The following is a 60,948-nucleotide window of genomic DNA, read 5'->3' as shown; positions in this document are numbered from 1 at the left end:
TGATTTGCTTGGACGTGTTTCGGCTCGTCTTCGATTTTTAACTATTCAAAAAGATGGATCAAAGGCTGTATCATATTTTGTGTGAAAAACGAAATTAAGTGCGCGTTCCGAATGTTGACTGTGTCATACGGAGAAGCTCCGTGGTACAAAATGTTATCAGAAGGCCGAGAAGATGTGAACGACGAAAAGCGTGCCGGACGCTCGAGCACTTCAACAACAGACGAAAAAATTGATGAAGTGAAGAAAATGGTATTGGCCAATCGTCGAATCACCCTTAGAGAAGTTGCTGAGGACCTAGACATATCGATTGATTCGTGCCATTCGATTTTTTCAATGATTTGGGCATGAGACGGGTCGCCGCAAAATTCGTACCAAAACTGCTCAATTTCGACCAAAAGCGGGATCGCAAGAACATTGCTAATGAGATGTTGGATCTGTCCGCGACGACCAAAATTTTCTCCTGAGGGTCATAACTGGAGACGAATCATGGGTTTATGGTTATGACGTGGAAACCAAAGTTCAATCATCTCAATGGAAGCTGCCGCACGAACCAAGACCGAAAAAAGCACGATTCTTCGATTGCAGGGGCGTTGTGCATTATGAGTTTTTGTCACAGGGTAAAACGGTTAATACAGAATATAACCTGAAAGTTATGCGCAATTTGCGTGAAGCAATCCACCAGAAGCGACCGGATTTGTGGAGGAACAAAAATTGGTTTTTGCATCACGATAACGCCCCTGCTCACACATCGTTGCTTGTGCGTGACTTTTTGGCCAAAAACAACACACTCATGATGCTACAGCCACCGTATTCCCCTGTGACTTTTTCTTGTTCCCGAAACTGATGAGACCCATGCAAAGACGACGCTGCGCTACGATTGACGAGATAAAGGCGGCTTGGAAGGAGGAGCTGAACAAGATAAAAAAATGATTTTTTGAACTGCTTCGAAGATTGGAATAAACGTTGGCACAAGTGCATACTGCACAGCTCGTACAAACATATTTGTATTTATAAACAAAGGTTAATAACAATATAGGCCTTGTATTCATTATTTGTTGAATGAAATTTTCCGTCCCCCAGTCAATATTTCAAATATTCTACTTACATACTATACAATATTCAACTTACGCATATTTCTCAAAGTAAGCGTCGTCCATTCATAAACGAGCCCACCACATTTTTCCTCACGTGTCTGATCTGTTCATTAGCCTATTTTTCTTGAAAAAGGCAAAAATATTTGCTGAACCGTCAATTTTTCTCGCAGCAAGTGTCTGCATCTTCGTATTTATATATCCATGCATTTCCATACGTACAGAATGGCGACAGTCGTAGCGAATGGTGATTGTTTTAGCTGTTGTGTGTCAAATGGGCGCATAATCATACACTAATGACGTAAACAGAAGCTGCCATTAGCTTAAAACAATGTTACGTCTTCCACACTTCGTACTATTAAAAATTTCAAATCCACTCCTTTTTGTTCTCTTATAGAAGATAAATACTTAATTAAGAGATTATCCAATTAATAAATAATGCACGAACTAAGTAATATAGCCGTGAAGTTAGAAATTTACTTCAAATCTAAATCAATCTGTTGCACAAATGGAAGGACCTGCAGTTTTAAGCCGTCTCCGAGGGGCAGATATTTTTATGAGGAGCTTTTTCATAGCACTCAGAGGATTGTCATTGCCTGCCTAGGGGCGGCCGCTATTAGAAAAACAATTTTTCTATCATTTTGCTGTTTCATGCACGGAGATTCGAACTTACGTACACCCGACTGGTAGTCACGCACCAACCCATTCGGCTACGGCACTTCTTAATTTATGTAAATAAAAAGACAACGGTCAATGTATTTGGGTGGAAATGGGGTACCAGTACTGATATCTCTTCAATTAAACTGACGAGATATAGTACAAAGCAAAACTACAGTTACTGGACCGTACAGTATACAGTCAGACATTAAACGACATTCATCGAGAAACGCTTACCACCTTCCGAAACTACCTACCACCGAAACTGTTATCGGAGTCCAACTACCACCTAATGCCTCGTATGAGATTGTTCCAATTAAGTTCTGGATATTGTAACAAATTAAACTACTACTTATCTAGAACCGATCCCGACATAACCAATATGAAGGCCCACCGCACGACACTAACCACCTTTTCTCAACTACTCAACTATCTCACCTAATACCCTTCTCCCGCTGGACCAAACAGCCCGTTTCTTGAACCTGCCGTTAGATGAGTTAGACGAAGACGATTGGTGATTACATTGGATTGGCAGGGTTTAGTAAGCTTTTGTTACCCTCTTCTATAATCAATAATGCAATACGTCATCACCTGCAACTTACGCTTTGAGCGTAGGTGTAAAATGTATTAGTGTTTAGAAACACTTCCTTCATTGAACCTCTGGAATTTGCCATTTTCTCATAGAAACCACATTTATTTACATTTTAACATTCTTAGAGGTGTGCATTTATTAGTAAATATAGCTGTTTTTTACAAATGTTGGCGAAAAGATAACCAATCACAGTATTTCTATTTAGCGCATATGCAGTAATGTATTTATTTATTTATTCACAATATATAATAATATCCTATTGATAAAGCGATTTCTTCTGTATTCTCTGCAGGAAATATAGCTTAATTCACATTTGAAATAATGAAACAAAGTTGAGCAATCGTAAATTATTAAGATTCTTTGAAGTCAATCCAAGTCTATGGGATGTGGGTATTTACTCTACCTGCTTTCAAATGTATAACTCTAAGATCGCAAATATTTTTGTATAAATTATGATTCAATGCGAATAATTTATGACAAATTAAAAAAAAAAACATAAGCCAAACCAAAAAGCTTAAAATATGATTGTAAAAATAATAATGATAATGTTACGTAACTCGTTTGAATCATTTAGAAAATGTAAACGGTTTTCTCATAAACAACGTTCATCATCACCATTATCATGATTATTCGTGCGAACATCATTATGATCAACATCATCAATAAAACATTTCTGTAAGAAACGTCTGCACACATTTAATCCTCCAGGGTAACGTTGCGGAAGAGATACGACATAGACTCCTTATTGTGTATGCGACGTATAGCCTCGGCAATAAGAATGGAAATGTCAATAGTTTTGATTTTGTGACATTGCAGCTTTTGGATCTCATGTGGAATGGTATTGGTAACAACAACCTGTGTGGGGGAGTGAGAAAAAATACATGATTTTTATATAGACATACAAATGCAAGAATGATAGAAACAAGATTGCGCCCATCAGAGAGTGCGCGACGTCACATTAGCCGAGTTGTGCAGTGTTACAAACCATTTGCTCTTCGCAATAAATTTAGTGCTTTTTATATATCAAAATGCGAAAATTTTAAAGTTGCTATTTGTTTCTTATTTTCAATTTAGAGCTACCAAAACTATAAGTTAAAAAAAAAGCTTTATTATTAAACAAAAGAAGGTTAAAAAAGGCCACTCCGAGAAGATTTTAGTCCTAATCAAAATTTGTTGGTCCTTATAAAATTTGATAATTTGAAAGTGAAATTAAATTTTTTGTTCCTTTTGGGGTTACGCAAAAATATTAGACCTTTTTTTCGCAACTCTTCTTAACATTGAAAACCTTTTTACGCATTTTAAAAAGCGTTTGAATATACTGAATGCGAATTAAAACCATAGTGGTGTAATCGATTCTTCCTGTCCTCAACCCTTAGTGGGACATAGGGCATCAAGAGGTGTATTCATAGCAAAAATAAGCAACAAAATACTACTGAAGAAACTACAACGGCATTTTTACAAAAAAGAGTACCATATCTTGTTACAGAACCTCAAATATAGAAAAAAGTCGTTCCGTTAACAAAAGAGTTTCTTTAAGTAATTCAATAAAAATTTGGTGTTTTATTTTCTTTAAATGGGCATTTTGGTGCGTTTTTATATCCAAAACTAGGCAACACTGCAGTAGCGAGAGAGAGATTTGGCTGTTGAAAGCAGAAGAACACCAACAACAACTGCAATCGCAGGCAATGCGACCAGATGTTAAAAAAAGTAAAGCTAAATAAAACTGAGTGAATTATTGAACTAATTTTTAAAAAAAGTATATTTTGCAAAATTATAAACATTACTTTTAATTAGAACAGGCTAGAAAAATGCCATGAAGAAAGAACTAAAACTCCGAGACTAAATAACACAAAAAAATGCTTAAATCATGTTATGAAAATGGTAATCTGGCCATACTGGTGCTAATAGACGTAACTCATTGTAAAATTAGCTGAGAGCAAAGTAACGGTACCACGATAGGCGCCATCTCATTATTCTTTCCATCATGATACAAATGCATATTGTTTCGACTCACCTCATCGATAGGGGATTCCTCGATCAGTCTGGGTGCATCTGAGCTGAGCAGGCCATGTGTAGCCAACAAATAAATCTTGCCAGCGCCGTTCTCCTTCAACAACGCTGCTGCAGCAACGAAAGCCTGCACATCGTCGATTAGATCATCCTAAAAGTATGTAAATGAATTGAGTGTAAGAGTATGCAACAATTGTTCAAACAGCAGCTGATGCTTACCACCATAATGGCTATGCGTCCAGTGACATCACCAACAATTGTTAGCGGCGGTTTAACCTTCGGCGGATGCTCCGGAACGCCGACCGAAACACTAATGGTGCGCGTTCGGTTATTGCTGTTGTGGTGAATCGTAAAAAGTTGCCATTTGTGTGAGGAATTGTGTTGCAATAGCGTTGTGGTGAATTGGTTGTGTTGTGCAATGAATTCAGATATTGTATTTTTTGTATGGATTAGTGATGATACAAGTTATTTGTTTTATGAATTTAGTGTTTTGTTTAAATTTTAATATTTTTTAAATTGTTTTTTTATTTTTTTATATATATATTAAGATAAATGTGATGTTTTATTAAATGTGAAGTGTTAAACCAAGGAGAGGCATGAATGAGTACAAAATACATTTCACGGTTATAAATATTTGAAATGAAAATCAATACAAACCTAGGAGAACAGGAGCACATTTCAACTGTATTTCCTATTATATCGCTATACGTACTGATAAACAGATAAAGAAAAGAATTTTGTTCGTTTTCGTTTCGGTTTTCTTTTTTGTAGATAAGAAATTTGGCTTAAATTCTATGCTACTTAAATACGACAAAGTAAGTGTATTAAAGTAAAAAGCAACTCGAATTTTACGAACAATTACTCAAAAATCAACACTTTAAGCAACATCACTTACAGAAGGAAGCAATTCAATTAAAGAAAAAAAAAAAGCCAAAAATAAGGGTATGCTCTGCTTTGACAGATGGATGTGAGGAGCATTCCATAAATAGCATTCTACAAAACAACAGTTATACCAATGGATAAAGAAAATGAGAAAATCGTTAGACAATTCTAAAGTCTAAATTGGATGATATGAGTATCAATAACATCTGATTTAAATAAGCAGCGCTACGTGTGCCGCGCCTCATGAAATTGCACCAGCCATACCACATATTATTTAATACCGAGGGCTATGTTTTGCGCCCTTGCAACACTCCGTGTGTTTTGACATGTAATTCGATATTTTTATCGAAAATTTTGGTATTTTTTAGCATAAACTTCTACTTTACACCAAAAATGGTCCTCGACCAAAAAGCGTTTTCAGACTAATTTGAGGTCGCTGAAACCAAAAATGACTTTTTTTTTTTTTCAAAGAACGGTTTCCGAGATATTACCAAAAAACCTGTTTTTTGTGCAATAGTGCAGTTATGATGAGCGACTACTGCTGGATGCAACTTCGTGAAGATTCCGTGCAACATAAAAGAAGAAGTTTGAGAGTAAAAGCATTTTTTCGATCTCAAACATAGCCATGTCAAAAGCTGGAAAATCACACGTGTTTGCTTTATGGGTCATAACTTCTACACATTTTTCGTCGATTCAGACAAACTTAGGCTTAAAATGTAGGTGGAAAAATTGTCTTTTAGAAAACCTATCTTATGCCGGTATAGAAAAATTAAAAAACGTCAAAAAAGCCCTTTTTCTTAACTTTCAACAGCTGTTTTGCGAAAATTACGACTTCCATTGACACGAATTATATATTGCCATGTAGGTTATATGTGTGCCTTTCGAAATTTATGCACTTCAAAGAAATGGCGCGCACTGTTTTCGAGATTGCAGGTAATAACTGCACTATTGCACAAAAAACAGGTGTTTTAGGAATATATCGGAAACCGTTCTTTGAAAAAAAAAATAAAAGTCATTTTTGGTTTCAGTGACCTCAAATTAGTCTAAAAAACGCTTTTTGGTCGAGGACCATTTTTGAAACTGAAAATTTGTAAACTAGTGCATTTATTACATTTATTGCACCCGAAAAATAGAATTAACTCGTGAAATTTTTGCTTGATGAAATACGACGATTTTTGTTGTGGATTATCATTTATCAAGAAGATTCATTTATCAACTTACTTCAACTTAGTTCGACGTTGAAGCACCACACTTGGGCACTGTAAACCACGTAGATGTCGATCCTTGCAGGATGAATTTCCCGAATGCCGTCCGAAATCAGTTTAGCGATAACGATCTTCATTTGACATATCCCGGGATAAATGTATCTTTTTGCATTAGTGGGACCAGCATGCATTCAATATTGCATGAACATTTGGGCGTCAAGAAGATTTTTTCTCGGTAGATACCGCATATTTTGACAATTGCCCAAACACGTACTCGTTTAGATTGGTGTAAAGAAATGTTGAAGAAATTCAGCCGCGGTGGCGCAAAGCGCGTCTATGATATCACAATAGAAGCACTTCAAAGCAAATGGTCGCGGGTTTTTATCGGAAAATTTAGAAAATCTGGCCTTATCGTAACTGTACCTCTAGAGAAGCATAAAACAGTCAATTCTGAATGGTACACAAACATTTGTTTGACCAGAAGTTTGCGGAGAATTAAGGAAAAACAACCGCCGAAGACGAATCAACCCTCAGCAAGGCAATGTGAGCTCTCAATTATTGGCTTACACAAGAGTTTGTAAGAACTCAAAATATAGAATTAATGGGTGATCTACCTTTCAGCCCTAATTTCCACCAATTATTTCTTTTTGTTCTCGAGCATCAAAGATAAAATGCGAGGTCAAAATTTTTCAACGCCTGAAACAGGTTTTGAAACTTTAAACAACTCGTTTTGGAACGCAAAGTTAGTTATTGGACGCAAAGTTAGTTTGTTTCTTAGCTCGCGCAAGGTCGAGCTTCAATTGTTTATGTGTGAAATTATTCTTCCCGGCAATTTCGTTCGTCATAAATTTACTATTTCTTTGGCTGCGTAATGGGATCGATCTTCGGAGGCAAACTCATTTATAACTGCATTCTGATCTTCTTTGATGCTTCCCCTTTTCCGGCAACGACATTTTCTAACTTTTAACAAGCCAATCGACTAAAATTCTTAGTTTATCTTTTCTATTCCAAACTCTGTTGAATAATTATAACGACCGAAAATATCCACATTTTTGCGAAATATATCTAGTTTCCACAAATCTATTGTTTAGTAAAGAGTTTAAATCATTATGGTAATTCAGCGACATTGAACTCATTTTAGTAAGATCCGTCGTCAAAAAGAGACGACAGTAAACTGTGACAGCAATCAAAATGAAACACTGCAAAAAAAGAAACGCGTCCTTGGAAAGATCCTGTGTATAAAATATACTTGGCTGGTCAACTTTGATATACATACATGGGTAAGTAAAGTCCTCTCATCATTCTGAGCAATGTGGTAGATATCCATAAATATGTGTATATCTATCTCGATCCCTTTATGCTGTCACACACAACCGTTATGTGAACAAAAAAAGGACACATAGTAGAAATAGTTTTGTTTAATTTAATTTTTTTTTCTCATTTCATGTAGAAAATGTGAATTTAAGTTATTATCAGCCCCTTAGAAGTGTCTATATATTTCCCATTACTCTAAATTTTGAAAAATTTAGTATTGAAAGCTCAAAGAAAACCCAAAACAACTGCATAAAAGTGCGAAACAATTTATATATATATAGAAGTGCTCAACAGAAGCCAACAGTCAAAGCAAATCCAAAAATACGATGCTGATTTCATTATTCATTAAATAGATGGTGCAGTCAGTCAGTGAAGCAATGGTAACAAGTATTGAGTTTGCCATATGCGAGAGTGCCTTACAATTTGTGAAGTGGAAAAGCATGTAATAGATGGCACATGAAGATTTTTTGAATGAATGATTTTTTTTCTGTTTGCTGCGTTGGAATGTGCTTTTTTTTAAATGTGGTGTAATTGGAAAAAAGTGTATGAATTTTCTTGACAAGGTTTCAAAGAATATGCAGTTGCATGCTAAATTCAAAATGCATCCCACGAACTGAAATTGAATTTGGAACTCGAAATTAAAGTTCGAAAAATTTTGGAATATATTTTTGGCATGCATTTTCCAGCCAATTAAGGAAAAAGTTTAATTGCATACGGACTCAAACCAACAAAATTATTCGCATAATAGTAGATAAACCCGTCGTTAAGGACATACATACATTATAGAATTTAGAAGTTGAAATGTACTTTGCAGAAGTCATAGAGGTTTTTTTTTTCAAAATAGTTGGTTAAAGAGAAACAGAAAAAGAGAAGTGGTTGTAAGAAAAATATGAGTTTTTACATACATATGTACAGAAAAATGTTTATTTTAAGCCACTTATGCATAATGAGAAGGATGAACTGAAAAATGTGAACTCACAAATACACACACACATAGATAGACAAAGAAGTGATAAAGTGAGGATAAAATTGAAATTTTTTTAACATATGTACATACGACTAGAACTGAACGAATGTTGTTAGGTGAAACTGAAATATATACACATACATACATAAATTTGAAAAAAAAAAATATACTCCAATCAGCTTAAAACACATCTTAATACATGGTTTAAAAATTAGTATAAATTAGCAAACAGAAATACGAAGGAAATGCAAAATAATAATAATAAAAATTCTATGGACTTTAGGCAAAACAACTAAAATTGATTAAGGACTTCTACATGCCAAACACTCATAGTTTTATTTTCTCGGAAAAAATACCACCCAATATACTGCAATACCATATTACGACAATGTAGCCACACGATCAGCGCAGTATACAAGACGTAAGTTTCTGATCTTAAAAAAGGCTACGCAATGTTGCTGTAAAATGACCTCAATTCCACTTTCGGCGTTTCAAAATTTCGTTGTTTCGATACCAAACCGAACTTTTCAAGTGCTAAATAAATCTCACATACACATTTGTCATGCGACTTTCGAATGATTTTTTTCAAAGCAGTGATAATCGAACTTTGTATTTAAATTTGATTTTCTTGAAAAAAAAAAAATTTATAAAAATAACAATAATAATAATAAGAATAGGACTGCAAATTTGTGATGCGTTTGAACAAAGAACTTTTTATTTGTCAGACTTCTAGTAAATATTACTACAAAATATACAAAAATTTACGTGATTTAGGGTTTTTATTGAAAACTCTTAAGGAAGAACAAGGTGAATTTGATTGAATTTCGCGGGGTGTAGCGTATTCTCGAGGCGCATTCCGTATAGGTTTACTTATTTCTTCGGTATCTAAATTCTTTATTTTAATTTTTTCCAAAATTAAATTAAAATTTCATATTTGCTTAGATTGGAACTAGCGATCAGCCGTTTCTTTTTTGCTGGTAAAAATTTTTCCAGCAGACCCTGTATATCAGCTCCCCCTCAAAATTAAATGTCATTTTACTCTCCCAATTTTCGCTACTTTGCTGGGAAAGCTTTTGTCTATCTTTTTCTTTATATTTTCCATTTTGTGCATTTCATTTTTAATTTTCAATGTAAACAAACTATCAACTGTTAACGTGCAAGCTTTCACTGGTTGCGTGTTCGTTTACTATTCTGAATATTTTTCTCTTTGAGTGATCAGATACAAACAAATCTATTATTACGAAAAAAGAAAACGCTACAAATTTTTGGTTTATAATAGAATATTTGATCAAAATAATAATCATTCATAGCTGTAGCGTAAGAGTCCATCTTAAAAAAGTTGTAAATAAATATTAAATTTCTCTATTCAATTTTAAGTTGTTTTGACAAAAGTCTATAGAAATTTAGCCCACTATCTATGTCAATACTTTCGAATTAAAGCAGTTAGTTTGGAAAATGAAAATGTATTTAGGTTACAAACACACGTACATATGAACATACATACATACATACATACTACGTATGTATAATACGTTCGATCGAGCTGTCATAATGCATACGGGTAGTATCCCTTTTTCTATAGAAATGCAAGTTGACTTACCTTACTGGCGGTGGTGAATAACGTCCATCGACCTCATCACTCTCCGCCTCCTTTTGTTCGCCGTGTATAACTGCAATGCCGAGACGCAAGCGTTCGGCGTATGATGTGGCCTTCTTGGCGCTGTTGGGATTACGCGCCACAATCACCGAGTTGCGGTAATCAGGAATCTGTGAATTTCGGGGTAAATTAGCAAATATTTGTGACTTGTAAAAGAAAAAATAAGTAGCTGATTGCCCAATAATTTAGTGAAGTAGCGAGTAATCGTGCTGTGTGATTTTACATTGAGCTTAATTTCCAAAAATAATAAGTTATTATGTTGCAATATATTATATATACATATGCTCCAAATATATAAAACTAATTTAGGGAAAAAATTCAGGAGAAAGAAGAAAATATTAAATGAAAGGAATAAAATTAGAAGCAAGTATTTAACCTCACTTTTCATACATTCTTGTACACGAGGATGTCTTAAATTCCATACTTTTCTAAGTAGCTTTAAAAATGTCACACACTTTTAAACATAGCCATATTTTCCATATAAATGTGTGAAATGGTGAGATTTGACATGAAGTAGTCTAATTAAAATATTCATACTGGTATGGGTTAAAAGCTGCATGGTGGATTGATTCACTTCATGAGTTGAGAGTTACTTATGGATTTGTTGATTATTTTTTCTGAGCTGTCATTTTTGGATTTCTCAAACATTTGGCTTGAACAGCAATCTAAGATATTCGGAGTATCGAAATTGTGCCCTACCTAAAGCAAAAATATCCAGACATCTTACATTGCTGATCGCGCCATATTTGGATGTTTTAAAAATTACTGAGTCATGTATTCCGAAATCATAGATAAAATTGTATGATACGAAATTCATTATTCAAAAATATTTTAAAACGAGGTTTTTTAAAAGATCCTTTCAATAATATATACTGCCTATATACATCAGAAGTATTTGTGCAAAATTGCCTACATTCCCGGCCTACTGAATCAGCGGTTAACGAACATAGAGAAAAAAAAGAAGGAAAATTTTGTAAATTCGATGTCTCTAAATGTTTGCCGTTGAAATTCACTTCTTAAGTGCAACGATAGCCAAGTAATAAAAAGTCAACTCATCGCGCCCTATTACATCGCTGCATTAGCGCTGAAGTTTCGGTGATGACGGAATGCTGAACTGTCTGCATAATTTTCCAACTCTATAAAAAAGTTCAAGTTTTTGAAACGCAATTCGAAATTTTATGAAAAGCAGCAACTAAAATAATTATATTTTAAATTATATAAGAAAAGAATAGAACAAAGAAAGATTTAAGAAATGCAGGTGCTAAACTATTCATCTATTATAACTTAGGCCAATATACTCGTATTCATACAACACGAATAGTACAACACATTAAATCAGAAAATATAATATTTTACTAGCTAATAATAATAAAATATATTTGATTTAATAAATGGCTTAGTGACTATATTATCAACGACCTTATTAGTAAAAAATAAATTGTGATTGGGATAAAAATACGATATACGTTTTTTCTGAAATATTCATCAAGTTTTCTATCAGTTTTATTTTTTACCAAGTGAGGCGGTGAGCTTGCAATAAATACCAGCAGCTGAATTTACTTAATATATCTTATTAGTATATATATATATATATATATATATTTATTTTTCCTTTATAGAGAAGTTGTACGCTTCATTTGTACGTGAAGATTACTAGAACCGTGTTGGACCACTAGACTTCGGTGCAATTGAATTGAATAATGAATTAGAACTTGTTTTTGTGAAACTATTTTTTATGGTAAATATCTATGCCATATATAGATTGGAGTGGCTGGCACGCTTAGGCAAAAAAGGTCCAATGATTTACTTTAAAATTGAAATGAAATATTGTTTGTAAACTTGTTTTGTGCCTTATGCTCAGCACAACTCAAAATTCACAATAGTGAATATACATATTTTATAATATATTACAATAAATTCAGTGCTTTGCCAATATTTGGACATAAACAATGATGCCACTTGAAATTATGCAAGTTACTTAGGGGTAAGTTTGATAATTAAACTTTATAAACATTTTTAAAAATCTTAAAGAGGCCAAGCCAAATATTAAATCCAGTTGATGAGCTTTTTTAAAATAAATTTTTAGATTATGTACGCATATCCATAGATTGGAGTACTAATTTACATTTGCTCGTCAATGTGCATTATACAAGTATTTGCACTATTTATAAACTAAGAAAATATCCCTAGGCCTTACATTATTTACGGGCACAACAATTATAATTAATCTCTTTAAACTACTGGCTCTAATTTAATAGGTTTCTCTGCTTTTAGCGGAATATACTACTATTCATTGTTATATAAATTATCGAAAATTTGCACATACACTCTCCTGTATATATTGCAATAGAAATGGTGAAGCGCGCAAATTATCAACTGGTATATCGAAAAATCCTTGTATCTCTTTTTGATGCAAATCCATTGTGATAATATGCGTTAAGCCCGAAGTACACAGCATCTAAAAATGCAAAGGATTTAATAAAAGGAATAATGGAGGTTTCAATGGATTATGGGGAAAAGTGTTGGAACAATTTGTTAAAAATAAAATATAATAAGAAAAAATTAAAAAAAAAAAAAATTTAACGTAATTAGAATAGCAAATCGACATTTTACAAAACGCGAAATTTTCTTTTGACTTGAATACAATTTTAAATTATCACCAATGAAATGAATTGAAAATCAAGTGATTTTAGAAAGCTTGTAGAAATTGTTAGGAATATTAGAAAACCAATAGTCAATTTACAAAGACAGAACCAGTGCGACTGTACACCGCTTTACGGAGAGCGAAACACTTGATAGGGACGGGAAAAATCCATTTTGAAGTCAATTTACTATCAGAAATTGGTTTGTCGTTTTGCGCGCGTGCAAGTTTCTTTAAATGAAAGTGAGATTTTCATATTTGACATATATATATATATATATATATATTAGGCCGGGTCGATTTGTGGGGAGGCAAAAAAAATCGCTCATTGCTCTGTGAAAGTGATATTCTAGGGATCAAAATAAGAAACTTTGCCAAAGGAACCATACCTCTAAAACGAATTCTGATGTCCCCCAATTTGGGGCGAACTTTTTAGTTTCTTTTCTATAACTCACTTAAATTAATTTTTTCATTTAAATATGTTCTGACTAAATAAATTTCTTAAGAGAAAAAATAGATATTATTATAAATAAATAAAAATTAAGAAAAAACATAGCCATTTAGCTGATTTTTTCATGTAAAGGCCAAAAATGGTGATATTTTTAAATTGGGGGGCATCATAATTCGTTTTAGAGGTATGGTTCCTTCGGCAAAGTTTCCTATTTTGATCCCTAGAATACGATTTTCACAGAGCAATGAGCGATTTTTAAACCGACTCGACAGTTTCAAGCCGACTCCGAACGGCAGATATTTTTATGAGGAGCTTTTTCATGGCAGAAATACACTCGGAGGTTTGCCATTGGCTGCCAAGGGGCGACCGCTATTAGAAAAATGTTTTCTTAATTTTTGTGTTTCACCGAGATTCGAACCAACGACCTCTCTGTGAATTCCGAATGGTGATCAACCACCAACCCATTCGGCTACGGCGGTCGTCTTTGACATACACTGCGTTAAAAAACTATAGCACTAGGAGTCATTGACATGTTTTAACAATTTATCGGGTTTTCACTTAATTTTAGTAATTTTTTTATGAAAATATACGTAGTCCATTTAATGGGTCCCTCCAATAGCCGGACACTTCCGTTGGGCGGACATGCTTTTTTATACTAAATCTTATGTATCGGAAGAAGTTGCCCTGTTTTGAGTGAACAACTCTCTTGGACGGACAAAAGCTGGTTGACGATGAGTTTCCGCCCAAGAGAGACTTCACTATAAATTCAAGTTTCAAACTTCGTACAACTTAAAAAAAATCAACAAATGTTCATCAAAATTTCAAACTTTTTAATCAGAAAGTTTAGAAAAACTCCGAGTATGCCGTTTTACAGCCCATTGAATTTCGATATAATAAGTTAAGGTTTCAAGAGGCTCAAAATCGCACTGATTGTTTTGAATTTTTTTTTACTGACGGTGTTTCGAGCATTTGTTATATGGAGTAAAGACCGCCAGCAAAAAACAAAAAAACAAAAAACAAAAAAATCAACTCATATTTTGAGACACTTGAAACTACTTTATTAAACTAAAATTCAATGGTCAAAAAATTTTTCCGAAAATTCTGATTAGAAAGTGGGAAATTTTGTTGATATTTTTTTTTTAATTTGCACAAGGTTTGAAACATAGGTTTATATGGCAATAATAAATCAATTAATTGTAAAAACTATTGTATTGTATTGTATTGTATTGTAAATAGGTCCTAGTGCTATATTTTTACGTAGTGTATGTATTAGTTACGAGAGAGAACGTCGATTCGAATCTCGGTGAAACAGCAAAATTAAGTAAAACATTTTTCTAATAGCGGTCGCCCCTCGGCAAGCAATGGCAAACCTCCAAGTGTATTTCTGCCATGAAAAAGCTCCTCATAAAAATATCTGCCGTTCGGAGTCGGCTTAAAACTGTAGGTCCCTCCATGTGTGGAACAACATCAAGACGCACACCACAAATAGGAGGAGGAGCTCGGCCAAACACCTAACAGAAGTGTACCCGCCAATTATTTATTTATTTTTTATATGTATTAGTTACGACATTTGTAATTCTTGGTAAATCGTAATCCCGAAATCGCGTAAGCGGTTATCGCGCCAATAAAAAAGTATGTGTTAGTTTCTCACTTTGAAACCGTTTTTCGCATGAAATAAAGTGTGCGATTTAAATTTGTTACGATACTTTCAAGCACTGATTTACTGGAAAACTAAAACAAACAAAAGATCCTTTCAATGCCAATTTTGTCGTTTTGCCCCTAATTCAACAATAACCATGTTTCCAACACTTTTCATAGCATGAACTTTGTATGTATGTATGTAAAAACCTTCGCCAACAATTTCGACACAATACAACCACGTTTACGCATTTTGCATTGTTTCGAATAGGGTAGATATGGTATAACGCCAACAATGGAACGCGCCGAGGATGTTCTACAGGCGTAGGCCATTATAAGCAACTCCATGATGTTGTTATTGGCATCTCTAGAAGTGCAAGAAAAATAATTAGAAATCCTTTAAATTAACTTTCTCAAAATTAACTGTACATACTTGGTGCCCGTTTGTATGATATAGATATCCTTGCCACGTACCGAATCGCCAATCTCCACCATCGTCTCACGATTCGTTTTGTGAAACACCGAGCAACCACCACTCTTTATGCCCATACGCTCGGCCACTTTGTTAGCCAGATCTGGATGTGAGTTGCCATGGATCAGCACAATATCCGAAGCGGATGATGTATCCATTTCACTTCTGCAACGCTTTGGTGGCCGCACGCTGCCCAATCTGCATGAAGTCCAGATAAATATTAATAGTAATTAAAAAAATCAGCATCAAAATATTTACATATACAAATGTACATATGTTTTCACAAACAAGCAGCAGGGTATTAACAGTAAACACAATTACGCGACAAATTGTGAATGAAACGGCATTCTATAATGCTTGTTATTGGTTAGACTACAACAAATGCATTGCCAGCTCATAGCACACGCCATAGCACAAAGCCATCACAAGTCAAAGCCAAAGTCAATACGAAATGCCAAAGGTAGGTCAATATGACATGGAAACGGTTGCAACAAAATGATACACTCGTACATACCTATTCCAAGTAATCATATTATTTGTGTTTTGATGCGGGTGCAGAGAAACCGCAAGGAGCGTTTGTGTTTGTTTATTGAGGCGCACTTTATTATAGCATGAAGGTCACGTGCACGACAAGTGCAGGATAATGGGAACGTTTATTATTTTATGTCAATATGCACCAGCCAAGCATTAGCTTTTCATTAACGAAGCACGAGCGGTAGAAAACTAATATTTTTATTATTAAATTGATTGGAAAAACTTATTTGATTCGTTTCTACAATAGTTAAAATTATTTTACGCCGTGCAGCTTTTTCTTGTTGACAATCGAGTATGTCAAGACGAGTACGGAAAGTAAAAATACCTGAGCCAGTCAACTCGTAGTCATGGTTACAGGGATGTCAAAGTAGACAAGCTGGCGTCATGACGCTGGTCGCGCTTTTTGCTTGTTATTGCAACTGCCTTTTATAACCATACTCCCTACATAGCCACCAACAACATACTCTTCCCACACTTCTAAAGAAATTGTAAAGGGTCTTTCAAAAGACGCGCCTAGATGTTGTTTTAAACAAAACATGTAAACATGTAAAAATTTTGGTTTTTTAGGGTTCACTATTTTTGTCCACCATGCCCATGTCCACCTTGAGCACGTCTACAGGAAAAATCTATCCAACCGTCGATCCTTGAATGCCTAATTGTTGGGAACGTCGTGATATCGGGTTGTTCAGCAACACTTTGCCCTACAGCAGCAATATTCTCAACAGAACATTCAGTTTTTGGTCTGCCAGTTATTTTGCTACCCTCGACAGAACATCTGAATTGTCGACTCATTTTGGACGATTTTTTCCATCGAAAAAATCACGAATTTTGCGATATGTTGTTCTTACAGATCGGCCATTTTCATAATAAGTTGTTCTAACGTGTAAAATTGTTCATTTGTCTACTTAACAAATGTAAAAGATGATATTAAAAAACAGGAACGGTATATGAGTTATTCACTACTGAAATCTAGGCGTCACTTTTGGAACACCCTTTAGTTAGCCAAACCGTGTGTCTTTTGTAGAATATTAGTTGATTTAGGATATTCTTACTCATCTCCAATGCGGTAGTCTGGGATATTACTTCGGACTTTACCGCGCCAATAGGGTACTAACGAGGTCGTTTTTTATATTTCTGGCCTAGCAATGGAAAAATGAATACTGGCGCTTGAAAACGGTATAATTGTCTGGCGTCGAAAATCGTTCATCACTTAGTTTGTTCTTGATGTAAGGGAATAAAAGGAAGTCATTGGGTGCCAAATCAGAACGGTACGGTGGACGGCTCATCAATGCCATGTTTTGGCCGGCCAAAAATCTTTTTGTGAGAGCACGAATTAATGATTCGTCCCTTTTTGTTGTTCTTACGAATTTCACCAAGCACTTGTGGCAGACAAAAGGTGCATACCACTCAGAATTGACCGCTTTATGTTGCTCTAATGCCATTGTAGCCATATGCGCATTAATATCCAACAAACAGGTGACCATTTGATACGACGTACTTCGCGAACGAACCACTTTTGTTAGATTTGGCTCATCTTGGAACACCCCAAAAGTCAATTGTTGTTCAGTTTCGGGCTCAATGCATAAATCTAAGATTTATCACCTGTACACAGCTATTGATGCACTATGACCGATATTATCTGACATAACAACTGAACTTGGATGACTTGAATGATTGGAATACGTTAATGAGCTAACAGCGATCAAAAATTCATTATATCAATTGCTTACAGTACTAAAGGATGCATATCGATTTTGATTCATCGATGCATTCTTGCCCTGTTAATCTTCATTTTTTGCGAAAATTAATGCACTGAAATATTCGCGGATAATTCCATTTGTTTGCCGAATGAATTTTTAAAGCCACTGTAAACAACACTAATATGACTCACACATAAATATGCACATTCTGGTCGCGTTTATGGTAAAATATATCAAATTTTTGCATGGCGTCTGAGAACACCAGAAGGGTCCTAGGCCAGAAATGTAAATAACAACCCGCAATATCAAACTCATGTAAAATTGAAATTCAAGTAAAAAACCCTTAAACAAAAACATTTTAACTCATATCCACATTTCTCGTCTCTTATATAGTACAATCGATCCTACTCTTCTTAGTCTAAACACGGTTTTTTTTACTAACAGAATTTTAGAAAACAAAAGTCAAACCATTAACGATGAAGCACAAACAGCACAGTGGTTACATTGGAGGCTGGACTCTATATTCGCAAAGGTAAAAATGGTAATTTTATCCCACCACCATTTCAAAGTAACAATTTTGACCAAGCGTTTATAATTTCTTTCCCATAACGGTTGTTATATACAACCACACGTACAGCTTAAAATAATGGAGATAGATATATACATACATATGTATACATATAACAAAATACTCAGAATGAAGAGAAAAGTCGATCCGTCTGGCCGTTCATGCGCACGAAAACTCGAGCAAAAAAAAAAAAAAAAAAAAACATTTTACTCTTCGTTCAAGGTAATTTGGTACTGAAAATGGGTGAAATCGGTTAATAACCGCGCCCACCTACCACATGGCGACAATTTTTAAAAAATTAAATAATTAAAATTAAATTGCGAAATTACTAAAATTTTGATGACTAAAAAATACGAGGGAAAAAAATTAAAAAAATGGATAGTGTAATGCCCACTTCTAGTGCCCATCTCCAGTTGCCCAAACTTGGTCCACACTTACCCTCCACCTGCTTTAGATCCAACGGAAATATTATTGACTAAGGTGAATAAAGTTCTTTCCGGACTGAATTTAGCCTTCCTTACTTATCCCATTCAAGGTTTTTTTTTCATTATTTATGAAGTCCCTTATAAATTAATTCTTCTTCTTCTTAATTGGCGCGATAACCGCTTACTCGATTTTGGCCTAGTTTAACAAAGCGCGGCAGTTGGACACACCAAGTGAAGCCAAGTTCTTCTCCACCTAATCTTTCCAACGCAGAGGAAGCCTTCCTCTGCTAGCATCAGCTGATCGAATACTTTCAGAGCCGGAGTGTTTGTATCCATTCGGACGATATGACCCAGCCAGCGTAGCCGCTGGATCTTTATTCGCTGCGCTATGTCATCGTAAAGCTCATACAGCTCATCGTTCCATCGCCTGCAATATTCGCCGTTGCCAATTATAAATTAATTACAACATTTTAAATTGACAAATGCAACTGGAGGATTTAAAGAGAGTAGGGATCAATATCTTGAACAAATCGCATTGGGCGGTGGATACGATATACCATATTTAAGGAACTTGTAGTTGAAAAATATTTTTTTTGTATTTGTTGAACAAAGCTGTCATTAATGGGATCAATGTTCAATTAAATCAAATCGACTTTGATACACTTCTAAACTGTGTGCTGCAAATAAAAAACTGCAAAACAAATCACTGCAGCACAGAACAACGAAAGCAGATTCTGAAATTGAGAACAGATGGACGATCTTACACAGAAATACAAAACATTTTTTCATGTTACTAAACATGATGAATGATTTGAAATTACTGGAAAAGCCGCAAAAACGAGGAGGGAAACATGAACATTTCCTGCAAGACGATCGCAGAATTGTAAGGTGCTCCAAAGAGAATCCCATAAAGTCAGCCATACAAATTAAAAAAATAGATGAACGTAAATGTTTCTGACATGACTTAACGTAGCAGACTACGGGAAGCTGGATAAGTAGCTCGCAGGTACAATGTGGAAATAATGCACAATGGAAATAAGGCGTATTGCAGAGAGGGAATGCCAATAAAATGGGTCTACCACCAGGATATTGATCCCAAACACACTAGTGGGAAGACCTAGGATTGGTTTCGCGCAAATAAAATTAAGGTTATAGAATGGCTACCTCAGTCGCCCGACCTCAATTCTATAGAATATCTGTGAGGGAACTGAAAAACAAGTTTGAGAAATTGTCAAAGATGCGTGGCTGCAGGTTTCGAAGCAGCGACATGAGAAATTGGTGGACTCAATGCTCCGTCGTTGTACTGCCGTAATAAAAATGTGGGAAATTCATTTAGATATTAGTTTCAACTTTGTATCCACAAACTTTGCCAATGCAGCTTTTCTTTAAAAAAATTAACAAAAATGAACGCGAGTTTTGAGCTACCTTTGAGCACAGGAGTACCAGCACAAAATCAAAATTATCAAAAATCAACGCGAATTTTCAGCTATTTTTGATCACAATCTTGTACTGAAATCGAATAGGCTACAAAACTTGAACAAAGTTTGAAGCTTCGAGTAACATAGCTTTTGTTCAGACATAAGCTATATTTTTATAAAGAAAAAAATTAAATGCAATATGTGGTATTAGAAAGTATATATTCACTTTCACGCAGTGTAAATTAAAAATGTTAAGATTTTAAAATCAATTGTTTTTAAACGTTTTCCCAAAAACTGGAAAAGCTCAAAATTAAAATTAGAAAAAAAGCGTATCTGATATTCTTACCTACATGGAAATAATAAAAGGATTTGTGGCTAACCAATACTTTTATTCAGTTAATTTTATTAAGTAATATTTTATTAAATCTTCTGAAAATCCTGAAAATTTTAGTGTAAAATCCCGAAAATAGCGTACGTAAAACTGAGTGTTTTTATGAAATATTTTATACTCGAATTGTGGTAAATCCATTTCCACCGGTGGTTTTTAGAAATTGTTAGTTTCCCGCTGCTATGTGAGCCCGATATGCTAATATAGTTTAAAATAGTATATGCAGAAGATTTATCTCTTTTGTTAAATTTTATACACAGTTTGGATCTTTTTATCGTAGTATAAACTATATTTTTATTAAAAAAATAGAAAATTAATAAAAAATAAATAGCCAAAATTTGCATTATGTAAAGCTGTTATTATATTATTGTAAACTCAGGTGTATATATGGGACGTTTTGAAAAATACGCTATGCGAATATTCAGCTGACAAAAGCAAAACCTTAATTATTCCTTAAAGCCTTTTCCCACCACGCATTATCTGCATAAACAAACTTCTCAAAGTAAAACAGTGAGGTTACTATGTTAGTTAAGTTGGTTATAAGCAATTAAATGGCTTCGTTAAAAGTTTGCCCCAGTAAAGGAACTGCAAAACTTGCGCCTACTTCATTTGCTCTCGCACATCAGCTTGACACACATGCAAACCCACCAAGCACACCCAGTAACATACAAACAATACGAGAATTCCTCAGCAGCAAAAGAAAAAAAAACTTTTATTTATTGTATTTAATGCACCGAACCTCCCGTGAACATGAATATGCCACGAAATCAACTGAATACGCGAAACAAAGCCAACGCACAGAGTAAAGGAGTGCAACAAATTCCGACACATGGCACCCAGTCAGCCATTTAATTCATATATGTACATGCATATGTAGGTAACTAAGTAACATTATGCGACGCATGGAATCCAAATATCGACCAAACAACGCCACTCACAACAAAAAGGTGTTAATACTGGGCCTCTGGCCTTTAGTAGTATGTGTTCTTTCTTTGAAGCTGTCAGAACCGCAACTGAAATTGGCACACCTTCAAGTCAACGGTTGGTTTGGTTTGGTTGAGTTTATCCTGCATCTGCCATCTAATGCTGTCGCTGCAGCCACTAACCAAGATACGAACACTTCACGAAGAATAAAGGACTTGCGATTGCAACTTGTTAACAACTTAGACATGCTTAGCTTAGCCCACTACAGTCTTACATATTAGCTGCATATGCGATTTGAGCAGCACAGTTGTTGCGCGTTAAAATGTTGCCAGTGCTTGGTGTGCGATTGTGACGTGTTGCAGAAACTATTTTTAGCCTGAAATGCTGACAAGACTGCTCGTATGTGGAAAAGTGCAAAAAATGCAAAATTAAAATTTACGATTTGCACGCGAATTCATAAGTCAAGTAGTGCAAAAATAATCTTCTGCTTAAGCTAAGAAGCCTCGAACTTGCGGTTAGAAATAGTGACACTGCATCATACGAGTACCCGCACGTGAATATGTGAGAGTGAGTGACCTGGGTGTAGGACATGTGTGCTTAAAAAAATTTACATACACATAGAAAAATGGTGAACATGTATCTGATGGTGGTTTAGAGGTGATACTTATAAAGGGAAAATGGGTGATTCAGGTGAGTTGCAAATGTTGGCTGCAAAAATTCTACTGATATGGAAAATTCAAAATTAAATTTCGAAAATTGTTTGATATACAGTGAAGCTAATAGAAATAAATATCTTTGGTAATGCATACATAACCAAACGATTTTATACTAGTTCGTTCATGTTGGCAGCCTACGTAACACGTCTGAGATCCTTCTTGAGCGATTGAGAGTTCGTGTTACGCTCAAACTTCTAGATATGTTAAGCTATTACAGTTCTGCAAGATATCGATTAAGTTGTTAGATTCCAGATGAGCCAAATACGCATATCGATTGAGTTTTTAGATTCCAGATCAGCTAAATACCCAGTTTAGTGGTGGTTTCGATTTTTTTCTTTTCCTTGGACCCAGGTTTAATCCGAGTTATTTTAGAATACAGCGCAATTTTATAAACGTGCCAATGTTAGCCAAATGAGTTAGCGCGTTACTACCATTCGGCTTCAAACTCCGAAGACGAAACACTGATTGATAGAAAGTTTTTTCTAACACAGTCGCTCATCGGCAGATACTGATTAACCTCCGAGAGTATTTCTGCCATGAAAAAGCTCTTCATAAAAATCATTTGCCGTTCGGAGGCAGCGTAAAACTGTGGGCCCCTCCAGAAGAAAATTTGGGTAGTTTGTTAAGGAGTAAATAATCCCTCTCTATCCTTTAAATTATAATTCTTGGTCTTACGTGCAATGGGCAATATTGCTTTTTTGCTTGGAAAAAAATAATATTTCCGGCAATCCATAATTCCATGATAATAAGATAGAACGCTGCTTTTATCACCAACTTTAGATATTAGGCCCCGAAGGTAAAGGACCTTAAAATTTTCAAGTTAATTTTATGTCAGCTTGTGTGCTAATCTAAACTTTTCGCCTCTCGATAGGCAATGGTAAGCCTCCGAGTTTATTTCTGATTTGAAAAGTTCTCCTTAAAACTCTACTCCATGTAGACGCGCTCCATTTGCAGAACAGCATCACTGTGAACGCCACAAATTTATAAAGACGATAATAAGCCTTGGGATTAAATGACACTGCACTATTATTATTTACAGTTGGATCTGTTTCCATTCTCTGTTCTACATATTTGGCAAAATGAAAATTCATCTTCTCTTTAGTAGTTTAAAAATCTTGAACAAAATTTGAAACTTCAATTTATACGATATTTGTATATTTTTATTTTTATAAAAAATTAATGAAAAGTAAATAAAAACGAAGACGTAGTTAAAACTGGTCAAAATGTTGTGGTACTATAATTTTTTTTCGGGATATATTTTCGGATTCAACGGAAAAAATAAGTTTTCTCAAACGCACTTTCTTTCCAGCCAATGTATCGTAATCAGCAGGCTCCAGTAAAGCAATTAGAGATCGACTGTTAGGCAATGGCAAACAATTTTATTTTCCGAAAGCGTGAGACTGGCTGTAGTAAAACGTTTGTGTTTGATTTTATTCACAACAATTAATTATAATACATAGTACTATAATATTATAACCAATTAAAAAAAATTATGGGTACTGGCTGCAGAATAATTTTTAGTGCAGATATGTCACAATTTAATGAAGAGATTGGCTATAGCCTACAGCGCAGATACTTAAAGGCATGCATTACTAGCGTGAACTAAAGGGTGATTTTTTAAGAGCTATAGGAAAGTTTTTCAAAAAAAACACACGTAAAATTCAGAAAAAGTCATGAAATTTTTGTTTAAGTCGATAGTACAGTCCATATAATTTAATGTTTGAAGATTATTTCATGCAAATGTTGACCGCGACTGCGCTTCAAATGGTCCATCGGCTTAGTCCAATTTTGGCTTACTCTTTTCAATGTTTCGGCCGGTATCTCACATATAATTGCTTTAATGTTGTCTTCCAATGCGTTAATTGAAGAAGGCTTGTCTGAATAGACATGAGCTTTAACATAGCCCCCAAAAAAATAATCTAAAGGCGTTATATCGCACGATCTGGGTGGCCAATTGACAAGTCCCGAACGTGAAATAAAATGTTCACCGAACTCGCCTCTAACAAGTCCATTGTTACGCGTGCTGTGTGGCATGTGGCACCGTCTTGCTGAAACCACATGTCATGCAAGTCAAGCTCTTGCATTTTGGGCAAAAAAAAGTTGGATATCATTTCACGGTAGCGCTCACCATTCACAGTTACGTTACGTTTCGCAGCATCTTTGAAGAAGTGCGGTCCAATGATACCTCCAGCCCATAAACCGCACCAAACTGTGACCTTTTCTGGATACATTGGTAGATCTTGCAACTCTTCTGGCTGATCTTCACTCCAAAATCGACAATTCTGCTTATTTACGTACCCAATGATCAAAAAATGAGCTTCGTCGCTGAACACAATTTTTCGATAAAAAAGTGGATCTTAAACTTTCTTAACAGAACACTCATTTTTATAATAAAATTCAATGATTTGCAAGCGTTGTTCGTTTGTAAGACGATTCATGGTTAAATTATAGACCAAACTGAAGATGTTTGACAGTGAAAAACACGAAACGTGCGTCAGCTGTTTAAACCAACTGTTTAAAAAGATAGTAGCTTAAAAATCACCCGTTAGTAGCATCTTAAATGGGGCGAGTTCACTGCTAGTCCTGAAACTGTAATGTACCTATAAAGCGCGTTGCATGTGCTGTGCCGCTTTCCGTTATCGTGATCGTTCTGAAATGTTTCTTATTTTATTATAAGCATAACTTTTTCTTTATTACCTAAAAAAATATTTGCATATTTATTATGTTTTCGCACCCTATTCGTCAATAAGAGACTGTGGCAACAAAGTGAAGTACTATTTTTGATTTTTTTTCCAAAGTATTTTCAAAGCTGGGAGGCACTTCTAACCTTTAAACACCTTCAAGTGTCTAAAAGATCATAAAAGCGATTATAGGTAAATTCCAAAAAGCAATCATATGACGTGCGAGTACTAAAACCGCGATAATCGGCACGCACATAAGCACCTAACGGTGAAATAATGTAAGGAAAAGTAGCAAACCCCCAAGGAGGTGTGAGTGCAACATTATAGTGAACACTTATAACCATTTAGCTACTGACACCATTTATATGCATATTAAAGTATCTAACACCTAGAAGACAGAGGCTTCGAAAAAGCGTTGTTACATGTGGCATGGACAGCGGAGGTGGTTGTGGCACAGGCAAAGTTTAAGTGCCGCATTTCCTCTGTCATGCCTGCTTGTTGCACGCGCAGCAGGAGGAGCGCCATAAGAAAACGGTCTTAAATGCGACACACGAACAAATATGTACTTTCGCAAGTGTTAGCGGTTAGAAAATCATAATTGAAAAAAAAAAACAAAAAAAAAATCTTGAGGTTACTTATTGTTTTCCATGGCCGCTTACTGGAGTGGCTGCTAATTCGTCAGAAGTTAAATACAATTTAGCCACGCTTGTTAACGGTCGTTTTCTAGTTACAAAACCGTTATTTTATTCAAGATGTTTGGTATAGCTTGCGATCCTTTGAAACATACTAGCATGTATGAGCGTATGAATGAGGGTAAAACGAGTTTACCTGCAGAAAAGTTTATCATACTAAAAATATTTAAAAACATACATCACTAATTTCCTGTTATTCTCTTTTCACTTTCAGATAGCGAGGACAGCGATGGCGAGGGCGGTCTTGGTAATGTCTCACGCGTTATCATACGCCCACCTGGCCAGAGCGGTAAGGCTAAGCGTGGCCATCTTTGCTTTGATGCCGCTTTCGAGACGGGCAATCTGGGTAAAGCCGATCTAGTCGGCGACTTTGAGTATGATTTATTTTTGCGTCCGGACACTTGCAATCCTCGCTTTCGTTTCTGGTTCAATTTCACTGTGGACAATGTGAAACAAGACCAGCGAGTCCTCTTCAATATTGTTAATATAAGTAAACCGCGTAATTTATTTAATTCATCACTGGTACCGCTAGTGAAGTCATCGAGCCGTCCCAAATGGCAGCGCCTACCGAAGAAGAACGTATTCTATTATCGTTCGTTGTTGCATCAAAATCATTATGTGTTAAGTTTTGCCTTCTCCTTCGATAAGGAAGATGATGTGTATCAATTTGCAGCGGCGCCGCCTTACAGTTATTCACGACTTCAATCGTATTTGAATGTGATCGATGCGCGACAGGCGGAGCAACGGTTTATGCGTAGTGTGCTAACGAAAAGTGTGGTAAGAGTGAATTGTTGAGCATAGTTGTGGTATTTATTATTCCAAAAGAAACTTGTGATACTGTTGTTATACAATGCGCGACTACTCTCTTAAGTATGCGTCGTGCCTATTTGGTTACCTTCCTATTAGATATGAAACCTTTTCTTTTGCACTGAGTTCCTCCATGTTTTCTGGAAGTTTCAATTTATCGCAAATAGAGTTGTATTAGCATAAAAGGTAGCTTCAACATATGCGAAGAAAGAGTAGTCCACAATAACAGCAGTATAACATATGGCAAGCGGCCGCCGTAGCCGAATGGGTTGGTGCGTGACTACCATTCGGAATTCAGAGAGAGAACGTCGGTTCGAATCTCGGTGAAACACCAAAATTAAGAAAAAGATTTTTCTAATAGCGGTCGCCCCTTGGCAGTCAATGGCAAACCTCCGAGTGTATTTCTGCCATGAAAAAGCTCCTCATAAAAATATCTGCCGTTCGGAGTCGGCTTGAAACTGTAGGTTCTTCCATTTGTGGAACAACATCAAGACGCACACCACAAATAGGAGGAGGAGCTCGGCCAAACACCCAAAAAGGTAAAGGTAACATATGGCAAAGTTTTGCCTACTTATTTAATTTTTTTTTCTATTTATTTTTTATAAAAAAGGTGTCATACTTCAACCATTTAACTTAAAGTTTCAAACTTTGTACAAAAATAAAACAAAAAAAGTAACTTATTTTCAAAAATTTTTTTAAATTTTCAGATAAATTCTAAGCATGCAGCTTTTTAGGTCATGAAATTTTGTGTGAATATTGTGCCTGTTTTTAATTGCTCAATTTTTTTTTCATTTTTGATAATGCGTTTTAAGAACGGTGCTATGCATTTGCTTCCATATAACCAACATTTGCCTATTTTTATATGAAGAAAATGCAAAACACCGTTAGCCAAAAAGATGTCAAAATCAATGCGATTTAATAATAAATAGAAATAACAAATAAAATAAAAAAATAAAATAAAATAGAAAATAAATAAATAATCAAAACATTGCTATATTTGTGGTGTGCGTCTAGAAGCTGTCCAAGTAGGGGGATCTTGCTTTATACCGATCCCGTACAGCAACTTCTTTCATGGCAGAAATAAAATCGGCGGTTTGTCACATAGAGAAAAGAGTTCGGAAGGAGTGGCCAAATCAGACTGTTAACCGGTTTTCAGCGAATTTGATAGAATCAGCTGATTGACTGTCGTTACCGGGGTCATGACAGCGGTTTGTTTACGTTGTTTACAAAAAATGGAGAGCTTGTTGGCGATATAAGAAAAAATCAACACAGTGCCCGTGCATGTTGATTCGTTGCCGTCTGGGCGACTGATTGGGCGAAGGTGTGAATATGTGTGAAATGAGTGGGCAGCATTCGGTGGCAGCCGAAAATGCTCGCACAATTTTATCTTTCACCAGAGCAGATTGGCCAAACCTGGCCATCTTGGGTTTGTCATACCAAGAAGTAACAGCACTTAGAAAAAATTGGTTTTAAGGGCAAACACTTCTCATAAGTTTTTGGGCAGTGTTTTGTGCTGTTCCAACAATATCGACTATACAAGAACACGCCGCTACGATCCACACATTCCTAAGCTTTCTTAGTTAGTCGCATTTAATTAAGTACCAAATGAATTTATATTCTTTTAACAAAGCAACTTTAATTTACATACTTTAAACAAAGTATTATAAATAATTCCTTATTTTCTTAACCGCAGCAAAACCGCAATGTCGATCTGCTCACCATCGATCACGTGACAGCCAAAACCAAAGCATCGCGTTTGGATCGCGGCTTCATACGCGTTATTGTAATCTTATGTCGTGTACATCCGAGTGACACGCCAGCTTCCTTTATGTGCCAAGGCTTTATAGAATTCCTTATAGGCAATCATCCGATTGCAACGGCGTTACGTGATAATTTTGTCTTCAAAATCGTGCCAATGGTTAATCCAGATGGTGTTTTTTTGGGTAATAATCGCTGTAATTTAGTTGGACAGGATTTAAATCGTACATGGCACGTAGCCACAGAGTTCTCTCATCCCACATTATATGCGATAAAAAATATGCTAAAGGAGCTGGATAATTCTGATGTATGCGCGCAAATCTTTCAATATTAATTTTAATACATCTGCGTATTTTTCTTTTTTTGCAGATTTATCAAGTTGATTTTGTGATCGACTTGCATGCAAATAACAGTCTTCATGGCTGTTTCATTTACGGCAACACATACGAGGATGTTTATCGACATGAACGCCACCTGGTTTTTCCACGTCTTTTTGCCGCCAATGCCCAGGACTACGTCGCCGAGAATACCATGTTCAATGCAGATGAGAAAAAAGTGGGTAGTGCACGCCGTTATTTCTGTGAGCGCCTGAGCGATACTGTAAACTCCTACACAGTGGAGATCTCGATGGGTGGGCATTACTTAAAGGATGGCAAAACTGTGGCACTTTACACCGAGGATGGCTGTAAGTAAAATAAGACTATTAGTCCATAAAACATTTTAAGCATATCTCCAAACTATAATCCCTATTACCCAGATTATCGCTGTGGTCGTAATTTGGCGCGTACCTTCCTCCACTATTATCGCTTCATCAATGTGCTGCCGACACCACTGGCATCCGAAGCGCGCTTGCGTCGTCGCAACCGTCCGCGTACGCACCACTCTCGCTCGCGCTCACGTACACGCTACGAAGTGAAGCCACGCCCGAAGACAACGCGCTGTTATGCGCCAATCGCGTATACAAATCTCTCCATACATTATGACTCTGGTTCTTCTGACGAGGGCGGCTTCTCGCCCACTCGCCCCATAGCGCCAGGTAGCAGCCTCTTCAGTGGCTATCGCAATTATCGCCGCACCCATGGTAACTCCGCCGTGACGCACGATCAGTATGCACTGCTGGCGCTCAAGTCAACGAAATACGATCATTTGGGGGATTTCGTGGGCGGTGGTAGAGTCCATGCCTATCAGCATGGCCGTGCGACAACAGCGGAAAAATCAAGTAAAGCAGTAACTTTCGAACAACCATTGAATGTGCCACCAAAACCATATCTATCGATCATCGATCTCAATCAGCTGACACGCGGTAGTTTAAATCGCAAAACGCGCAGTTTCGATGCGGATCCTCGCTGACTGAAGATGCAGACACGGAGAGTAGGCAGAGTACGCCCAGTTAGCAAATAGATAGGATAACAAATTTTTCACTCCAACACTTATTAAATTTCTATACATACAGCAAATTTTTCATATTAATCCCTTACGCTTTGTTAGCTTTAATTAGCTAAAAATTTGAACGCTTTTCATTACGTATTGTACTCTTTTTCGCTAATAAATGTTCTTGACGAAGGCAAAACTATTATCAATCAAATGAGTCAACAAAGAATTTTCATTATGCAAAAAGTATGTACTTAAGTACTTATTATACTTATGTATGTATTCAATGTAATTATTTCTTTCAAATGTACGGCAGTGCGAGTATTCACCTATTGCATTTCAGGGTCACTGCCAGCTGCATCTGAGTACAGACTTATAATAACAAACATACGTACACTTCCATATGCACATACATATATACAATATGGGCAACTAATTAACTTAGTCTTTAGGTATTTTAGCTTTTAAAGCTTTTGCCTTCGCATCATCACACAAACCTAAATACTTATGCATGTAGGTACATACAGCTGTGAATATGAAAATAGCAGTACCTTTAAAAAGTTATTTTTCAGTCAAATATCTATGTCAAATACGGTTACGGGATTTCAGATGTGTAGAGTTTATCTGAATAAATCTGGCAATTACATAAATAACGGTTCTTTATTGGCGTCGTTATGTTTTGAAGTGCAACATTGAAATAGCGGTACTTTCAGTTTTTTAACGTTATACAAGGAATATTAATAAAACTTCACAGATTTAGACAAAAGTGTGTTTGTTATTTTTTATTAACAATTTTTTTTTTATTTTGTGTCATGCATATATTATATTACTTATTTTAACCAATAGTGAGTCGAGAGAAACATTGCCCCACCGAACACAACGAAAGCAGTTTCTGCAATTGAGAACAAATGGAAGATCTTACACAGAAATACAAAATATTCTTTCATGTTCAGCAAAATTGTTTTTTAAATGCAATAAAATTTGTGGAAAAGCCGCATAAAAGAGGAAAACGAAAAACTTTCGTCGTGCAGACGATCGCAAAATTGTAAAGTGCTCCAAAGAGAGTCCCATGAAGTAAGCTATGCAAATTAAAAAAAGATGTAAGCTTAAATATTTCTGACATGACGTAGCAGACTACGGGCAGCTGGATAAACAGCTCGCAGCCCACGAAAAAACCCACTCTTGCAACCAAAACTAAGACAAAATGTTTGGGATTTGGAAGAAAATATGCTAGCTGGAAAGCTGTCATATGGCGTAATATTTTATGGACTGTCGAGTCTAAAATAGTTTTGTATGGAGGCATGACATGGACGTATATCACCACCTGGCACCAAAATCAGCCACAATACACTCTAAAACCATTAAACAAGGAGATTACAAAATACTGGCATGAGGATGTTTCTCATATTATAGCACAGGCTGCATACACAAATTTGATGGCATAATGGCCACCAATATCTATGTGGAAATAATGCAGAATGTTATGTTGGCGCAGAGAGAAAATGCCAATAAAATGGTCTACCAGCAGGATAATGATCCCAAACACACGAGCCGGCAAGACACGGATTGGTTTCGTGAAAACAAGATTGAGGTTATGGAATGACCGGCTTAATCCACCAACCTCAATCCTATAGAATCTGTGGGTGGACTTAAAAAGAACTGTTCCCAATGACAAATCGCGTAACAATCAGCAACTTTGGGAAATTGTTAAAGATGCGTGGCTGAAGATTCCGGAGCAGCGATTTGAGACAATTGGCGGGGCTCGATGCGTTGCCGTAATAAAAAATGTGGGTAATTCAACTAAATATTAATATTAGTTTAAACTTGCCCAATGCAGTGTTTGTCTAATTTTTTTATAAACTTGGTCAGAAAGACTGTATGAATATGACCACCGCTTTTTAATGCTTACCCTGAATTTCTAAGTTTTGTTATAAAAATTTTAGTTTTTCGTTATAGAATGGATTTAAGGGGTTAGGGGTAGTCAGAGGCCCGAAAAAATGATGATTTTCACGAAATTTTTTTTTGCTACTTAATTCATTTATTTAACAAAAATAAAAACATAGCATAAAAACATCATGTTTTAACTTGACTTGACCAAAATTTCAAAAAAAAAAAATTAATAATTGCAAAAGTTATCGCTGTTTGTGTGAAGCCCGTTTCTCCAGAAGTCCCTTGCGGTGAACATCACAAGTCCTTGCAGATTCATCTAAAACCAATCGGATGAGAAAAATTACCTTTATTGATAGATGATCTCGAGCCGGATCGAAGCTTTTTTTTTCAAAATGAACAAAATGGCGGCCTCAGAAAATTTTTTCCAGATTTTAGAAAAAAAAACCAACAGTTAATTGTTAAAAAAAAAATCGAAATTTTTGAAAAAAAAAAAAAATCCTTCGATCAGGCACAAGTTTTTTATGTTTTTCAAAAGCTGTATAAATTTTATTGAAATCTACGTAGCGGTTTTTAAGTTACAGTGTTCACCAGTTTGAAAAACATAGTTTTGAGAAAAACGCATATAAAGTTTTGCTATCTGCTCTGGAGCGCCCGAGCGCCCGTTGTAAATTGTTGAATAACTCGAAAAGTATTTGTCGAATTCACTTCATATTTTTACACAATATTTTTAAGATATTATACTTTAAGAAAATGCAAAAAAAAAAAAATCGATTTTTTGAAAATTCTGACTACCCCTAACCCCTTAAATATTTGTTCAGTTGAAGAATAGAATATTTCAATATAATAATAAAAACTTTCTAATCACATCAAATAATTAAATAAATAATTTTTTGTTTGTTTGTAATAGAATATTTTTTGTACTGCTATTTTCGTGTTCGCAACTGTACATATGTCTTGTGTCCGCTGGTCAGTTCCTTGGCGTCTTTCTTATTTTATGCATTTCAAAAGAAAACAAAATAATAGCTTTGCTTGAGTTTTTGATTTACGTTGGCTTATTTATTTTGGCTCAAATACTATTTTCTACGAACTGCGGCGAACGAAGATTGCAGCTGCTCAAAATAAATGAGTGTGAAAAATTATTGCACGCGAAAGGTGTCAACTGTATAGAAAACTATAGTAGTTCTATGATCTAATATTATGCGTTGAGAAGCTTAGAATTTGAAATCCTCCAATTAATAAATCTTCATTTTGTTAAACTTTTTAACAGAAGAATTTTGAAAAATTTAATCTTTGAATAACTTAGTAATTTGTCTAGCTTTAAGATAGCTAGAAACACGAAAAACGTGCGGCGTCTAAACATTTGCGTCATGACGGGCAAGTTCGGAATCGAGTATTTGTAATTTAAGCATTTCTAATCAAAAAATCGGCATTATTCTAATAATATTCATATTCTGGTTATAGGTACTATATGTAGTAGCAGCAGAAGAAGGCTTACACTTCGACCTTAAGAACTTTTGTGCCCTCTACTGATAACAATACCTTCATCCAAATACAATTCACTCAATAAACTAAGGATGGAGGTGGGTTAGGCTGAACGAAAGCATTTGCCTTTCATCTGGCCACGCCAGTTCGAGATATTTTCTCCTTCTTCTCGCTCTGGCTTTGCATTCGAAATGCATGTGTAGTGGTGTCTCTGGAGACAGATCGACACACAAAAACCACAGGAGGGATGTGCGGATTGCCACGCAGTTTGCATTGACCAATGAGAATGCCAGTTCTCAGTTTATCCTTAGAGAGGTTTACGAGATACCTAAATATCTTTTGATTATACTCTCCTAGTAAGAGCTTAGCCCATAGTTTGGTGCCAGTTTACGTCTTGTTGCCTTAGCTCTTCAGCAGACTGTTAAAACATTTATAGGAAATATTTATGCTGGCACAACAACAACATGGAAGCTGACATTTGGCATGTAATTAGCGAAATAAGGCCAATAAAAGGTTTTAGCTATTAAACAGGAAAGATGATTAACGATTTTTTATGGCCCGAATTAAATGGTATTGATCTGGACAACGTTTATTTTTAACAAGACGGCGCTACGTGCCACACAAGCAACGAAACCATTGATCTTTTACGGGAAAAGTTTCCGGACCGTGTTATTTCTCGAAGAGGTGATCACAATTGGCTACCGAGATCTTGTGATTTAACACCTTGTGACTTTTTTCTCTGGGGCCACGTGAAAGAGAAGGTCTACGCCAACAGCCCAGGGTCGATTCAAGGCCTCAAAGATGGAATTCGTGATTTTATCGAGGACATAGTGCAGCCACTTTGCAATTCGGTTATGGAAAATTTCATGAAAAGGATATTGTCCTGTAAGCGTGGTCGTGGTGGTCATTTGCCTGATGTTCTTTTCCACTATTAACGGCATACCTTCGTCTTTATAATAAAATAAACATTCGATCATTTATATTAAAAATAGCTTTTTTCTTTGAATATCAAAATAACACCACTTATTGGAAAACCCTTTAGTTTAAAATTTTACCAAATTTATACGAAACACCAAGGGCCGTTTTCTCGACTTCGCGTTGAATATTATATTTCCTTTAAACTTATTCGTTCTCTAAACTTACTCTCGTTCTCTAAACTGTCTTTATGTGTCGACAAATTAACAGACAGTCAATTCACCGGTTAACATTTTTCGCCCCGACAGTGCGTAAAACAACTAATTGAGGGGTCTAAATTATTTTCGTTGATGATCTGTTGTTTTAATAACCTACTATGGAAAATATTCGTGAAGCTCATATGTGATTGAGGAAATGTTTGAAGACACTTCAAAGCATCATACGCATAGCTAAGAGGGCTTCTCGAAGCGGAGTAGCGTGTTTTGAAGAGTTCGTGTACGAGGAAATCCACTTCTTACATATTTTGCCCAAGATTAGCGGTGCAATTCAAACGGAAAATTAAATTATAAATATCTTATTCTTAATCACCTCTTTGTATTCCCCCACCAAATCTAGAAGAACCCCCTCTTCTTCTACAGTGAAGTTCTGATCTTAATGATGTATGGTACTTAAAACCTTAGTCTCACAAGCTCAAATATTTATCACTTTTTACCTGAACATCTTTGATTTTAACTGTTTCTGCTCTTTCATTCTTTATCACTATTACCTATTATCTAGTGTTAAACAAATATTTAATCGGTTTTTGCATGCAGGATATTATTGGGCAAGTTGGCATTTTTGCTTATGGATATCTTAAAACAAAATTTAAGACAAAGCGCTGAGATGCTGGAGTTATCAAATGAGTACTTTCAACAAGACAATGGCTCATATGGCCCAAGCATACGGCTCATATAGCAAAGTTATGATTTATCTTTAATATTCTCAAGCTATTGCCAACACCTTCGCAATCGCCAGATTTAAACCTTTTTGAACTCTTATAGGCGCTTCTGGAAAGAAATATAAGGAAACACCAAATTGCAAGCCAAGAGGTCTTGGAAAATGTTATGTTGGAGGTGTGGGAGAAGATTACTGTCGAAAAAACTAATAAATTGGTAAACTCTTTTGAAGCGCCGAAGCTACTAAAAATGTGCATAATTTTTGAGTTCTTGGAATATTTTAAAATGTTTATAATCGAGCGTAGACTTTCGGAGTTTGTCTTTTTTCGTTTCATATACAATATTTTATTTGTCTGTCTAAAATGGATTACGCATCCTATTTAGTTTAATATCGTTAAGGGGTTATATACCTTTCGGTCCGGTGAAATTAGCGAAAGTTGGGTTTTTTTTAAAGATATGTAGCAATAATTTTATTGTATAAAAGTTTTTATTATTGGATATTACAATGTTTAAAGAAAAAAAAAGGCTTTGTTTGTGTAAAAATATTTAAAAATGGCGGAGTTAGGGCGTTTTCCCCCAAGACCCTTTTTTTGGAAGAGGCTTGCGGTGGACGCGATTCAAGTCCACCAAGTCAACTGAAATCAAAAAATCAAAAAGATTTCATTAGTATAGGGTTATATCTTCTTAGTGAACGATCAATATATTAAATATTTTGATTTTTGTGAAAATAGGAACATGTTTTTAAAAAACTCCACTTCTACAGTCCTAAAATTGGCATTAAAAAATTCATATCTGCAAAATAAAAATTTATACATAAAAAGTTGATCGTTCACTAAGAGGCGACATCAATTACGAACAATTTAAAAAAAAAATTATAAAAATCGGTTGAATACTTTTTTTGCAATCGCGTCCACCGCAAAAGCATTTTTGAAAAAACACGTTTTTGAGATAATCGCGTTTAAAGTTTCAAGCGCCGCATGAGGCCGTACGCTCAGGACGTGACGACGCACAATTTAAAACGCTGTAACTTTCGATCTATTGCTCAGATCTCTATGAAATTTTTGGAAAATGTTCTCAAGGGATTGTACTTTACGATAAAGAAATAAAATTTATTTTGATTTTTTTGAAAAACACAAGGTATATAACCCCTTAATTAAATTTTAAAAATTATTAAAAAAAAAACATAAAAACTTTTTTCGTGTTACTTTTTCAAATACTCACAAAGTAGAGTGGACTTATGACACTAAGTGTATGTATCTCAATTTTATATTTGTTACGTGCAAAATATGTAAATATTTGAATATAGATATTCATCTACGTTATTCGGTACCTAAACATAACCAAATAGCAACAAGTGTATGCAACTACTTGAAAATAATTAGCTTGATATTTGTATTCAGGTACACGAAACATGCAGCAGATCAATAACATAACCGTCTAAAATGGGGGAAAAGATTAGCTAAAACAGAAATTCCAACCAAAAAGATGATACGTCACCATCAACTACTCTATTTGCCGCCAAAACAAGTGCACCTCATTTAGCTGCTTTATTTCGTCGTCATGTGAGCTACAAGATTTTTCTGTTTATTACAGGGTGATCAATTTCCTTTGGTATGCCACGCCTGTAGCAAAGAGCAAATATTCGCAATATTTTTGAAACGCGACTTCGTTCACGTGGCTGCATTAACGCATCCTGCCCACCTAATTTTTCAAAACCTTGTTGATACTTTCTGGCTCTATCTACTCCTCTCTATGGTTCGGATGATATCCACTAGTTTAGTTCCCGAATGAATTACCTATATAATATCGATATTTAAAGACACTCCATAGTTCAAATTTGATATAGCCAAGACAGTTAATAAAGTTGTTATCGAACTTAGGTTTTGCGGTGGGCTAAGTGACACGGTGCCCTATCTGCCGATACATAGTTCCAGTTTATATCTTCGATTTCAAAATTTTTTAACATGAAGGAAATATGCAATATGTTTAGAATATATTCTAACGAAGGTGAATCTGTAGAAGGCGGTGGAACTGGAGCAACAACATTTACGAGTATCTTGTATTAACAACAAAAAAGCAGACTACTTTGACATGCAAAACACCAAAACGAAAAATCGGCTGCTCTGGTGACACCACCTTGTTTCCCAACCGGCTGGTGCCCGCTAATTGGATTTAGTCAGTAAAAGTTGTCAGTGTCAAAATATCATAAGCTTTAAGGGGTTATACGCAGTTATGACTTTCAAAAAATCGATTTTTTTATTGCATTTTTGTAATGTACATATATTCAAAAGTATACGCACGAAATTTGAAGTAGATCTAAGCAATACTTTCGGAGTTATACCTAAATATGTAGAGATGCCTCGGCACGTTTTAAGGTAGGTATTGAAACTTTAAACGTGTTTTTTTCAAAACGGCATTTTTCAAGTCGGTGTACACGATATCTCGAAAACGGCTTGTTTGATCGGTCAACCGTTTTAACTCAATCTTTAAAGATACATTTTCTAGTAATTAATCGTTCCTTTTGTAAATCTGATACTTATTTTCCATTTTATAATCAATTTACGGCCAAATTTTAACGTAAAAATCGAAATCATTTCTTTTAAAAGCTGCCATTTTGTGAAAATTCACTATTTTGATTAGCCGAACGATTAATTACTAGATAATCTAATATATTAACAAAATTTGTTTGGTTTTTTGATTTCAGATAATCCAATCCTGAGTTACGATGTACACCGTAAATCGTCTTTTTTTAAAGGAGGTTCCAGAAATCGTCCGCAGCGCGCTCTATAATCAACATTTTCATAAATACAAAATTTTGTTACGTTCTTGAAGGATGCTTTTATAACCGCCAAAAATTTTCTAATTAAAATATTCTGAAGTTTCTTCAGGATAAATCCTTGACAACCCGTCTTTTATTTGCTTCATAACTGCGTATAACCCCTTAACAAGATACCTGCGATTGGTCCCCCCTTTACATGTGTATCTAATTTACTGAAGTGGGTAAATAGTAGCAATAAAAACAAAGGCCCGCCAACCGCATGGCCGTACACTAAATACGCATTTAGTCGAAAACTGTTGGCTCACAGCCAGACACAGTTTCAAAATCTGACGGATTATTATTTTTTTTTGGTTTCATTAGCTTTTCTTCAGTATTGCCGGATTGTGTTGGTTATCACATTTATCTTGTTTTTCCCCGATAGCCCAATCATATTTGATCGAAATACCAAACACAAGTGCCCTAAATACGACAATCAATTAGGTACGAATAAATTAATAATATACCCAACAAATTAATTATTGTTAATTTTTTGAAATTTTTAAAAAGATACCTCTATATGTGCTAACCTACATATATACATACTATATACATATAATGGACGTGGAACAGTTTCTGTGCTTCCTTTTTATCAGCACATTACAAGTGATAGCTTATCAACACTAAAACTGTTTGCTGGCAAGTGATGAGAAGCAAATTAGATTCAAAAGCTAGAGCAAAAATCCAAAGCAGCTCTTTACTAAACGAAAAACGCAACTAATATTTATACGCAATATGCAAATACATATGAATTCCAAAAAGCTGGTGAAATAAGTATAAAAAAACTTAGTAACATTGATAAGAAATGAGAAGAGTTGATATTCTGACTAAAACCAATTAGAAATATCCATCGCATGCAAACTAAGGCTATTATTTGCTTTATTGTTGTTGTTGCTGCTGTAGTACAATTATTAAACACTATTTAAATTGATTAGCTCATTAAGTATTGCCATTGAGGTCAACCGATCGATAGTCGGACGAAAAAATGTGCCTTTTCGACGTAGTTGGATCAAAGGAAAGCGGGATCGCATAAGATAAGGAAATTGCGAATTTACCCTGCCACAGTATTTCGAATATTGTGTAGACTAAGTGAACTCTTCGTCTACGACGAGAGGATATCCTGTGAAAATATTAATTGACTCTTGGTGAATGTCTCTTACGAAATGTGGATAGGTTGTTCACGCCGAAGTATGTATTTCTTTGATCGTTATAATAGATTTCTTCTGTGTCAAAAGTGATACCGATCTAGATCGAGATATTAGAGCTTTATTCAATACTTAGAAAACAACCAGAAGATATTTGGAAGATGCTTGAAGCACATGACTCTTCTAAAACATTAGAAGTACATTAAGTATTAACAAAACAACCGGACATCAGCTTTTGTGAAGATATAACTAGGTACTAATAATCGATCATAAGGTTCGGCAATGAATCCTTGAGAGTGTCGTCGGAGAGTAGAAAAGTTTTAATGACGCTCCCGCATTGAAAGTCTATATCCGATTAAAATCTTTAATATTCAAAAATCTTTAATATTTAATATCTTTAAACAACGAAAGAGATCGTGTTTCAAATCATTTCTTAATTTCTCTGTGATTGATTTCAAATTCTTATCTCCACAAAATCGTACATTCCATCACTGGCGGAGTCAAAGATATTCCAATAATTACAGCGGGATAGGTAACGCTGTTTTACTAATGTAACCGTCTCCAGAAAAATTCACCAACATTATGGCATGTAGCGACTGTCCAAGTAAAAAACTTTAAACAAGGTTTCCCACTTTTTATCAATGTCTCCTTTGCAACAAAATGAGGCTTTCTTTATGCCTTCTTCAAAATCGGGTGTTCATGATAACTTTCTCAAAATAAAACCTAACGAGTTCTTCCTCGACATAGTGAAGTCACCACAATTTTTTTTATTTAAATAATCTTAGATTAAGAACATTGCATTGAAAAGTTTTTATTTATTATTTAATTTTATTTGCGTTCCAAATGAATTCTACTTTGAAATGAATATCAAAAATTTAAAAGATCATTGAAATTGACTCTAAAATCTATTTAGCGATAATGGTAAAATTTGATAGAACATGTATGTACATATATACACATACGCATTTGAAAATGCGTGGATACACATTAGGGTATTCCTTAAAGCTTGGAAGAAAATTGTTAAATCAGATTTCCTAAACCTCAACCCTCCCGTCGATACTAAAGGGTTTTTCAGTAACAGGTGTTATTTTGGTGAATGGATTGCGCTATCGAGAGATGATTAACGATTTTTTATGGCCGGAATTTAATGGTATTGATCTGGGTAACGTTTATTTTCAACAAGACGGCGCTATGTGCCACACAAGCAACGAAACCATTGATCTTTTACGGGAAAAGTTTCCGGACCGTGTTATTTCTCGAAGAGGTGATCACAATTGGCCGGCAAGATCTTGTGATTTAACACCTTGTGACTTTTTTATCTGGGGCCACGTGAAAGTGAAGGTCTACGCCAATAGCCCAGGGTCGATTCAAGACCACAAAGATGGAATTCGTGAGGCTATCGGGCACATAGGACAGCCACTTTGCAATTCGGTTATGGAAAATTTCATGAACAGGATATTGTCCTGTAAGCGTGGTCGTGGTTTTCATTTGCCTGATGTTCTTTTCCACTATTAACGGCATAACTTCCTCTTTATAATGAAATAAACATTCGATTATTTATATTAAAAAATAGAATTTTTCTTTGAATATCAAAATAACACCTCTTATTGGAAAACCCTTTATTACTAAATTATTATTAATTTTACTATTATTATTATTATTATTATTACTATTACTATTAATTAATTTCATTAATTAACGATTTTTAGTATTAGAATAAACAAAAAATTACTTGAATTATTTGAGTCTTCATAGCGTAATCTGAGCTTTGATTCCTGTGCGACACGCCTTAGCCATCGTATCACTAATTGCAGGGTGAGACTGAAAAATTGTTCATTTTATTTTTTTAAGGACCGCCCTAATACATATGTAATACATAATATTTAAAACAGATATGATGCTGTGTGAATAAATAATTTGTTGGTTATAAGAAAAGGAACGGAAAGATATCAAATACACTATAAATATTTGAATATATTAATCCCTTACTTTTCATTGCAACTAGACAATTTTTAGTTGTCAAAAAAGCACGTAAATATGTGCTGTATACACGATGGTCGAAATACATACATACATAGAAATTTATTTCGAAGTCATAGCGTACTTCGACTCTGGGGTTTTCTGCTCGATATCGTAAGTGTCAATACCTGTTGCATCTACAGAGTCCGGCAATCGAAGTGTAGTCAACTTCAGACCGCTCGCTGTATGTTACTTGACTAAATGACAAGTATTTTTTACAAGCGCGCGGAAGCATTTTGACCAGCGTAAACGCGAAAAAATAAAATCAGTAATAGATTTCAAACGTAATAGTGGGATTACATTATATTTGGCTAGGAAATCACAACCAGCGATTGTTCGTAAGCTCGAGTTACAATGATAGTGGTAGCGTCGCGAAACGTCATGGAGGTGGTCATCAAAAGACAGCTACGTCACGTGAAATGGTTGAAAAAGTCAAGAAGCTACTTGAGCGATATCCCCGACGAAGTGCCAATCAAATGGATGAAAGAACTGAAAATATCTGCCCGTAGCAACGGCCGTATACTGAAAAGTGATCTCTAAGTCAAACCTTACAAGATCCAAAAGGCGCATGATCTCACACCAAAGCAGCAACAAGTCAGACTTTTGAGAGGGAAGAAGTTGCTTCGCTTGGCCGAAAGCGGTCAATTTCCGAGTATTGTGTTTTCTGACGAGAAAATTTTTCAAATTGAGCAATTCGTAAAATCCCAAAACGATAAGGTTTATTTGACCGACCGTTCATACGAGAATTTGAGTTATCGATTGGCCACCAAGAGTTGCCACCCGCCACCACAGGTAATGGTTTGGGCCGCTGTAACCGCAGATGGGCGCTCTCCAATCGTTTTCATCGAGCCTGCCGTCAAGGTTGCTTTGAAGCCGTGGACAGACAAACATTTCGGTGACAGACCATGGACGTTTCAACAGGATTCGGCAGCGTCTCATAAAGCTCGAGTGAACTAAGAATGGATAAAAACAACGTTCTGAACTGCATAACGTCCACACAATTTCTCTTTAATTCACCAGACGCAAATCCGATGGATTATTCTCTTTGGGCTATTTTGGAGAGCAAGGTCCGAACGAAAAGACTCTCCAGTCTCAAGGCGCTGAAAAAAGCCAATGTCCGCGAGTGGGCCAAAGCAGTTTGCGATTCGTTTGTGGACCGTCTTAAAGCCATAGTCAAGGCAAAAGGTGGTTATGTCGAGCAAAAGTAAATTGATTCTGAATTTTGTATTATTTTCACATTTTTTACTTTGAATTGAATAAAAATAAATTTCCAAACGTATGGCCTTCTTAATTGGTTGCACTTCAAGTGCCGGACCCTGTACTTAAGTTTGATAAACTGTAATTATGACTAGTGGACAATATTCACATCCATCGATGATTCCCCAAGAAGGATATGTCTGTTGTAACCGACAGTTTACAAAACAAGCCAGGAGTTTCGAATTGCCCTCCAGCTCAACAACTCGACATTTCTCCGATTCGGAAGAAACATATTGAGCCTTTACTTGTACACTAACAAGTAAAAGTATCCAGGAATCCCTAAATCGGAGTGAAACCGTAAAGATTTAAATATTTTTCTTTTTAAACAAGTTTTATTCGCGCACACATACACTTATTATTAAAATAATAGAATCGCGTCAATTTCACTAGTTTTGACAATTTGTTTTTTAATTTTCATCAATTTTTTATACAAATATAATTCATTCTACAACAAATATCATAGTTCAAAACCATTTATAAAAATTCGACAAATTTTCTAACTTTATATTCAGAATTAAACAAAATGTGGCTATGTAGTTTTATAGCTCATTCAATTCCAGTACATATAATAAAGTGTAAGTTTGAAATGGTTCAAAATTCTCTTCGATTTTTTGATAATTTTTCTTCGACGGTGTGGCGCATTTTCTACACATTAAAAAAAGATGTCGTTACATAGATCCAGAAGTGTATATATTTATGTGTTAATTTAGAAATGCAAAAGTAATTAGTTTTGGAAATCAGGTCGTGCCAAACGACGATTAGCAGAAAACTATTTTTAAAAAAATTGTTATCAGAAGAAAAGCAAACAATTTTATTTATGATTTGCTCGACTGCTCAACAAAGCTGGATTGAAAACCCTGAAACAAGAGATCGAAAAGCTCTTTCAAGGGTGGGATTAAGAAAATTTGTGACTGGTGGTGGCAGAGGAAGGTATAGGCTTTCTCGGAGACTGGATATGCTTCATTTGAACATATGGAAGTACGATTCCGGAAAAATAAACTACTATTGCAAATATCCGCTTTATTTGATCAAGGAAAAAACATACATAATGGGGTTGAGCTCATTCAATCTATGGGATGATGCCAAAGAAGCAGTGGGAAAACATAATCTCTCAGATGTAACAGATTTGTAGGATGAGTTGAGACCGGCGTTGAAGGTTTTTACTATCGCGTGCCTTGAATGCCTCAATGCGTATTTGGTTCATCACTTTAAAGGAAATGAAATCAGAACCTCACTTCCGACACTTTTTTGTTTGACACCATTTTTGCTTTGCTGTTGTTTCACACACATGGTACATGCATAGTTGTGGGTAGTTTGTAGCATTTGACTTGTTGTGCTGTGACAACAAACAAACATCAGTTTATCTATTAGTAATTTTAGCCTTGTCAGGCAATGGCAAACTTCCGAGTGTATAACTGCCCTGAAAAAGCTCTTCATGAAAAAACACATCTGTCGTTTGGAGTTGGCTTAAAACTGTAGGTCCCTCCATTTGTGGACCAACTACAAGAGGCACACCACAAATTGGAGAACGAGCTCGGCCAAACACCCAAAATGGGTGTTGTTAATTATTAACGACCAAATTCGTACTGGGCATGTTCTAAAGTTGTATTACTTAGCACAACATTTGTATTTACATAAGAGATATGTAATCAGAAGTATATTCGCACAGTAAATGTTAGGCACAATTGAGCGCCAGTGAGCCGTGAAATCAGTTGCTTATTGCAAAAGGACGTAGGCACACAAGTGTAATTAAGCGATTAACAAATATAATGAATGCGGCATAGACGTCGTGCGTTTTTTCACTTTCTCAAGCAAAACAACTTGAAATTTTTAAAGCTTCATATCACATGATATACGCAAACACATTAAGAGCTGTACAAAATAGTCTAAAATCCGAAAACTTTTAATCACCACTAAAAAGTGAATTGTTAAACTCACGATTGCCATTTTTTGCAACCAAAATTGTATGCTTACTTTTTTTTACTTTTCTTTGTAATATATTTACATGTTAATTGTACTTGTATAATATCTGCATATATTTTTGTATTCTTTAATATCCTTTGTATTTATACAATCTAATCACTTCACCATTTGTACGAAATAGTACATAAGGAGAACTGTAAAAACGCGCTATAACCGCAAATTCGACTGACTGATAAGCTCACTACTTGCCGCAGCACACAAAACAATTTCGTTTCTCGTTTGAATTCCAGCGATCAACTGACAAGTGACAGAACTGAAGTTTATAATCGCCAAAATATATGTATGAATGAATGTGCATGATAGCCGAACCAACAAGTGTATGCCTTCAATTAACAAATACACGGAAAGCTAACAAACCCGACCGCTAGCGTTTTGCCGGCAAACCGAATCAGAAGTCAGAAGTGCCAATAATCGAAGGGGCCAAGTAAACAGAGAACTAATATGACGGTCGAGTAAAAAGACTAGGTACATAAATGTTTGAGTATCGTGCATGGCCATGTCGATAAGTTGTGTGTAGTGTAGTGAAGAGCACAATAATGGTGGAGACGTGGAGCTACAAGTAGCGAGTAGAAAAAGCCCAATGATCAAATTGGATGTATCTAATATAAATGATTAAGAACTGGTGCTACCAGCGATATTCGAGTATATAAGGTATTTGTAGATTTAGTGGTAATACGAGTGTGAGGGACGTTAACAGCGCTGTTATAGCTGGCATAAACTCATTATTTACCATAAATGTTATTATTTGTTCCCGCACAGACTTGTGCGAAGTCTGAAGGAAAACAGTTTGGCCCTACAAAATATTATATGTATATTGAAGTGGTGTTTGTTGGCTAACTAAGTGATAGGCGGAAGGTGGGTGGCTACATCTCTAAGAATATGAATAAAGCAAATAAATAACGAATATTATTTATGTTAAAGCGTCATGCCGCAGTTAGCAGTACTATTTACACTCGTATATTTACCTGAATAGGTACATATAATATTTCTATTAAACATTTTTTATTTCCATTTTAACAATGGAGTATTTTTACAATTGAAGTGCGTCAAGGAGAAACCACTAATTGTCATGTAAAAATAGGCTGAATTCTTAAACGTCGGCTGTGCTGCATAAGTACAAAGTCAAATGTTTTTAAATAAAAAAGAACTGTGACACGTAATCGTTTGAGGTTCCCAAATGCATTCCTGAAGTTATGTATATAAGTAGATGCGCCTCAAAGCTAAAATTTCTCATCACATAATTTTATGATGCAAAGCACCGCTCGGGTATTATGCGGGCCACAAACGGAAAACAAATCCAAACAATCGGTTGACACTCATTTTGACACATATGTATATGGATTTGGGGCTTGTTCGAGGCACGTAATAAAAGGGGTAATACTGCTGCACTGATAACAATTTGCAACACAGTTGCAATTGCTTAACTGATACTTTTCTGATGTTCGGCAAACAAAAAATGTTTGATGACAATTTATTTGTATTCGCGCGCAACATTTACCGAATTTTTGACAATTCGAACGTGATACTTTCACAAATCATGCAACACTGCGCTTGTGATTGAAGCTCGAACGAGCCCTTATTGTACATTGCAGAGTGAACATCGAACGCGGAAAAAAATGTCTGTTATGTATGTTATTTATTTGTGCTTGAAAAGAAGAGGGAGAGGAAGATTTTTTCACACTTTCCGAAAGGAAAATCGTTAACTTCGCCAAACACACGCAACCGATTACAAGTTGACAAAATTTTTTGTCAATTTTCGATCGGTTTGCCAACTACGCCACGCAAATTTCAACCGATTGGATTTGTTTTCCGTCTGTGCCCCACTTTAATGAATTGCAGCGTAGTGGTTTTCCAATCGCAGTTTAAGAAGGCAGCCCATCTACTGAGTGGAACAATTAAGTACAAAAATAACATTTTAAAACGAAAAGCTGCAAAGCAACGTCACATAAACAAAGAAAAACAAGAAGAAAACAAAAACAATAACTTAGCAAAAAATAAATAAAACAAAACAGAGAAAAGCAGTGTTAAAAGTTCCAAACATATATATGTACACATATACAAGTATCTGCATACTTACACACATACATATAACTATAAGTAAATGTATGTGCATGACGCACGAGGAACGGGTTGAGAGAAAGTGGTAAGTGCTAACTGGTTAAACAAAACCGGTGCATTAAGCAAAAGCTGATAACTTTATGTAGAAAAGGCGCCAATGAAAGATGTGCAAATGTAGCAAAAACAAAACAAACAAAAAGCGACTAACCGAAGTTTAAACAAAAGCAGTGTAAAGAAATAAGACGATACCCAGTTGAAAGTAATGAAATGAAAAAATCAAGTCAAAAACGCTCTTTAGACACCATTAGCATGTACGAACGTATATTTTTCACTCGTTGCGAGATATTGACAGAATAAATTCATACCACTCAGCGGCCAGGTTAGTCGACCAACCAGCCGTGCACAACATATGGAACGAGCGAGATATACGTATATGTGTGTATGTGCATGATTCTATATACATATGGGCTTACATATGTATTTATACGTACGCACATACAGACATATATTCATATATATCATACGATTTTGATGGTTAGGTAGGCGGGAGGGGGGCAGGCGCCGATGTCCACACCCAATCACATATATACATATATACGTAGATATTACCAAATTATTAATACATCTTAGTAATTTACACATTAAACGACTTATTCATTCTAGTTTTTGGGACTTTTTAGCGACAATTAGTACTATTTATAACTTTTAAAAGGGGTCACAGTAAATTTACGGATTTTTTGTATTACTTGTTTCGGTTGAGTAGCATTTTCCTTTTCTTTCAAGCAAAATTAGATGTCTGGATGTTGTCCTGTCTGCTTTCACTTCCTCCTTTAATAACCTTTACACTATCTGCACTTTAAGGAATATTTATATATATAGAAATATATATAAATATATGTATTTTTTGTACAACTGGAATCAAATACAAAAAAATAATAATAATAAATTATCTTAATACGCAGCAAAATTTTTTCGAAAATGCACTGAACGCAGCGAAGAAGAGACTGAATAATATTTCTTTTGCTGACGAATCCCCAACCAAATGCACTAAAATCATAATCCCAACAGAAGCACAGGCAGCGGCAACTGCACAGTAGTGTAGCTGCCTTTTAGGTTACAATAGCAACAAACTGGAGCAGCACAAAATAGAGAATTTGGCGCTCTCCGTACAGTCACAACTGAGAGTCACTTGATTTTGTTGACTGCTATTGTAGTTATTACTTAAGCTTATTTACACAAATTAAAACACTTAATAAACATTACCCAATTATTTCTTTTATAAAACTTTTGTTGTGTTACGCACTACACACTGCCAAATACGCACTTTTAACTCAGAAATATTTATGTTATTCTTTCTTCAATTTGCACAAGTTCTAATTGAAAGTGAATGTTGCCAGCTGCAAATTAATGGTAAATAGCACAATCTATTACCTACTACAGGGAGACAAATCTACTATAGAAAGTGATGAACACAAGGTGTACGAGAAGTAAAAGAAAACATTTGTAGTGAATAGCTTACTGTTACGATTATCGTTAATTATGATTTCTCGATACATTTTGAGCAATAATGATAGAACACAAGATAGCGTCATTCCAAATGCCGTGACAGAAAATAAGCACACAAAAAGATATGTTAGAACAATTGCAGGTAGGAGAAAAGCATGGAATGATAGAGTACAACAGATGCATATGCACACAAAGGTTTTTTTTTATTTCCTGCATTGACGTCACTCTGCGATTTTTTTTTTTGTTACGCCTACGAAACATTGTGAAGGAACATTTAAGTTCAGTGGTAAATGTGCTCCATATTTAAGTTGATGGGTTCAAGGCTCGAATATCTGGTGAGCTAGTTTTTTACATCATAAATGACACCCTGTGCTGAATGGGGTGATACATATTTTTTAGATATTAGGTGCAGGGACCATCGAGCGTATGTTAAACTTTTAGCAATGTTCTTAACTTTGAAAGTTATTGAATATAAAGAGAAGTAAGAATTATTTTAGTTGTTGTTGCAGCAATATAAAACGCTCCCAATAAGGGTGTATCTAAGTGTTTTTGTTTGTTGGAAGAGGCATTCAATTGTTAATAAAAAGGTACAGACTTGGAATACGATCTACTGACTCCTGCCGTTTCTGTGGCCAATCCCCGCAAACTTCAACACACCTTCTCGATTGCAATGCTACAGCGCGAAGAAAGGTTAGATATCTCGCTGGATGCGGTAGGGAGAATGCCACATATGCTCAGTCCAACCCAGCCCCCTTAATAAATCTAAGAGGTAACTGGGTTTGGAAATTCAGGAGTGGTAATATTTTTATCGAAGATGGATTACCCTCTGCTAGCTCAAAGAATGTCTATAAAATTGTGGAAATCAAGCAATCGGGTCAGAATGTGAGCGCTTATTTCCTTGCCCAGTAACTGGAGATGCTTAAGAGAGTTCTCAAGATGCAAATTAATATTTTGAACCGAATTGATGACTGTAATTCTTTACTGAAACGTGATAAAGTCGATCCATTTCCAAGCGGATGGTATCTGATTACGAAAAATTTGGGTAAGCCAACCCAAACGATTGTTGAGCCGGTTTGCCAAAAAGGTTTTTCTGTGTGCTTGGTGCGTTTGGAAGTCAACCATCTCCTATGAGTTAGTAAGATAAAGGCGACTGGTCTTATTGAAGTAAGCGATTGACCAGAATTGGCGAAAATGCCTATTAAGCCTACGCCAGACCGCACACATTTTTAATAACTCGCCAGAAGGTCCGAAAACTTGGATATGAGGTTTTTCGCATCTGTCATATTGTCAAGGTTGGGCGGCAAGCGATTATCCTCGAGCTGGTAAAATGTGTACCTCGTTGCTAGACTTTTTCAATCGCAGAATTATAAATTCGACTTCTCAATGCACAAAACTTATCGCTTTCATCGGCTTATAAAAGGTGGTTAAGTTTCAAGGGCCGATATTGAATGTGAACCACACCTAAACGTCAAGTTTTTTTCTCCATTTAATTTTACATTTTTCAATTTCAGACTAACTCAATTTGAACCATGGAAAGATACACAATCGAGCAACGCGTTAAAGTTATTCAGGCTTATTATGAAAACGGACGTTCAAATCAAAATGCATATCGCGCACTTCATCTTCACTGATGAGACACGTTTTCACCTCCGTGGATTCGTCAATAAGCAGAATTGCCGCATTTGGGCTAATGATAATCCAAGAGTGATTGCCGAAAAACCAATGCACCCTCAAAGAGTGACTGTTTGGTGCGGTTTATGGGGCGGCGGCATCATTGGGCCGTACTTTTTCCAAAATGAGGCCGGTCAGGCAGTTACTGTGAATAGTGTTCGCTATAGTGAGATGATAACGAGCTTTTTATGGCCCGAATTGGAAGATAGGGATGTGGACTATATATGGTTTTAACAGAACGGGGCCACTTGTCACACAGCTAACGAAACAATGGGCCTTTTGCGCGAAAAATTTGATGAAATAAGCTCACTTCGCGGCGATGTCAGTTGGCCGCCAAGATCATGTGATTTGACACCGTTGGACTTCTTTCTTTGGGGTTATTTGAAAGAAAAGGTGTACGTCGATGAGCCAGAAACAATTCAAGAGCTAAAGGACGAGATAATTTGGCACATTAACGGCATAGAACCTCAATTATGCCTCAGCGTCATCGAAAATTCGGACCATCGGATGGAGGTGTGCCGCCGAGGTCGCGGCGGCTATTTGGCCGCTATCTAGGGCAAATTAATAGTCTGAATGGACGAAATGCCTGATAAGATTCATGAGTGATCTATGAAATTTTAACCGTGGTCTCAATATGCAACTGTTTTTAGCAGCAGTCAATTCAAAATGTCTATTCGATTAAAAAATGTATGTGAATAATTTTTTTTGAGGTTCCGCTAGAAGAAGAATATTGCGCTCGATTTATTTAGATCGCTGATGTTTCATATCCACAAAGGGTATCGAACTTGGGGCCAAACAAACTACCGAATGGAAGTTACACCCAAGATCAGTTCGATTTGCTTCTGGTTACACGGCTGCCTCTTGGGACAATTTATTTGGAAGTCGTCCATTGTGATACGATTAGGAAGAAGCTAAAGGTAGGAAAGGAATAGGGATAAAACACAAATGGTGAATTATGAATTATGGTGAAAACACCCTGATCCTCAAATCCTCAAAAATCTAGCGATTTTCTAGCCATTTCAAGCGTGAACTTTATTATACCAAAATTTAATGGGCATAAAACTGCTTACCTTAAAGTGTTCTAAAAAGATTTTTTCGATGAAAAAATTTAAAATAATACATGATACTATGTGAAGTATGTGCCAATGAAAGCTACAACTTTAATCCATCTTACAGGCAGCATCGTCCTTGCTTGATGGTAGGGAAATAAATGCTGTAGGAGGAGGGGCTAGAATCACTAGGTTCGTACATAGGGGTACACCACAGGGCTGCATCCTCTCTCCTCTCCTTTGGCTAGTAGCTATAGACGAAGCTTTAACTCGCTTAAACAGGGGTGGGGCAAAGGTGGTAGCATATACCAATGACTTGGTTCTAATGGTTTCAGAGCCCTAGCCATCAGTAATGGGCGAAATTTTGGAAGGTGCATTGGATACATTGGATGGGCTGCCAGTTGCGGTCTCAGAGTCAACTCTGACAAAACGGAGTTGGTGCTATTCACCAGGAAATACAAATCTATGTTGGACAAAAAATGGGGTCTCACGTGTCGTATTCAGGTTGTACAACTCAGTGGGTTTCCCAATTTTGACATATGGTTGCCTTGTTTGGTGGGTCCCTCTTCAGAAGGGCTACAACACCACTAAACTAGAGAAAGTCCAGAGAACTGCCTTTGTGGATCTTCAAGTTAAATCCATTGCTGCTCAGGGCGCTATTAGGTTAAAGAAGGTTGAATTCTGGAGGCAACTTCTTGTAGGACATAGTAGCATCTTGAAGCTGATCTCCCCTTCCTTCTCGGTACTTCGTACTGATCTCTCCATCCGCACAATTGGTTTTGAGGGTTGTGCTAGGGCTATATTTCCGAGCAGGCAAGATTGGAAAGAGGGGAGAATCGTCACGGATAAAGGTACCTCTGTTTTCACTGACGGATCCAAGATGGAATCTTGAGTAAGGGCGGGGGTTTTCTCTAAATTACCCAATATTTCAGTCTCCTTTAAACTGCCGGAAACGAGCAACGTTTTTCAAGCAGAGGTCTTCGCGATTCTGCAAGTATGCAAAATACTTAGCAATCGCTGTTGGGAGGGAGGCAATAATATTTTTTCCGATAGTCAAGCTGCGATCAATACCTTGTCGTCACCGCATTGCAGCTCTCTTCTGGTTAACTCCTTTAAGGAGGAACTCAAATGTCTCGAACGTGCAGGAAACATTTCCCTTATCTGGGTTCCTGGGCTCGGGAATATAGAGGGAAATGAAATTGCCGATGAGCTTGCCAGGAAGGGGTCGAAAAAACCGGTTTCAGTTTTCCCTTTTTCATACATCGGGAGTCCCCTTGACCGTTGTTAAAGGGAAACTGCACAATTTCTTTCTAAGAAAAACGCAAGACTGGTCCTTGGGTTATCGGTACTCATGCGGAGAAGCTTGGAATTCGGTCCAACCCCTATTGCAGAAGCTGGGGGGATTCTTCAGAGAAAGAGACTGACTTGCTCTGAAAATGTCGGGCTCTGACGGCTAGGCGCTTGAGATTACTTGCCCTTCGGGGATGGCTTGAGGAAATTTTCCAACCTAGATCCCTTTTCTCTCCTCCACTACATCAACAGCTGGATGGCTGTAGATGCTTTTCTCTACCCTAAATTTTTTTTTTCGCAGGTAGTGGTCCACATTATGGTACCAAAACGACACGTAAGTGCTACTTGAAGTGAAGCGGTACTCTTGCCACCTAACCTACCTACCTTTACAATGATGCCGCACTTATAAAGATGCACGAAAGAAATAATGAAGTATAGCTTTGAACTAAATATGATAGTAGTATGTCTTTGAGGAAAGTGGACTTACACCATTTTCACCGTTATATTTGTAACTTCATTAACAACGAAAATTTGTAATGATAAAAACAATGAGAATTTTAACACATTTTTTTGGAAAACGTTTATAAATAAAAAGTTCATAGTAAATTGTATTCATTTTTATCATTAACTATTTTTTGGTGAAAATGGACTTAAACCACTTTCAGTGAAAATGGCTCATATGACTGAATTTCCTAATCGACTAATTACAAATCGAAAAGCGATTCTTAATAATATATTTTACAGAAATCGCTTAAAATTTTTAAAATCACAAATGATTCATAAAGCGCATTAAGAAATATGCTGCCACCTACGAATTCGAAACAGCTACAGTGTTTGGAAGCTTTTGATTTTTTTGATTGAAAATTTAAAAATAATGATTATTTTCGGTCTCTGGTACGCACGGACCTTTGCTCAGCTGGTTTTATGTACAATAAGGTGGATCAATGCAGCTTAGCAATGCAGTGGCTTAGTGCCTTAGTTACGAATTTCTTGAAAAAAAGGATAAATGTCATTAAAAAGTTCACAACCTTGGCTTATCCAAAAGCTATTACTACTCAGTTATTACCCACATCCACCTACATAATTACCATTATTAGCCACTTCCCAACCGCAAATTGCCATTTTTTTCCAAAGTTAGCAATAAAAATTTTCACACTTGCCACAAAGTCAAAACAAGGAGCGGATGAAGCAGGAAAACTTAGAAGAAAAATTTAGCTGCTCTCTACGTGCGAGTGCTGAGATTGCGATTATAAATATCCACACGTCGTAACTCATTGAGTGGCACAAAGTGCAGTTCACAAACACACCCACAAACAAACAAGGAGCGTAGGTGTTTTTACGTGGACGAGTTGCAGTGAATTGGTAACATTAGTTTCATTGCAACTTAATGGCCGCGTCAATGGCAAAACTTAGCCCATTACAAGGCGAATTTTGTGAATCAGTTTTGCCCTGCGTTCGCCGGGGTTGCCGCCATCTGCAGCGACAGAAAAATGTCGCGAGGCGATGAAATGAATTTTTATGGCGGAAGTGGAAATGTTAACAAACACACACTAAAGCACAGTTATACACTAAAGCAATCACATATGCATGGTTGTGTGTAGATAAGCGCGCATGTGTTGCAATTCGAATGAAGAAATCGACGAAACTTTTCAACGGAAAAAACAGCACTTGAAAAGTTTAGCGATTGCGACGCGCGCGTACAAATACTTGCGATAAATGATGTTCGTGAAAGGGAGCGAGAGGGAAAATGGGTGTTATATAGGTATGTTAAAGAAAAGATGCCAGTGCACTTTGGCTGAAGGTTTGGCTAATAAGCGCGCTGCCGAATGTTGAAAGGCGATTAAGATTGCCAAGATGCTTGATGCCTTTGAGGATTGGTATATGGCATGTATTATACATACATATATGTATGCCGCCATTTGACCTATGTAGGAATTTTCGTTATATAGCTTAAAGTTTATTTTGACAACTCAAATTTAAAAATAAAAATTTTCGATTTCGTCTGCACTATTGGCTTTTGAAAAAAACGTTACCAGAGGATTAAGATATAAAAAATGAATCATCCAATATGGTTTTTGAATAACTTTTTTACTAAATAAAAAAAAAATGATTGAGTGATGCATATCTTTATTTTGATCTCTACGCGCTTCATTCCTCATCTGTGCTGCAGCTGTATAGTGATCAAGTGTCAAACATTATTGGAGTTGCACGCCATTTGCAAAAAATATTAATATAAGGAAAAACAATAGCTCAACTTGTACTTATACGCTAAAATTGATATATAGCCGAATGCGATTAGAAGAAACTCTCTTTTGATTTTATAATGCTGCCACTACAAATCTTTTGTACAAACACAAATTTAGCTGCCAAATCACCAAATTGGCAGTTAATTGCATGCGATAAACCTCATGCCATAAGCACTGCGATTTAACGCATACAACTTGCGTTGAGAGGTTGCCATTTGCATTAAATCGCATGAGATTAATTGCATGGCAAGAGACTTAAAATTCTTTTATTGCTACAACTACTAACACAAATTGGCGTTTCGTTCGCTCGGCTTTCGCTGCACGCTCAATCGTAAGTGCTGTTTCACGCTTCAGTTGAGCTAAGGCTCGAATCGGCACATCCGTGAAAGTATTGGTAATCGTACGAAAAAAAAATTACGTGATATATGTATGTCAATCTATTACCTGAGCGAGATGATGGCATACGAATGCAAACCGATCGTATTGTCTTTTCGGTTCAGAATGGTTTCTAAGTTCTACTGCGTGTCGGACTGCAGCTTTTATTCACGATAAATTTGGAATCGACAAAATAATTTTAATAACATGCACTTACTTTGTTTTTCTATTTGAGGATATGAAAAAATAATAATTCAGCTGAGGGGTTGTAGTACGAATAGTCCATTGGCATTACCACTCGCAGCTTAAGCATTTTATAATTAATTTAAGAAAGTGTTTTTTATAAACCATTAATTGTAAATTTTTAAAACGTTTCCGCTTGAAAATATTGCCTAAAAATAATATATTTCAGAGGGATTAAGTTTGAAATGTACTAATGCGAAAGAGGAGCCCCGTACTACAATTAGCAGCCACTCAGTAGGAAAGGACTACCTCCTTGCAATGCGCACGAGCACAGCCTGTGAAATAGTGCCGTTCTGCAACTCCCTTTGCTTTGGGTTTGACTTATTATAAGTAGACCTACAGGGTTTGATTGAAAAGTATTGAGCCTTATTTTTTTAAGCAGTTTTATTGAACCTTTTGGCTTATACAACTAATATTCTTCAAAATAGGATCCATGAGCGTCAATACCCCGCTGGTAGCGGTCCTTACACTGAAGGAAACATTTTTTAAACTCATCCGCCGGAATCGCGTTCAATTCAGCTGTCACGGTTTTTTGGATCGCCTCGATGAAGTCGAAACGCCTCCCCTTCAGCTTTCTTTTCAGCCCCGGGAACAAGACTAAGTCCGGAGGGGACAGGTCTGGGCTGTAGGGAGGGTGGGGAAGCACCGGAACCCCCATCTTCCCCGGTTCACATCTTCGTCTGTTTGTGTCGTCGAAGGCCTTCCAGATCGCTGTTCGTCTTCGACGTCCTCCCGGCCTTCCTTGAACGACTTGTGCCACCATTTTACCTGGGCACTGGACAGAGATTGGTCCCTGTAAGCCTCCTAGAGTAGCCCAATGGTTTCGGTACTCGATTTGTTTAGCTTTACGCAAAATTTGATCGAGTAACGTTGCTCCAACGATCGCTGCATTTTCGCCACTGCAAAATCCTAACACACTTTTAAAACAGCTTTCACACGCGGAGCGATGTTGACTGCACCGCTGTTGCCAGCGAATTGGGACCGGTTTCTAGTGAAAGGGGAAGGTCCAACGATCATTTTCCCCCACCAGCCGATTCGGTTGATCGCTTGTTATTTACGATTTTAATTTATTTACAATAATTTTAGTTACCTTAAACTTGGACTGTATTTATTGCGTTTCATCAGAATTTCAATTAGTATCGGAACGGATGCAAGCTCGTAAGAAGCGTACTTTCAATGATACGATCACGAATTTCATACTCCCGAAACATGTGAGATGCATATAAGACACTCACGTATGCCTTAATCCGAAATATGGATTTTTGAGTGCAGTGAGGTGCAGTTGTGAGTTGTCGCGGATGTGACGACTCGAGCCCAAATTTTGCATGCAATACAAGCAACACAAAATCCAGTAGAAAATGCGATATTAACTGACATACATATAGCAGCCGAACGGCCTGAATGCCTAATGCTTTTTCTGGAATAAATTTAAATCTATGTAAGTAGGTTAGCCGGTTCTCGAGGGCCAGATCCAGTAAAAGTGAGTTCGACTTCAACTTCGGCCGCTCGGAATTGGCCAACGGGTGGTGTGAAAGCTCCAATAACAACCCATATACTTTAGATTTGGAACCGGTTGCCAGTTAAGCTTACAACGATTGCATATTCCAAGTAAATTCAATTCCTCGATGCGTTCAAAGACTAATGAGGACTTGACTCAAAGGATAGCAATGCTTTGAGTGTCGCTTGACTGTCATTAAGAATGGCAATTTGCACTTTCCGGAAGTTTCTATCTAAGTTGATCTCTGCATATAGACAGATGGCCTACACTTCCTCCCGGTTGGAGCTTACTTGATGCTTGAAAACTACTCATTGGCACAGACCGCTTCGCGTTGGGACCAAATAACGGTGCGGCTAAAGATCTTTAGGTAAATTAAAAAAAAACCTGAAGTCGAAAGCAAACAAGAATCTCATAATAACTTTCGGGGTTAGACTGATTGTTTCAGTCCAGTTGTGGACAAAATCTAAAAGAAACAAAAACAGTTTGTCCTTGCATGATACTCATATATGGTTACTTCCATTGAATATACAGGGTCCGGCACTCGCACTATTATTTACAAGCGCGCGGAAACATTTTGCCGAGGGTAAACGCGAATAAAGAAAATCAGTAATGGATTTCAAACGTAATAGTGTGTTTTCATTATATTTGGCGGGAAAATTACAATCAGCGATTGTTCGTGAGCTTGAGCACCTTAAATTAAACAAAGTTTTTGTTTATCGCACAATCACTCGTTACAATGATACTGGTAGCATCGCGAAACGTCATGGAGGTGGTCATCAAAAGACTGCAACGTCATGTGAAATAGTTCAAAAAGTGAAGAAGCGACTTGAGCGAAATCCCCGACGAAGTGCCAATCAAATGGCGAAAGAACTGAAAATATCTGACCATAGTATCCGCCGCATACTGAAAAATGATATCAAAGTCAAGCTCTACAAGATCCAAAAAGTGCATGATCTCACACCAAAGCAGCAACAAGTCAGACTTGAGAGCGCGAAGAAGTTACTTTGCTTGGCCGAAAGAGGCCAATTTCTGAAGATTGTGTTTTCTGATGTGGCCATTTTTCAAATTGAGCAATTCGGAATTCTTAAAACGATAGAGTTTATTTGACCGACCGTTCATACGAGAATTTGAGTCATCGATTGACCACCAGCAGGCAGCACCCGCCAGATGGGCGCTCTTCAATGGTTTTTATCGAGCTTGGCATCAAGGTAAATGCGAAATATTATCGGGAATTTATTCTGGAGGTCGCTTTGAAGCCATGGGCAGACAAACATTTCGGTGGCAGACCATGGAGTGAACCTCGAACGGAATGTCTAAAAAATAACGTTCCGAACTTCATAATATCCAAACAATGGCTCTCAAATTCACCGGACGCGAATCCGATGGATTATTCTCTTTGGGCCATTTGGAGAGTAAGGTCTGAACTAAACGATTCACCAGTCTCGAGGCGCTGAAAAAACCAATGCCCGCGAGTGCGCCAAAATACTTGCAATCACATTCCTGCTTGTGATTCGTTTCTGGACCGGGTCATAGCCAAGGTGGTCATATCGATCAAAAGTAAATTGAAAACATTTGTTTACTTTGAGTTGAATAAAAGTAATTTTCTAAACAAAAATATGGCATTTTTAATTAGTTACACTTGGAGTGCCGAACCGTGTACACTGATCGAAATCAATTTTTTTATGTATTCACATGAGAGATGAGGAATTAAAATGACGTATTAAAAAACGTATAAGCCCATTTTGTATCACCACAGAATATACTATTGTATGTATATTCTATTATCCATTGTAGTTAGATATATTCACATCTAGCCCCGGTCCTACAGGGATCTTTGCTCATACGAGGTGCATTCAAAAAGTAAGTCACATTTTATTTTTCTCGAAAAATATTTATTTGTCTATCAATCATTATTTTGTCAACAATTTTGTCCCTTATGCCAACGCTTTTTCCAATCCTTTCTTTCACATTTTGGTATTGCCTTGAACTTGAAAAATGGTGGCCCTATGCTTCACTGTGGAGTAATATTAATAAATATAGATTATCTCTAGCAGCTATGCAGTCTTAACCCCGTTTTCAATCTCGCTTCGTTCTTTCTTTCACAGGTTTCCTCAGTTTTGGGATCAGAAAAAAGCCGGAGGGGCCAAATTTGCTGCATATGATGGTTGAGGCATGATTATGGTGTTGTTTTTGGCCAAAAATCGCTCATAAGCAACGGGTAGTGAGCAGGTGTGTTATCGTGATGCAAATGCCATGATAACAACTAATTGCGTCATATAGTTGAAACGCAAAATTCGAAAACTCAACTTACTTTTTGAACACACCTTGTATATATACATACTTACATATACATTTGTGTGCGAATACACGCTGGTTTTTTCAATTATCCATCGAAAGTAGTTACTCTAAGCTCATGATTTGCCGCAGATGAAAATGGGCTGTGAGTGTGGCTATATCCTATCAAAATTTCTATACTTGACCAGGATCATTGAACCATTAAGTGGGCAATTAAATTCAATTAACTTCCGTCGTAGATGCAGCGCAAATTCACCTACGCGCGCACCCGAAACACAGCATGGCTGCCAGTTTACTTAACTCCAACTTCAAGTCACGTCGCTTATCGCTATGTTACGTTTCATTGTGCGTGTGTGCGTTGGTAGGTAAAAGTACACACTTGTGCTGCGTGCTATGCCTTGCCTCACGTACATCACTCCCTCATTGCTCAAATGCAAACTTCTCGAAAGCGGCATGCATTCCAATTCTCCTCTGTGCAACTGGTGAGCGCTGCATTTTTCCGGTACAAAAGTTTTCTCAGCTCACTCGTAAATGCCACAGACATCAGGCTCCCAATATCGTTCTCAAGTTTAAGCGGCTGCATCAGTGTCGCCACCGCAATCGTTTCTAATAATTTTTCAGATTTATATCTCGAAATTGCCGAATTTGTTCCCGGATAGATTTTTGTGTGTTTCGTTGCGCTCGCATTCAACAATAATAAGCCTCAGTGTGTGTATGTGTGTGTAGATGAATGGCTCCATTCCTGTTTTGGATTTGACTTTTCACCACCAGACATAACCTTAGCTTTTTGCTGCATCTGCTGTGCTTGCTTGCTTGTACAATATGTATGCCAGTATGTACATCTGTCAGTCTCTTCGTCTCCTTTTGCTTGCTAAAGTTTTTCGCTTCTGCTCTGCTTCATCTTCCTTTCACTCTAAGTTGTTTGTGAAAAGTTTGCCGCTTTTGCGCATTTTGATGAATATCATTGATTCTGGGGATTTTGGCCTTTTCTGTAAGCGAAAATGTTCTTGTTGCAGCAGAAATTTCGCCAACTCAATCAACAACTCGTATTTCCATAAAATCTATTCGTGAGCATTGAGGTATATTTCTGTTGCTTTGTTGGAGTGTTTGTTTGCACTATAGTTAGTTGTTGTTGCTACCGCTTTTCATTTTCATATTCAATTAATATTGATTGCTCCACTTGTTGTTTTTGTACACAGATTTATTGGTCAATATGAATAGCAGAGAGAACTTGAACAAGTCTAAAAATATAATTTCTGCTCTTATACAAATACATGCATATGTATGCGTGTTTATGGAATATGAAAACTTATACATAAATCAATAATTCTAAACCAAGCTTTTAGTTGGTTTAGAGTGGGAAAGTAATTTAAAGCCTTATTTGGTCCGTCAAACAGTAATGAGAAATTTTGTGTTTGATTCATAAAGCATTCAACGGAATGTAAAGCTAAAGTAGGCAACTCTTCTAACAGATCTTTTAGCAAAGAAAATATTATATATACAAGTAAATATATATAATTGGCGCGTCCACCCGTTTTGGGTATTTGGCCTCCTTTTCCTATTTGTGGCGTGCGACTTGATGTTGTTCCACAAATGGTAATGGTAAAATATTAACTTGAATAACATGGTGAAACGATTTTATTTTTATAGGCATAATCACATCGCATTCTCGCTGACGAGTTTGAAAGAATCCTTCGCAGGTATTGAAAGAGCAGCCAAAACTAAAGCGCTACTTTCAACTACATCGGAATCTGTCCGGCATAATGTGGGTGAAATACTAAAAATCGGTGACTATGGATTCGAAGTAGTGAAGGAATTTAAATACCTTGGAGTAATCATTAATCATGACAACGAAATTTCTACAGAGATCGGCCACAGAATCCTTATGGCCAACCGCTGCTATTTTTCACTGTGTCACCACCTAAAGAGTCGCCTCCTAGACAGGAAAACAAAGATTTCACTGTAACGCTAAATTATTATTTCCTTTTCGCTTTACGGTAGTGAAGCGTGGACATACAGAGACGCGGATAAACAGAAGCTGCTGATTCTCGAGATGAAAGTTCTGCGAAATATTTTTGGCGCGATATTTGATAAAGGCAAGTGGCGGAAACGCTACAATCATGAACTCGAAAAACTATGGTATATGCGTACCCATCTGTGATCACCACAATCATGGTCAACATATTGAGATGGGCAGCTCACATATTGCGGGATAATACGGATTACCCACCTCAGCAAATACTCTTCGGTAAATGCCAGAGACAGAAGAAAGGACCGCCCGTCGTTTAAATGGATTGACGGTGTAGAAGAAGACGCAGGCTTATTGGGATTTCGGGCATGGATGACAGCATCTGAACTCTTCTCCGCACTGTTGGTATGTAATTCAGTGCGTGACTACCTCGCATTATTCCAATAAGTGGTGATTTAACTACATCGCCGTCTTGTTGTTATATTACTGGGCAAATTCCAACAGTCTCTAGGAGCTTGTATGTGTTACAGGAGCTAACGACCCATCTTATGAATATCTGGATAAAAAAGTGTTTACTCAGTTTCCAATGATATGCAGTCGCCCTTTACAACCAAGAACAGGACTCCGGGAGTCACGAATGAAATCATATAAAGATTTTGTTTGGCCTACGAAAACCTTCTGTTTGGAAATTGACGCACTTTTACACAGTTTTAGTTTCAGTTGCCGCTATTTCCATTTAATCGAGGTT

General features: G+C 36.4%; 2 protein-coding genes across 6 annotated transcripts; one reads left to right on the top strand and one right to left on the bottom strand.

The window, feature by feature from the left end:
* Window positions 1-2,578: 2,578 nt before the first annotated feature.
* On the bottom strand, window positions 2,579-47,423 carry LOC128871985 (phosphoribosyl pyrophosphate synthase-associated protein 2). 5 transcript variants are annotated; one of them, XM_054114217.1, is made up of 10 exons: window positions 47,322-47,423; window positions 46,805-46,970; window positions 15,539-15,775; window positions 15,316-15,472; window positions 12,702-12,833; window positions 10,319-10,485; window positions 5,008-5,061; window positions 4,570-4,684; window positions 4,355-4,501; window positions 2,579-3,195 (listed from the first exon to the last, which is right to left on the bottom strand). In XM_054114217.1, exons 2-10 carry the CDS (start codon window positions 46,822-46,824, stop codon window positions 3,037-3,039), a joined length of 1,188 nt encoding a protein of 395 aa, XP_053970192.1. In that variant the 5' UTR covers window positions 46,825-46,970; window positions 47,322-47,423; the 3' UTR covers window positions 2,579-3,036. The 5 variants fall into 5 exon arrangements, with proteins under 5 accessions (XP_053970192.1, XP_053970194.1, XP_053970191.1 ...); XM_054114219.1 differs by lacking the exon at window positions 46,805-46,970 and having other exon boundaries at window positions 47,322-47,421; XM_054114216.1 differs by lacking the exon at window positions 47,322-47,423 and having other exon boundaries at window positions 46,805-47,095.
* LOC128871986 (cytosolic carboxypeptidase 6) lies at window positions 25,616-30,014 on the top strand. Its single transcript, XM_054114221.1, has 5 exons — window positions 25,616-25,744; window positions 25,838-26,400; window positions 28,124-28,495; window positions 28,558-28,873; window positions 28,946-30,014. The coding sequence occupies exons 1-5, from the start codon at window positions 25,684-25,686 to the stop codon at window positions 29,536-29,538; spliced, it is 1,905 nt and encodes a 634-aa protein (XP_053970196.1). The 5' UTR covers window positions 25,616-25,683; the 3' UTR covers window positions 29,539-30,014.
* Window positions 47,424-60,948: the final 13,525 nt, after the last annotated feature.

The sequence above is a fragment of the Anastrepha ludens genome, chromosome 2, assembly GCF_028408465.1.
Source record: "Anastrepha ludens isolate Willacy chromosome 2, idAnaLude1.1, whole genome shotgun sequence".
In the NCBI taxonomy this organism is placed as follows: domain Eukaryota; kingdom Metazoa; phylum Arthropoda; class Insecta; order Diptera; family Tephritidae; genus Anastrepha; species Anastrepha ludens.
The sequence above is the reverse complement of the archived record's forward strand: the minus strand, read 5'-3'. Positions and strand labels throughout refer to the sequence as shown.

Coding starts and splice junctions, on each gene's coding strand:
- LOC128871986 (XM_054114221.1), top strand. CDS start 25,684: ATGTTTGGTATAGCTTGCGATCCTTTGAAACATACTAGCATGTATGAG. Junction 25,745..25,837: donor GTATGAGCGTATGAATGAGG/GTAAAACGAGTT, acceptor TTTCACTTTCAG/ATAGCGAGGACAGCGATGGC. Junction 28,496..28,557: donor AGGAGCTGGATAATTCTGAT/GTATGCGCGCAA, acceptor CTTTTTTTGCAG/ATTTATCAAGTTGATTTTGT.
- LOC128871985 (XM_054114217.1), bottom strand. CDS start 46,824: ATGCTACTCAACCGAAACAA. Junction 15,776..46,804: donor ATGCTACTCAACCGAAACAA/GTAATACAAAAA, acceptor GACTTCATGCAG/ATTGGGCAGCGTGCGGCCAC. Junction 12,834..15,315: donor TGTCGAAATTGTTGGCGAAG/GTTTTTACATAC, acceptor TTGCATTTTTAG/ATGCTGTGTACTTCGGGCTT.